This window comes from Sardina pilchardus, chromosome 7 (assembly GCF_963854185.1).
Source record: "Sardina pilchardus chromosome 7, fSarPil1.1, whole genome shotgun sequence".
Classification (NCBI taxonomy): Eukaryota; Metazoa; Chordata; class Actinopteri; order Clupeiformes; family Clupeidae; genus Sardina; species Sardina pilchardus.
This window is the reverse complement of record NC_085000.1, coordinates 18,394,762-18,466,850: the sequence shown is the minus strand read 5'-3', so window position 1 is coordinate 18,466,850 and position 72,089 is coordinate 18,394,762. Positions and strand designations below refer to the sequence as shown.

Below are 72,089 nucleotides of genomic sequence, written 5' to 3'. Positions count from 1 at the left end.
TTTTGCTGTCCACTTCGTTCTCACATGTCAGTTGGAATCCTACGCATATAGTAAGAGTGACCAAACCTGAAGGAGCTTATGTCTTCACGAGTGAGGCATATTTCTATAAATATGCGATGACAGAAAACTCTGGTTGTTTTGAAGCTGCACCACACATGCTGCAGAAGCAACCCCCACCTCCACAAACACACAAGTGAGGCGGACAACATATAAGCACAGAGCTCCAGGATAGATAGATAGATAGATATCACATATTTCTTTTGTTCTCTTGAATGCTCTGTATAAGCAGTGAAAGCAGCAATGAACTCTGTTAGATGTATTGTTCAAAAGAGGGGTATGCTTGTTTGTTTTCCTTATCTTTTTTGCCTAAGATGACATTGTCTGCTTGTTTCTTCTCACAGCAGTCTGAGGACAAGTATCCGTTTTGGATCCAGTCAGTGTGGGAGGTATTGGTTACACAATGATGACACACCGGATAAATAGAGTGCGTTTGTTTTGTGTGTGTGCTTTTCTTTACAGGGGGAACACTAGAAAGCCAGAGAAGGTGGAGTATTGCCACCCGCCCACTAGATTGCCCTTCTCCAGCTTCAAGTAGACCTTGTCCTCTTTGTCCAGGTATAGCAGGACTCCGTTAGTAGCCGCTTCACGAGTCACATCTTTGTCACCGGCGAAGGCTGAGATCACAGGCTTTCCGTTTAACATTAAGTTCACCTGAAAGGTCAACAAATGCATGAAGAATATTAGAGAATGTAATCTATAAAAGCATTAGTAATATGATAGGAATACATAATTGTGATCTATTATGTCAGTGACCCAGCAAATCCATGGATACAAATTAGTGACAGTAAATGACACTCACTATGTGCTAGGAATGGTTAAGGAAGCCATACGTCAATTATATCACCCATTTCAGGAAACTGATGGTATTAGTACATACACATGTGCCATACATGAGGTATATTTACATGGGGGAATATATCAATTGGAGTAGGTACACTGGGCACTTTGTTTAGGTGTGACATGCTGCATCCAAGAAGCTCACCAGACACAGGCATTAAATGGAGAAAAGTGGCAGACTGATGAGTTAGTGTATGCGGCTATATAGACAAGTATAAGCAGTCTCTTCTCATCAAAACCTGATTAAGACTTCTTTCACAAGTCTGCAAATGTACATTTTGTATATCAGGAGATTCAATGTGTGCCTTGGGACATTCCACCAAGTTTTACAAACATGGCATCAACCTTTTGAGCAATGCTGCAGGACATTGTTCCTGAGTACTGTTGTTTGGGTACATTCCCATTAATATTGGCCATCAATTTTTCTGGAAAACTTTAATTAAGCAATAAGCCCCAAGAGGCTGTAGGTTCCAGTGATTTTACAACAGCTAGGGGCATTGTTATAGGCACAACACAAAGCGGTTCATCCAATCAGAAAACATGGAAACGTTGCCCAACAACACCGCTAAAAAGTAGCCTTGTGTATCATAGACTTCATAGACACAACTTCTGGGGATTGACTCACTATGGCTAAACGTCAGGCTAGACAAGAGTCCTTTAGAATTCACAAATGACTACAGTACACTTACATATTTTTGAATCTGGGAAAGTCTTTCAGATAAGATTTTTATCTTTTCTGCCCCATGGGTTAAGTGTATGTGACGTAACGTCATCCTGGATGTGATGCTCTACTGCTTTGTGATTGTCTGTTAAAGGCAAACTTTGAAACATGTCTGAGTGCAGTTTGTGGTTGGATCCTCATTACTCAGTTCACAGAGCACTCTTCGGGGTGAGTACTAATTGTTACTTATAGTACTACTATATACTAGTACTAGTTATTACTTGTAGTACTATTCTTGTTCTTAGTGGGGCAAAGGGGAATTCTGTGGGGTACAGTAAATGCAATTCTAACAGAATAGACAGAGTGTAACGGCTCATTCTTTACGGCTCAAGAGCTACAACTCTACCGGGTTTCCCTGAAACTCTGAGGGTTCTATTTTGGGGACCAGAAACAGAAGAAGTGTATAGACATTACATGTGTGGCCAGTCCATATTCACTTTGTTTTTATGTTTTTTTCCATGGAAGTCTATGGCAACCCATAGAACCTTCATCAGAAACACTTAGAGGTCTTTAGGCTGACCCAGCCCAACTTGTAACATCAACATAATTGATTCGCCCGCCATATTGGATTTACTGTAACTATTTTTTAACATTTTTACTGTTAATACTCCACAAGGGGGACTATTGAATCCTGTGGTAAGGCATTTTGGCCTGAGAAGAAATACAAGTGTGCACGCACAGTTTGGGACTACGACAATAATCTCTAGTGCTGCCGTTCAATGGGTGCTTGAAAAGTATAATCGTTCAGTGTGCTTTTATGTGCTTTAATTATTACTTTTTCAACCTTTTATGCTTTAATTTACTATTGCCCCTCTATGCTTTTATTATCTATTCCTGTTTGCTTGTGTTTATGTGAAGCACATTGAATGACTTCTGTGCATGAAATGTGCTATATAAATTACTGTAAGTTGACTTGACTTGACTTGACTTGACTGTAAGATCATAACTCAACGCACAGCCACGGCTACAGTAGACTTCTGGGATCTTTCTGCACTGCAAAGCTGGCTTGTAGGAGACAAGGTTTTCCCAAATAAGGTTTTCCCAAATAAGGTTTTCCCAAATAATGGAATGGTTATGTACTGTACCTGTATGGTTTGACTCTGGTACACCTTAATAACATGGAAGTTGAAACTGTAGACCCCTTTCCGTGGGGACAGAAACACAGATTCTAAAGTGAAATAGTTTCCAATGTTGACAAGGATCTGTAAAAAAAGAGAGAAACATTTTAGCAACATTTTCACATCAAATGGCCAGGAAAAAAATTCATTTTTTACTGATGTTACTGTTACAAATGGGACACTAGCAGAAATCAAGTTGTATTTTGCATATTCAAAAGAAGAATTTGCGTTCTCTTGATGTTCCCCTTAACTTGAATGGAGTACGGCAGTAGACATGTCCGTACACTTCATTGTATCTGATGATCTGTGTGTGTGTGTGTGTGTGTGTGTGTGTGTGTGTGTGTGTGTGTGTGTGTGTGTGTGTGTCTTAGTTTAGTCCATGGTTAGGGATTTTGTGTGCTGATGAGTGGGGCTGGATGAAGGGAGCCTGGGTTCTAATTCTGCTCATTCAGCTGGAGCGAGAAAAAGGTCAACCAATAATTAGAAGTATAATTAAAGGCAAACATATGATTCAACATCATTATTCTGTCTTGATTACAACTCAACAAAGCTGTTCGAATTTCATCAAATTAACCCATCTGAATTGCTGCTCTGTGAATTCATTTAGAACAAAACTGTAGTCAGTATAGCTCAGCCACCCACAGGTAATATAATAACAGTACTCACTTCCATATTGTCAGTTAGCAAACCAGCAAAATGCTCACATCCAAGAGCCACAGCTTCATTGACCAACTTTACATCATTAGCTTGCTCAAATACAGACCCTAAGAAAGGTGTAGCAGGAACCAGGCAGAGGCTTCATTTAATTAACATGTATTCATTACATGTTAAATCTAAAGTCTAACTAAAATTTGGCTAAATGTACTAATCTACCGTAATTTCCAGACTATTAGCCGCGGTTCATACATTGATTTGACTAAATTTCTTCACCTATGAGGTTTATACAGGGGGGCAATTAATATGGTGTTAATATGGGTTTGTTTCTTTTAACTTGCATAAAACACTGTCCTGCGGCTTATATAGCCTACAGTGCGGCTTATGTGCAGAAATTACTGTAATACTACCAGCTGGTCAGCACAGTGCTTCCTGGTCCAAATGATTGGTTTAACTTCCAGCTAAATATAATAAAAACCAATCCGCAGCTGATGTATAAAACTTTTAAAGCTTTTCTGTGTGTGTAAATCACTGTATCACTTATATTTCTTTAAGTTGTTTTAAAACCTTGAAAACCATTATCCTCCTTATACCCTGGAACCTACAAAAAGGCATATAGCCCACAAAGGAAACATGTGTACCTCTTCTTTTAGTCAGACAAGAATAATGTCTGGTAGTTTGTGTGGGGAAATTTCATTCCATTGTTGCTAGCCCAATTTATCTAATCAACACTTACTGTACACAGTATTTCACAGAGATAATAAATAATAGCAATGATACATATTTGTAGAGCACTTTATCACATACTCTAAGAGCTGAATACTGTAGGATAAAAGCATTATTTGTACAGTAGGTACAATGTTTTGTGAGCAGTTTCCTCAATTCATCACACCTAATGGGCTAGTGTAGTTGCCATTCAAATAAATCCAATGAAAAACACATTACTGTCAGTAAGTGGAACAGTAAGACCACACAGGGTTCTAAAGCTAGATGCATACCCCCAACCCATCATACAACAGCAAACACCCAGATATCAGACAACTTTTCTTCATGACAATTGCACAGTCCCGTCTACAGTCTGGTTCCTATAAATATTTATGAATGAAACTTGCCGACAAGATATTCTGCTTCATGGCCTGCTAGTGTACATGTAGATGACATACTGTACTGAGAGATGCTGTGAGCTTCATAAACAGAGTATCATTCGCAAGACACTCAAAATGTCAACATGAAGGCAATTCTGTATAGTTCCTTTTTGCACAGAACATTTCTACCTGACTCCAGCCAACTGATATACTCAGAATTCATCTTAAATGGCTTCTTAAATGACCTGTTTATAAGATTTGTTTAGCTTCTTAGCTGTTTGTGCCTTTATTTGACTGATTTTTAAATCTTGATTTACTTAATATTTTTTTGTTTATCTATCCCTCTTTTATTGTTGTATGTCCTATATACTGTAGGACAATTGCATGTCTGTTTGTTTGTTTGTTACTTTAGTCTATGTAAAGCCCTTTGGTACAGCTCAGTTGTTTTAAAAGTGCTATATAAATAATATGATAGGACTTGTTTTCAAACATCAGGTGGCATACTGTTTCACAACAGAGGAAATCACGTCCTGGCTTATTCAGCCCATCTGGCCATGTCTGGTTGTCAAGATAGATGCATTTTCTCATTCATACCATAGTGGCATGAGGCATATCACTGGGCCTCAACTAGGCTTATCTAGACCTGTGGGAATTTGTCAAAGGAATCGACAAAGAATGAAAGCAAACGTCTATTATTATTATTATTATTGTTATTATTTTTATCATTATTATTATTATTAGTAGTAGTAGTAGTAGTAGTAGTAGTAGTAGTTGTAGTAGTAGTAGTAGTAGTAGTAGTATATGACCATTGTACCAGGAGGAGATAACTATACATAGTAAATATGTGTGGTCAACATACAGTAAACATTGTCTAATTGTTTAATACCAGCAACTGGTACCCTAGTGTAGAAAAGACAATTCTACGCACTTCATCTAGAGTAGCACTGAAATCCATTGATCCAGACAATAAATGATATGCTGCCCTAATGAACTCTGCCCATGCTTTATCACACACTATGTGCACAAGGGTGCCGATGGATTCACACAGTTTTTTTTTTGCTTTGGAGCCTTTGCAGCACCACATTCCACCGTATGTCATGTCTGCTTCATGTCAACAAATGAAATGCTAAAACAAATCAAATCAGAGGGCAGACTCCTGTTTGAAATACGTGTGAGCTGAAAACAACACGAACTGAATTATTTTGCATTTTCAGACATAATGTAGTCATGACAAAAACCAAACCCAGACACGTCTCAAGATGTCTCCAGAGGACCATTATCCACCAGACAGAGAGTTGAGAAGTGAAGATTGAAGAAGAGAAAGAGTAAATGGGAGAACGTGATCACTGAGATGAAGCACAGCAAGAGGAAGAGGAAGAGGAGAGCTCAGCAGAGAGGGAGGAAGACGACAAGAATGAGCCCGGCGTGATAAACTACACAGGTTGTGCGGAGAAGATTACGCTCTGTGCAAAGCACTCCTTCAGGGACATCTCCGGCTTTCTCACACCAGTAATCAACACCACTGTTATTCAGATGGACAGCGGCTCATCAGCCAGAACTCGGCTGGCTCCTCAGCGACAGATGCAGGAGGCCAAAACAGCTGGTCATTTTGTAGCTTTGAGCAGCAGCTTGCAGTTTCCAGCCTTTAGCCAAACTTAAAGCACGGAATAACGGTCCTCAAGGGCAGAGGGGCCAGAGTAGGAGGCAAGCCGTCTGTGTTTGTCACTGCAGAATGACCAACTGGCAAACTTCAGTGACAAACTTTCTCTCTCTTTCTCTCTCTCTCTCTCTCTCTCTCTCTCTCTGTGTATATGTGTGTGTATGTGTGTGTGTGTGTGTGTGTGTGTGTGTGTGTGTGTGTGTGTGTGTGCCTGTGTGTGTGTGTGTGTGTGTGTGTGTGTGTGTGTGTGTGTGTGTGTGTGTGTGTGTGTGTGTGTGTGTGTGTGTGTCTGTGTCTGTGTCTGTGTCTGTGTCTGTGTCTGTGTGTATGTCAATGTGTGTCTGTGTCCGTGTGTCTGTGTGCATGTGTTTAAAGCACAATATGTAGGAATTCCATTTTCATCAATTTTCAGCATCTATATCCATTTGATGCTGAGGAGGTACCCGATTTGTTAAAAAAACAACAAAAACGGTCGTGCTGACAACATTGCATAGCGCAATACCAGGCATTCTGGGCTTGAATCGACTGTGTTAGAGACTTCGCTGTCCATATTTCAAGCCTGTGTAGTACTGAAATGAGTATGAAGCTATTCTTAGGTAAAATAACTATTTTTTTGTTGCTTTAAATGCACACTCAGGTATTCAGAGAGTGAACAGGCAGCTGCTGCATGCAGGCACGTCATAGTGAGGCACCCTCAATTTGCTCACTGTCTGATTCATCTCTAAAGACTAAAGGACGTAACACATTAACAGGCCCTTCACTGTGAGCCATGCACATCCCACACACTCTTGAATCCCCTAAAGGTGGGTGGTATGGAGAGGAATTAACTGCATTTGATAAGGCCCGGGATAGGATTAGTTGACTGGAATCAACATTGACAAGTGGAGAGGATGGCCCCCCCCATAGACAAACCTATGAAGCTTTTATCTCCGAGCTACACGAGGTTCCCTTATGCTTCAGTCCACATGAATTAAGACTGATTCTGCTTCAGTGGGACCAACTGGTCCACTGACTGGGTCAGGTAATGAGTATGATTGAGGCTAAAGAGAGTGTGCCAACAAGCATTATCATACACAATCAACGATTAGTCCCACACGGCAATAATATACAGAACACAAACGATTATCTGTTGATGGTTGAGCAGTTGTATTCCATTATGGAATACATTATGGAATACAAATCTATGGATCAACTCAACTATACTCTTTAGCGGCATGATGTCCAACCTTCGGTGGACTTTACTGCAGAAGTCTTTCATAGAAATATCACACCAGATGTCTTACATTCGTTTTCTGTTGTAATAATATTTTAAGCACTCTAATCAGTAGTCACTTACACAAACAATTACTAATAGGCCTATGCGAAGACGTAGGCCTATATAATTCAATAAAATAACACAAATATATAATCAGATAAGTTTATAATCACAAATATGCCTCGATCATTGGATGAAGTGTAAAAGAGTTTAGAAACTAAAAGAGCTATTCTGAACTGGCAAGATAAAATAAAAAAATCTTACTTGGTCAAAGTATATTATTCTCGTTTTGTTGCTCATTTCTGATGGTTCATGGTTGTTGCTTCTCACTGCAGAAAAAGCCACCTTGGAATTTGCGGCGCGCACTGAGATGCCAAGTGGAGAAGAAGAGCTTTTCCAATCTGTGGCGGGATTAGAGTCACAAACCACCAGGCATTTGCCCTCCAGGACTATGGGTTCCGTGTCATTCTGGGCGACTGCTAGCTTCGCGACTATGCCCACGCCGATGAAAAACACAATGGAGTCGAACATCGCCTTGTGCACCAACACAATAACCACCATGATTACAGATCCCGTAAAGGCAAGTTGAAAGTAAGAGGTTCTCTCGGATGCTTTCGGCGCCTCAGAGTAACATCAGTCAGTGAATCAAATCACAGACTTTTACAACTTACAGACTGCTATAAACAGCTGCAGGTGGAAATTTCAACAAATGCAATTGTCATGTTCCTCCTTTTCTCTTAGTTGATTTGCGCAGGAGACTGCTGGCGACTGAACTCTTGCCTGCATACAACAAGCGAAACCGCGGGAGTTTAGAGCGGATGTGAAACCAACGCACTCATTCCTTGTCTGCCTTCTCCGCTGTGGCTCCCCACTCAAGCTGGAGGAGTTGTTATCCCCCCTACTGATGCGTGCTTTGCATATCAGGTATTCTATAATCACCATTAACATAATATAATTAGGCTACAGTTTGTCCGCAAATAGTTAAGGTAGCACTACATTACAGAACGGCATACAATGCTCCGGTTTCCCCTCGCGCCGCCCGTTGCATTCATCTTAGGTATGTGTGCATCTCTATCTAGCACAAAGATAAACCTCTGCCAGGGGGCACCAACACGTGAGCAAGAAAATTATACATAGACGGAAACTTGGATAGGATTCCCTGAGAACTGACTCACGTGAACTGAAAAAAAAACAACCGTGCAATGAAATATGGACCGCGGATCGAATGGTATTTATAATATTGTGCCATGCTAAATGTCCAATTATCAAAGTTTGAAACATCACACGGGCATTACAGACATTAAGACAAAACAAACCTCGTTAATTCCCTGGTGAATTAAGAATAGGCTACACTTATTTGTGCGATACATAATCTAGGCTGCTGTATTTCGTTGTCTTTATTCTTGTACTCTGCACAATGACAATAAAGTTTAATCTAATCTAAAAATCTACAGCTAGCGTTCTAAACCGAGGGATATTTTTGTGATTTCTAGTTGGTTCTCTCCGGGTGTCCCTATGTGACTTTGTAAAGAACATTCTTTGAAGGCTTTGCTGTGTGTCAACAGCAGCTGCAGATGAAATTCAACAAAACCAGTGCAGTGACCTCTTACATTGTCAGAGCTTAGCATGGTTTTGCTGGGATTGGCACTCCATATCTCTTGATGCTGAATTCTTGCCCTGGAGCAACTGTGCTGTGCTTCATGTCTTTGAACTGAGTGCCTTGGCTCTTGCACTACTCAATGGTAGAGAGATGGTAAGGAATAGGAGTGTTTGCACTCTCAATAAATTGCACATTATTGATCTCATCATTAATAATCCGTGTAATTGCTGTCCTAATGTTACTCCATACACAACACTTTCTCATCAACTTGTTTTAGTTGATTTGACCATCTACCGTTACATGGCACATACTGAATTGTGTTAGTGGAATCGTCTACAAATACAGTAGGCTATGTAGCATTAGAAAACTTGAACAGTGGGACTTTTGACAAAAGAGTGGCAGCACTACATGTTTGTAGTACCATATTATATAATCGAGACAGAGATCTGCCCCCAAAATCACAATTTCAAATGATTTAACATTTTCTCAGAGCTATGGGCAATCATAAAAGTGTCTCGCACGCGTTAATCATTCTGCAAATCCTACACCACATGAATATGTGCCTAATTATATTTCTGTGAAATTAAGCTTATGATTCATTTACCCAGTTATTAAAGTGAAATATATGCTGTTATGGCATGTAACACTATGGGGATATCCATGATAGTTGCCAGTTCTAAATAGCGTCAATATGGCCATCTTATCTTTTATCTTAACTTCTCAATGAGACGTGGTCTGGCAACCAAACGTTCATTTTATCGTATTTGAAAAAAATGCCCAGATCCGTTTTTTGGGCACCACGGATGTCTATCAAATGTGTTTGTGCATAGCTCATCATCGTCTTGCTTTCTCCCCTGTTCTGTGATTGGTCCCCTATCTGAGGCAAAAATTAGGGCGGTAGTTTCCAGGCTGCCTTAGCAGCGTGAATCAAATCGCTTGCAAGGCAGCATGGGAACACCCAGGCTAATGGATGACCACTACTGGCTATGGAATCTCATGAGAAGTTTGAAACAGTATATCAGATTACATTTAGAATAGGAGGACTCACTTGAAAAGTCATGTTCACAAGGTTTTGATGTTATGATGGTGATATAGATTCATAAGTTCTTTTCTTATAATGAAGACAGCAAAATATAACCTATGTAATCCCAGAATTCCAGCGACAGGTAGCCACGACTCACTACAAATGAATCCACTTTTTCTGACCTAAATTTTGTGTTTGCCACAGCATGTACTCTCTTCTTTGTGTGTGTGTGTGTGTGTGTGTGTGTGTGTGAGAGAGAGAGAGAGAGAGAGAGAGAGAGAGAGAGAGAGAGAATCTATTTTTAAATTGTAAGAGTCCATGTGACTCAGGTAGCATGAGACCTCTATCCAGAGTTTAGAATTGTTACACGACCAAATGTTTGACAAATGACAAATCTTCCACCACCTCTTTTCAGGAGAAGGTACTGTGTATTGTTCCATTGTGTATTGCAGTCCTTTCATCAAAGTAGAAAACTGTGTTCATACTGTAGTTCTCTATGTATGAGACCACTTATGAATCACATTGCACCACTCCTGATCGTAAGAGCCTGATTCCAAATGTGGGACTGATTAAAGTACTGTGTTTGTATGATTGAGGGATAGAGGGGAGATTTGTGAGTCTGTGCGGGTATATTTCTTCCCTCGGCGATGGGTGAAGAGGCTTCTCCAGCTGTACCTCTTGGGTTGACTTTGCCGGGACGGAAACGAACACATTGATATTCAGACAGCAGCACACTCCTAATTCATTTCAAACAGACAATCCCCACAAAGACATTTTATCATCAAAGAAGCTAAAAAAAAAAACAGGCAAAATTCTTAGAACAATGCTCAGTAAAAGAAGACTTCTGTGAACACACCAAAGTTTCAGGGATGAAAAAGTTATCCAAATGTAATAACTGGATAATGAGCATTGAATTAGTAAACCCCTCATGTGACAACAATGAGCATAATTTGATAAGCAATGATACAAAATGAATTGATATTGAGGTACTCAAGTGAGAAAAATGCAACATAAATTCAAACAAAAACTAAGGACACACTTGTTTTGCGTGTTAAAGCATGTTTTAAACGTGTTAAAGTCTGATTCTTCACTGTCAGTTGTTGAACATATTGAATTCAGTTATAGACTTTGAAGCTCATGTTAATGTTTTATCTCTCAGATAATCTTTTTTAAAGACAGTCCTGATGATAAATGTACTACAGTAAATGATTAAGGTGTGTTTAGTGTTTCAAGTATTTTAAGCCAGTTGTACTCGCAACCTCTTTTTTTGTGGTATCTGATCGATATTGAGATATTTTAAGTTACAGAATTACTGAAGTGGAGTTGCATATTGCTCATTAGTACACTGGCTGCATTAGCTAGCTTAGTTGTTGGCATTCAGTCAAAATCATTCAAATGATAGAATCCAAAAAGCCATCCTTTATTCTCTTCAGGTTTACAAATGAGTTTGTTCCATCTTGACTGCAATCACACAGGAGTAATCTGGACTAATTAATATGTAGATGACTTAAGCAATGGATTCACACTTTAAAGTGCCTTTTGGAATGAGACGTGACAAAGAGATCTGTTCATTTGAATGAGTTGTGTTGGTTCAGCAAGCAGAGATCCAGGGTCAGAGGTTTGAGTTCTGTGTTATTTGTAAAATACTTGACACTGTTGACAAATTAAGCCCATATTTCCCTCCATTATGGCACTCCAATAAGATTATCAATTAAAAATCATTTAAGCAGCACCATATTTTGCCACGTTCAGTTTTACAAACTAAATGAAATATTTTTTCTGAGATCCACATCACTGTTAGGCTGGGTGAACGTGTAAAGTACAATGATATGACCAGTTATGTCATTAGATTATGTAAAGATATAAAAAGAATGTCAAGATAAGTCAAGAATAAGCTCAATATTATATTTATTTACACATTTCAACAATGTCAATAAATATGCATAAACAACATACTGTTAGCAGATGTGCAGATGTAAAGTGAACGCCTTGGCAAGTGTGCCGGGCATTTAGTATGACTGGGTAACTGTGCTTGCACCAGGTCAGATCCTCTATGATATGGACACCATTAATGATGGTTTCTAAACAAAGTTCGGGAGGAGCCCCTATAGGGATGGTTGACACCCATTAACTTTAACGCGATCTCCGCTCCAGGCATTCCAGGACCACGGCCAGCTCCCTAGCCAAACATGCTGTCAACGTTACACTCAAGCACAACAAATCATACCGATGGGCAAACTAGTGAACATGTGATTAATGTTGAGAGCTTGCTAAGCCTTCTGTTGATTCCCTCTGAAGTCCACAAACATCTATGTCTCACTGACATTTGGGAGGTTGTCCTGGAACCAGTGACAACACAAAATAGCCTATTATAAAACAAAAATGTTATTGAAAGAATATATATGGGGCCCATGTCCACTCAGTTACAAAAACGTCACAAATACAAATGGCTGTGCCACTTGTTAATCTAAGCCACTCTTTGTAATGCAATGTTCGATGTGGACATTTATGAATCTGTTTGCAGTGGCTTCACACATTACTAATAGTTCTCTTTAGGGCTGGTGGCAGATAATTAGCCAGGCAGGTGAGATGTTTGTGAGGAAGGAGTGCGGTGGTTAACCTTTGTCTGATGGGGTGACGAGAACCGCCAGAACTGAGAGTGGAATTTGTCCCCCAATCACACTGTGCTGCCCAGCCACTCATTGGCAGATATGCTCCCTTCCTTCTCATCTTGTCCTTTTACTATTGTGTCATACCCCTTCCTCTCCCGTCTGCTCCTCACACTGCCTCTCACTCATCTTATGTGTGTATAGTACAGATGATACATTTCCAGCAAAGCTTCTTTAACAGCTTGTGTAGGTACGTATTCATGCCTTGAAAAGTGTATATCTCCAGAAAATAGTGTGTCTTTATCGGCAGGGATTTTGGTTATTTATTCTGGAGCTAATGTTTTTGTTTGTTTGTTTGCAAGACAGCTCAAAAAAATATGGATGGATTTAGATGACATTTTAAGGGAAGGTCTGAAATGACCCAAGGAATGAGTACATTTTGGGAGTGATCCGTATCACCTTCTGGATTCAGGAGGCGGTTATGTTTTCGCTTGGCAGAGGTTTGCACTCTCTGAGTGCTTTTCTAGTTTGCAGAATGTATTTGTTCCACTTCCAAGTTAAAGGTAAACTATGCAACTTTTTTCAGCTAATCAATTCGTTCCATAGTGTTATATATGATTAAATGAGTCATTACCGGTCGAACGATGTTTTTTTCAGCCGCCCTAGTGGTCCGTAGCGGTAAAACCACGCTTGCAATTTCAGGAGCCCTCGGGCACGCACCCATGCTCTACTCCTGGAAGTGTCATGTGAAGTCTCATGAAAAGGCACGGCAGACTGACCGATTGAGGAGTTTTGTAAAATATACACGCTTAAGCTGTAGGGGAAGCTCTGCAGAGAAATATGCAAGCATAAAACGAGTGAAAACGAAAAGCAAAAATGAAACCGACGATAAAATCCTGGATAGTTTCCCTTTAAGGATTTAATGTACCAATTTAAGATTAATTTCACTCTGGGCCCTTTGAACTGTGAGGGCCCAGACCCATTCTCAATTTGGCGTCAGCCAAGAGAGTGTCCACCTAGCCTGGCAAGCCAAACTATACAGAAATGTATAGTCTGGGGTCGGACCATTCACAGAGCTGAAGCCTGTGGGTGGGATGACCAGTTGTCTTTCAAACTGCCTCTGCACGTAATAGGCCAGCATTTGTGACCAATCGTAGCCGGTCGGCAAAACGGCAAATACATCCTTTTTAAAACGAATGATTTGAGTGCTTCTTTCTGCTCAACCTTCAAAGAAAAGCCCAAGTCTAACTCTTCCAAAGCTGACAAGCTTCAAACAAGCGCTTCGGTAGCCTCATCCATCTTTTGGTTTTCTCTATGGTTGTGCGGCCAAATATTTTTGGCCGCTAGGATGCGTCTAGATTTCTAGGCTAGTGTTCATCCTCATAGAAGCTAAAAGGGAAGGGGCGTGGGAGATGTATTCAATTGGTTGGATGTATGCCCTTCCCTTGGACTTATTCAATCTATAGATCCTACACACCCCACCTTCAAATTAGGTGACAGTATCACGCAAAATGAAAAACAATACTTGTCATGTGTGAATACTTTTGCTTCTCAATAAGAACTATGACTGCATCAGCACAGTTATTTTTTCATATTACAAACGAAAATATACAGGTACATACAATTGTACTGCTCCGTGGGGTTACAGGCGCAGGTGGATAACAACACATTACAAAGAAGTGAGAGAACAATAACATGGGGTTTTGAGAGGACCTGATTTATAATAAATCATGTTTCCTGAACAAAAAAAAAAAGAAAAAAAAAAACTTCCTGTATAATCCTCCCCAGGCTTTGCACTGGGCTCATTGCAATATGAACGAGAACTGTAACTGTGCCTTTGGAAGGGATTCTCTAGAGGGATTCTTCTGGAAGGTCGATATGTTTGGACAATGGATACACAGGATATGGATGGAGAAAAAAAAAACACTCAACCTCTCAAGTAGGCACATACAAACAAACATCCTAAAGTAAGCAGACCATTTTATTTCAAGGCTACACCATAAGGACAAATAATATTGTGAGCTATAAGAAGCTTTTCAGTGTACATACAGTAAGATGCATTTCATTCAGTCTTGATGTTCATCAAGACCAAGTATTCACTGCTTTTAAGTGTTTTTTTCATCCTGTATCAAGTGGCTTTGCACTCATCTATACCACCTAAACCATGCCATGAGCCAAGAACAGCCATCCGCTCCAGAGGCCAAAAAAAAAAAATGGCTGCAGAAAAATAAATAAAAAAGCTTTCCGGGGGGAGTTGTGTGTGCAGCTGTTCCCCTCACTTTTAAGATGCAACAGAGATATTTTCTTTGAGTGCAGATGACACAGTTGTCATAGTAGCCAGACCCACACAAACAATAAAGTGTGTCCAGAAGCTTCTATAGTCATGTGAGGGTATTTGGACGGGTGTCAGATGGCACGGAAGTCGCCCCCAACTCAGTCTGTGCTATTGAACAGCTGTGGATTAGCAGGTCTGGCATCCACGGGAGGCCTCCGTGAAGCCTGTTAACTGGCTCTAAATGAGTGTTCACCAAAGGGAAACACAAATATTGAATCCTGAGCCAGGCACCAGAAGCGCCCGGGGGCGCGATGTGAACCTTAGTGATCACAGAGGGGGGAGCGCTGTGGCCCTGAGTCCAGTTCTGCATGGTGAACATCAGCGGCAGGCTGGGAACGCCGCAGTCACAAATCTCATTAAATTTGTTCCTGCCTGTATGATTTTCTTCATTTACAAATCCATAAACTGGAATCTATACACCACACAAAACGGAATAAAAATATTTTCACAGAATGTTGTTAAATAGTGTTAACTTATTACATCAACATTGTCTAGAACTTTAAGATCGTACTTGTAATGTTCATCCCATACATCATTTGTTATTGTCATTTTGTTCTCATACGATCTGAACACTGGTTAATCTGGGAAATAAATACTTTGATGATTCGAGAACAGTGGATAGGGCTAATAACATAGATGCTCTTCAGGCATCCATACAGCATTCAGTTGAGAGTGAATGTCTCACACTCTCTATCACCTTTCATCTTGATGAAAATGAACTAAGTACAGTAAAATATTGGCATATCATGATGAAATATAAACAATGATTAAAACCAAGAAGAGAAAGCGGAAAGTCAAAGGGAACACACAAGTTAAATGAAAAACATCTCTCTCACACACACACGCACACAAACACACCAGCACGCACACACACACACACATACAGTACGTACACGTACAGTACACACACACACATACAGTACGTACACACACACACACACACATACAGTACACACACACACACACACTCATGCAGTGTAGCCTATATAGTATGGCACACTGCACTGTCATCACTTTGAGAGCACTGCATGGGCTTTCTTGAATTCCGTGATGAACTGGCAGACCCATCCAAACAGCTCCTGGGAGTCCTGGTCAGCTGCCTCCCCAAACCTCACCTGAGCAGCAGAAACACACGCAGACACGGCAGTGCGCAATACAATATGTGAGGAGAGGAGCGAGAGCAACACAGGCAAACACAGCACATGAAGTTCATCACTGCAGAGTCAGACTGACACGACAAAGTGAAATAATGACTTGAACATAATATTCAATTACTGTAATTAGCTCATCATCCAAGTACCACAAATACACAAATACCGAACACCAGTGAATTCCAATTTGATTATAGGGGACATTTGAACCCTTTTGAAGCCATTTTATACCATTCGTTCATTTACAATTCATTCAATATCTTAATGAGGCAACACAGCACATGAGAGATGTGTTAATATGAGGTTATCGGGTCCTCTTTCGCAATACTTCTTTGAAGGCAACTGTACTGGCTTGGGCCCGGTAGGAAAGCATGGCTTCCCCATTATTATTAACCCATGGGTGTATGTGTGTGTGTGTGTGCTCCCTGAGGAGAGGCCAGGCTAGTGCTGATAATGTCTGCCTCAAAAAGTGGCTATTAGCCCTCTCCCTCTCTGGCCCATCTCTCTGCCCTGGGATGTGTTGGGGTGCCGGGGCTGTAAAATTGGATCTAACGCAATTGCTTGTGCAGCCTCAGCCCTTAATTCCAGTAGGGCTATCCCTGAAAACACTCACTCATTGATTTTCTCTCTCACACACACACACGCGCACACACACACACGCGCACGCACACACACACATGCACACACACACACACACACACACACACACACATACACACACACACGCACACAAAGATAGATCACAGTTCAAAATCCAGAAATGAATTATTTTCCAAGAAAAGAAAAAAAATCAGCATCTTGCCATTTTTGTTGTTGTGAACACGCCTTCACTGCAACAAAATGATGGGTTCTTGGCGAGTCTTACAGGAGATTTTGTTCTGCTTTGATTATATCTAAAACTGCAATATCAAGGCATGCAAAGACTGATAAGTCCATGGGTTGCCTTTCATCACTGTCTTGGTCAAGCCTGTGGTTTTTCACAGTATTTTGTCTGAGTGAGGATGCATCCATCTTTGCAATGCAGTTCCTACTGTAGGCTAAATTTGGAGACAATGTCAAAATATCTTTTTACATGTTTTATGTGTTCATAGAGCATTGATATAATTTCTACCCATAACAGGTCCGAAAGTGTCAAGAGGAAGAGGCATAGTATGTCATTTCAAAATAACACTGCACGTAGCTGCGGTGAAAAACTTTGTAACCTTGAGAAATTGGTTGCTCTGAAATATATCCTCCTTCAGTTCTCTCTCTCTCTCTCTCTCACACACACACACACACACACACGCACACACACACCCATAGAGATAAGTTGTGAGACAATTGCAGAGAGCCATCTGAACATTGCCATTTCAGGGCTCCATCCATCTCCACTCCCCACCACACAAACACACACACACACACACACACACACACACACACACACACACACACACACACACACACACACACACACACACACACACACACACACACACACACACACAGAGTTGGGCTTTACAGCAGATATTGAAATCATAACTCAGGGATTTACCAAGATGTCAGAGTAGATCTTCCTCATCTCCTCGCTTTTCTTTGTCAGCTGCTGCAGATCCGTGTTGTACTTCTCAATGGCTGCCTGTTTGAGACAACACACACAAACAAAGCACCTGTCAATGTAGTCGGCTAAAGGATCAGATCCGATGTGCCTGAGCTCAAAGATTCTGTCAAGTATCTGGGCACAGAATGGTTGAACTTTGACTGTTGAACTTTGAAGTTTTGGTCACCTGTAATGTGAATGAACAGAGTGGGAAATAAGGAAGGAAAACAGGTAAAGGACACCTGAGATCCAAGGAAGGCCAAGAAAATGTTTTCACTGCAAAAGCAAATGAACTGTGAACAGGTGAGATTTGAACGGATATGCATTCTGGGTTCATTATTATTTTTTCCATATTTTAACAAAACAAAAGCTTCTCCATGTAAATGCCAACAGTGTTCTGCCCAGCCTGCAGCTCCATTGAATCAACAGTCTTTCATCGCCCCGTGCTCCCCAGCCTCCTGAAGCCTTTGTAAATCTCCCCTGGCCGTGACTCACATGAGCATTCTCTCCGCACTCATATTCAGTCATATTAATTTTAGCAGTGCAGCAAATTAAAATAAAAACTGTGTTTGGGGGGGAGTGAGTCTGTGAGAACTGCTACTAGACAGCAGAGTTTCTATGATATCTGTTCTAAGGAGATGTGTCTCTGACATTATGATGGATTGCAATTAAAGTATGATTTTTGTATATTAAAAACAACATTTACATTCTTATTCATTTCAGGTCAATAATGTTTTCAAAATGCAAAACAAATGTCACTTCCTGTAAATGTGTGCTGATAAATAACTGATGTGGTCTGGGCAAAGCCTATGACGCGGACACCGGATCACCTTCAGGTCTTTGGAGAATTTGGAATGCTGGGAAATGGGGTTCTTCTTCCTGTAGGTCTTCCTGTACTGGAGAACCTTCTGGAGCTCGTTCTTCACAACTGGAGAGGAGGAAACACAGCAGCCATTAGATTACATCAGCAGAGGTGGAAAAGTCCAACTTCAGAGAGTATACTGTAAAAAGAATAGAATAGAAAAGAATATATACTTTTTTGATCCTGTGAGGGAAATTTGTTTCTCTGCATTTAACCCAATGTAACCGAATTAGTGAACACACACAGCACACAGTGAACACACAGTGAGGTGAATCACACACTAACCCAGAGCAGTAAGCTGCCATGCCCAACCAGCGGCGCTCGGGGAGCAGTGAGCAGTGTAAATCCTACCACACAATCTGTGCCAACCACTCAAGCAAACCAACTGATTCTAATTAGCTCAACTCTTCAGCCAGGTAGAGCAGCTAACTGATGAGATCACCTGTGCTAAGTGCACAGGTAGAACCAATACATGATTGGACTTTTACTTTCTGAAGCTGGACTTTTCCCACCTCTGATTATCAGTACCACACCACCAATTACTACGCAGTATGAGCACTATTCCAAAGTGACCGTTACTACAGCAAAAATGCATACTGTGCAGTGCTGACTCAAAAGTACTTCCTTTACTCTTTGGCATGTGCTCTTGGAACATACTAATGCACTTTTAGCTGAGTAAAACACAGGCAGACATATCAAATACTACCATAGGCATGAAACTGATGTCCATTTTGCTGGAGGTGTTTGGTAAACACACAAACAAATATACTGCAACACATCATCGTAAGGGTAATAGGAGCCTTCTACCAAGGTAGTAAAACCAGACTGGAAGTTGACACGGAGGAGTAAACGAAAGCAAGCAAGCACAATACTCACCGTCTATCTCTGCTGTCAGGCCTTTGATGGAAGCTGATGCAAGCACATACATACACATACACATACATACACACACACACACACACACACAGAGGGAGAGAGAGAGAATCAAAGAGGGATTCAATCCAATCAGCACCAAACTGAAACCCCCCAATTTTCTACTTTCGATGAAATTTTGATTAGCTTACCCCCTGGGACAGTGTCAAATTCTGCAAGCTCGGAGTGGAAGGTGGCCAAGCCTGGCTCGTGCAACATGATCTGCTCCACAAGGGCATGCGTCAAGGTGACGTGCCTGTCCACCCCACGCAACTGAGAGAGCTGTGGAGAAGCAGCCGTGTGTGTGTGTGTTCAAATTAGGGATTCAGGAGATGCAAAACGACCCTCTGAGTTACAACTGTAAGGATGTGCAAACTGGAACACATGCAGGCAGGTACATTTGTGTAACAGTGGTGCTGTTTCACTACAAGATAGCCAGGATAAGTGTTCCATCTGTAGAAAATACTGCACATTTTGTTGTTTTGCACCCCCGCACCCCATACACAAACAAATGAAAACACATTCGGAAAGCACGAGGCAGTCGTTCACACCCTAGTGCACCTTAAATCGCAGAGACCTTGGCAGTTGGAGTAGCGCCGGTGTATGTTTGCGTGCGTGCCCGTGTACGGGGGCACACATTTCTGCGCGCCCCCAGGAATGCCAATATCTCACCCAAGGCCACTAACTGAAGAGGAATTTGAGAATTCATCACACACTCCACTAAAGACCAGACTAAAAATGGTGCTGCGACGTGGCCTTGCACCACAACGCCCGCTCTTAAGCGAGGATGAGAGAGAGACGGTGTGCCGGAGCTTCTCCTTGACATCTCCCATTCGGCGGGGGCAGCTCTCATTAGGGCCAGGATAGATATGAACCATTAAGAAAAAACGCAAACAAGGCAGCCCAGCCAGTCTCTCGAAAGAATTGCAGTGCTCATCAACAGCGCTATACATGTAGTTTAAAGAGACACTTCACCGATTAACATTAAGCTTTGTATCTTTAGCAAACCAGCCATGATTTTGAATGGTCGTGCATCATTCCCTCAGTTTGCCTTGAGATGGGGGAAATACGGATTTCAATTAAACCCATTGTTACTGCTACTCATGTCCCTAATTATCTAGAAAGCTGGCTTTATCTCCATTCTTTCTGTCTAATTTCAATATCTCCAATCATTTCTATAATCATAATACAGGAAAATGAGCACCAAAGCAAACACCAACCTTGCACATCCACCTTGAGCCTGAGGCAACCAAGAAAGAAAGATAACTAAAAATGTATCAGGAAGATAAATTCCAGCGCTCAACAACAAAAAATATAGAACTGAACTGATGTTCAGGATTCAACAACAGAAGATGTGGAAGTGAACTTATTTTCAGGACTCAACAACAGAAGATGTGGAAGTGAACTTATTTTCAGGACTCAACAACAGAAGATGTGGAAGTGAACTTATTTTCAGGACTCAACAACAGAAGAGGTGGAACTGTCAACAACTGTACTGTAATGGGACTGTACTGTGTCTGAATATAACGTGAAGTTTCATCTGATATGCCAATATGTTACTTACACAAAACTCAACTGGAAGTTGTAATGAGATTGTTTTTTTAGATGTTCATTCAATGGTCAATCAACCAATCAATCAATCAATATATAAATAAATAAATCATTTACAATAATAGAGCAATACACTGGGCAAAGTATGAGTGAAAAGGAGAGAGAGTGAATATCACTTACTTTTGTAAGGGAATAGATACGAAATCCTTTTGCCTTGTCTTTGCCTGCATGCTCATTCAGGTAATTACCAATAGCCAGCACGTACTCCAGCACAAACACAAATGTCTGAGAGCCAATCAGCTGCTGGCACATACGGATCTTCTGATCGATCAGCTGTGGGGTACAAAGACAACAGGAGAGAGGAAGTGAGGAAGTGAGCAATCCTCTTTTGGCAACTTCACCTGTACAGAGCATCCAGCTACTGTGGGGGGTGACAAGGAAGGTGGAATACACATCATTATGTTCACTCCAGTGTCAATAGCATGTCCTACTGTACAGCATATCAGGGGAAGTGCTTTTTTAACAGGTCTGGGAAGAGACATGATTCAGTTAACATCAACCGACAATTTTTTTTTTTTTTTTCAAGTTTTCTTCTTCTCATCCTTCTCTGATCACAATCTAAGATAAGCTAAGCTAACAAACTCAATGGTCTGCTGAGAACAAAGAAGAGAGATGGAGACACAGGGAGGAAAACATAAAATCTGTCGCTAGTGAGATGTAGGAGCAAAAGTAAATGTGTCTGAATCTTCTGTGTATGATTTTTTTTAGCTGGTGCTACTTTTCCATCCAGTCCGTCAGCTGGTTGGTAAATCCTCTTTAATATCTTCGGCTTACAGAGTCTGTCATGTCAGACAATACATGGATTTATGAAGCACCAGGCCCAAACAGCAACCCGTAGTTCCTGCCTGCTCAGTCTCTGGCTGCTTGCTTGACATCACAAGTCTTCCGAAAACATTCACCTCTACAACGCTGCAACCCACTTTTCATTTAATAATGCGTGTGACAAAATTGGGACAAAGGCCAGATACCTCTATCCAAATAAGAGGATAGAGGATACAGCCATGACTGTAACATATTAGGCAGGCATTGAGCAAAACTCATTGGAGAGGGAGTACTAGACTAAAACAGCCTGAAAATTAAATTGGATCCAATTAGAGACTGAGCAGCTATTCGGAGCCAGGGACAGATGTGAAGTTGTGTGATTGCCACACATGTCTGCCCAGAGCCCACCTTTATCTATCCGGCTGCACGCCTCTCCAAATGTCACAGCATGCAGGCTGGTAAGCGGTAAGCACTGCCTTCAACTGTCAACGGGCACTAGCAACAGCTTTAGTTACCAGTGAGCTGTGTGGTCTTAATTTGTGTTTAGCAGCCAAGCACTAAGCAGAACTAGAGAAATTATGGTTTCCAAATCTATTCTTTTTTTTTTTTACAGCGATTGCTCTTTACTGTACTGTACCTAAGGCAAACAGCTGCCCTCTCGATATGCCACAACACACACTGTGCTACAGCATGCCACAGGCTACCCAAGCTACGGGGTATACGGGTGGGTTGCAGGTTGGCTGTGAGCCCCCTCGGCACTCTAAACTCAGACGAGAGTATGAGGGCTGAAATTGGATAGGAACACAGTTTGTGCTGAGGAAAGAGGATGGGGCTGTCCCAACTCCCAGGGCATATGAACTCAGAGATCTAGCAAAGGTGGCGTACAGTAGGTAGCCTTGTTTTAGTTGCAATTAAAACTAAAATGCTCCGGGACTTGTAATAATGATGCACTTATAAAAGTGTGAAGGGATGCGCTCGCTTCACAGCGTCTCTTTGACAGGCTCGTCAGAGGTGTCCGACTTCCCAGACACATTCACCTCCATACTCCCAATGGATTACAGCACAATGGGATTGTGCCATCTTCAACCACACTTCATCTATAACAGCTGGTGCCCATGCCTTCAATGCTGCTCTCAAAGTGGTCTCAAAAGGCAAGGCCTGGAAGAGGTGATGGAGTAGATCAAGAGCACCTCTAGACCATTTCTGCTGGTACTATGCTAAACCATGTTCCCTCCAGTTGTTGGCTCAGAATGCTTTCAGACAACAGAAGAAAACGGACTGGATCAGTCAACAAGCCTGTAGGTGGATGGAGGAGAAGAGCTCTGTGCAAGTATATAGAGAAGCATCCTTCTCAGAATCTTTTACAATCCCATTACATACAGTATGGGTGAAAAAGACTCTCTCCTTTGTCTGAATGCTTTCTTCCCATATGAACCTACTTAGGTTAACCAACCTCTGTGGTTTATGAACAAAAAATGAACGATCAGTAAAACCAATAAAAAATCTTGAGTTGCTTTTGAATTCAACATTTTAGGAACTTTTGTTGTTGTTTTTTTTAAACAATACATCCATACCATATCATAGGAACAACAAAATATTGCACCTCATCGATATCCATTTGAGCAGGCATGAAGAGCTGTAGTATTGGAGTACTCTTAACTAGGTCAATTCAGAACTCCAAATGTGAGTGATTGAACTCCAATGATTTCAAACTTCAGACAAGCGTCCACCAAACAGGAAATGCCCATTTGCCGATGGATCTAGGCCAGACGCTCTGCAAAGAGAGTCATGGTCTCCAGGCTAAGGAGGAACAGCCTTAAAATATAAATGGTTGAATAAAAATGTCAACACTCCGCTCGCTTTGGTTCAACACACCACTTATCAGTGTGGCCAACACCCCCTGCAGAAACTGTGAACGCTAGATTTTCTTCCGTGTGAGGAGAACTCAAACACACACATTTTAATTTTACTTTTTGAGGGCTTATGAGATCTGTGGTTATTACCTTACAGTGAAATTAATTACTACTCATTTGCCCTGCACACACGAGAGTTCGTCATATCAGGGGCCGTGCCACTTGAGGGGGGGGCAGCTCATTTACTCCCCTAAATTACTGCAAATATAGACTTGGTTGCGACAGTTTTACGAGCGCTAGTTTGTTCATATTTGGGGAACAGCGAACGAGGTTGCTGTGACAACATGGCCCAGGTGGCTGAAGTGCTGCAAGGGCGCAGCAAATGAACTTCAACAACAACATGATCGCAGTATTCAGACCAGCCCAAAAAGTTAACGGCCCACCGGCAATCCTCTGGAAGCTCCCGATTAGTCATTCCGGCTGGGCTGATAGTACTCAGTGACCTCGAACAACAGGGCCCGTTGCTGTAATCGGCTGGAGTAAGTCTAGCAAAAGGTGATACTGCTGTGCCGTCAGTATTTGACGCCTCTTAAAAGTGACACCTGGGAGACTGTGAGCATGTGTCTTTTCTTGTGAGCCAGTCCTTGACTGCTCCAACCAAAGCATTCCGTTCTTGTTTCCCTCACAGGGTGTAAGTAGGAAAAAAGGAAGGAAAAGAACGTCAGAAAAGAAGGAAGGAAGGAAAGAAGAGAGCCAGAATTGAGATTTGCCTCATGACTGCCCTCTACACTGTTCTGTATGCTTGTTTGCAGATGAACTGCACATGGGCAGGAGCCAAACCAAAAAAACGGGCATACCTGCACCGTTTAAACCCTTTACATTCTTTGTTTGTTGTCAACAGTGTTGCTCTTTTCCTCTGCTTTGACTCCAAATGACAGATTTAAAATGTTTTGCCATTATTGTATCACAAATAATATCACATCCTGACCTAAATTCAACCAAGTTGACACAAATCTGTCCTTTTGTGCCTATTCCCCAGTCCCTATCTAATATGTTTGTGTTACAGTACCTCCTGCCATGCTGAATTATAAATCCAACAGTCCAATAATTTCCCATCTTCTACCAGGATCTGGGATTACACGAATGTTGTTTTTGGCTATACCCATAATTACAACATAAAGGTCTGTATCTACCGCTGGGCTTCAGATTCAGAATCATCAGAACTCTCGACACACGCAGGAAAGAGCCAAGTAAGCGGAACACACAGGATAGAGGTGGCTGCTGCTTTCAGCGCATCACAGATACACACTTTCAAAATTCTAAATCAAAGGTGAAGTGAGACACTGAATTTAGATGACCAATTTCCTTTTGTTTGCACTTGTGTGCGGCAGGCAGAGATGGGAGCGTTCCACTTTACCTTTCCTAACTAATACACGTCTGGATGGAAATCCGTCCAGAGAGAGAGAGAGAGAATTAATTCAAATATCTGCTACCTCAACTCCATCTAATTTCTTTCCTCAGAAGCCAGCAGTGTGGGTAGGATTAGGTTTTTGCATTAGTAAATGGCTTTTATTCATTTCTGTTTTTTCCTTTTATTTTCCCTTCCTCTTTTCCCCTCCCAGGAGCAGCGTGGCTGTGACCTCAGAGGGCTTTTATGCTGATTTCCTCTTCAGACTTGTGAGAGCTCAGTCCAACTTCACCTGATTGTCTTAATAAGAGAAAAACTTTTCCATTCAAATTTACATGAGTGCTCTGCCAATCACAATCATCTAGGCACTATAATAAACACATACAATTCAGAGGGCCTTTGTGCTCTTAAATTACACTGCTAACGCCAAGCACCATGACTAATGAAAGGTGTGTGCGGTGGAAAGTTAGGTATGTGCGCGTGTGTGTGTGTGTGTGTGTGTGTGCGTATGTGTGTGTGTGTGTGTGTGTGTGTGTGTGTGTGAGAGCGCGCACGTGTGTGTGCATGCTTCATGCGTGTGCGTTGGTTACTCACCGGTTCCAGGTCCTCCATGGTAATGGGCAGCTCTCTGAGTGTGAGCAGCAGGTCTAGACGAGAGCTCAGGAACGGGATGTTGCACATCTAAGAGAGAACAGCCAACATAACTGTGACCGCATCACAACATCAATTACTAGGCACCCACAAACTATACCTGCACAATACTGCACAGTAGTTACATATCCTTGGGCCTTTGAAACTGGTTGTTGAAACAGTCTGAGCACGGGAGCGCTGTGGCGCAGCAGGCTACAGCGCTCATACCACATACGGATCCGAGTGCCCACGGGGACCCAGGTTCGAGTCTGGCCTGCGGTCATTTCCCAGTCCCACCCCATCTCTATCTCCCACTTACTTCCTGTTTCACCCTTCACTGTCCTATACAAATAAAGGCAAAAAAGCCCAAAAAAATATACTTAAAAAAAAAAAGAAACAGTCTGAACACTGCTGACATTCAAAAGAATTATGGGTTTACAGTACCTCCAAACACATGTACGTATACATAGAGAAGCAAACACACATACACAGGGGGGAGGGGGGTGGGGTGTTATGTGAATCAGGCTGCTATCACTCTGACACAAGGTGCTGTTGCAGCATATACTGCTCCATCTGGTCGCACTGAGAGATTGTGGCAATCCATGGCCACAATCTTGCTGCTTTGATTGGTAGGATTCCATGAAATGTCACCAAAGACTGTTGAAGTCGGCCTTTAGGTGCTGTGTCCACCAAATGCGTTTTTTACAGCCAGAGCCCCCCAAACCTCCTCCTCTCGGCGCTTCGATAAGTGTTTATTGTTGCTAAGTTACCAAAACCTGTGACGGTTTATAACGAGAAGTGCCATTGACGAGCCCGGCGCTGTTCTAAAAGTTGAACAGATTTCAACTTTGAGCGCTCTGAGCGCTGCGACAAAAAACGGTCGGCGCCGGCGTTTTTTTCTGCCGAGGGCGCTCAGCGCTGTGAGCGCCGAGCTACATAGACTTAACATTGAAAATTGTCGCCGTCGGCGCAAAAAACGCGTTTGGTGGACACAGCACCTTAATGTCACTCTTTCTGTTATGTATTGACAGTGTGTTTCTTTTATGTATGCTGACTATCAGAGGGATACCACAGGGATACTCTACCCACAACCCTGTTACTTAGAAATGAGATTAACTCTTTTAGTGTGCACATAGTGTGTTCTAGCTATAGTTGTATATTTGGATTGTAAAATTCATCTGTTTACCTTGAATCTAATTAATGAATTCTGGGTACAGAATCATGGTATTATTGTATTATGGTTATCATTGTATTATGGTTATTGCAATTATGAAAATATTATTATTGTCATTATTATATTTCAACTTTCATTTGACTTTACTTAAAAATGAAGCGTTGGAATTACAAGAATTAATTAATTTGGAAAAAAGTGTCTGCAAAAACATTAACATAAACACAAATATAACATTAATACTGCTGCTTCACTCCATATGAGAGACATCAAATAACGCACATCAACATACACCTTAAAAATAGTCCACCTGCCTGCCTATCACTGTCGATACACTGCACAGTACTATGACAGTAATGACACTAAAACATCTTGTTATAAAAGGCCTCTTCATGTAATGCAGGTTCATTCGCATTTCCCCAAGTAGTCTGTGAGTACATCAGCCATCACCACAGGCTTGCCTTTTCAGCAGCCTCAGAGAGCTCCTTTATAATAAGCTCTTCTGAGTGTCCATCCTCAAAAACCCAAATCCAACAAGAGCGCTTCATTTAGCTACAAAGCCTCCATCTCCTCTTGTGTCTTGTGTGTGTTTGCCAACTTCATTCTCTCACTTCTGCCCGTACTGCTGCTTTACTACTGCCATTCACATCGCAGGGTTCCACTATATTGCACATTCACAGAGAATCATTCAATCAAAGTGAACAATACTCTCACACTCAGAAGGAGCGTTCTGCAAGACAAAATTGTGGCTGGGCAAAGTAGAGTGGGATATGAGGGGCATAAATGATACTAACATTCAAACCATTCTCTTAAATGTGAGTTATTCATTTTTGAGTTATCTTGTAAACAAACAAACAAAAACAAACAAACAAACAAACAAACAAACAAACCCTGATAAAAACATAACCTCCTTGGCAGAGGTAATTATGTTATGTACCTCTGTGATATTGCTAATTTGTAACTCTGTTTCAACGTGACTTCACAACAAACTTGGCAAACTGATATACAAGTGTTATATGGCCAAATAATTCTAAATTGGAGTGGGGTCGGTAAAGGTTATTGCCACAACTGTATGTCGCCATAGGCTGGAGACTGTGAGGAAAATGTTGAGGCTATTTCCTTTAGCCTTTTTAACTCCAGTTTCTTACTCAATAACGTATAATAATGTTAAATATGACATCATGAAATTGCTGCTCCCTCACTTTGAGTGATTACTTGCTGTGAAGAGCCCAAAGATATCACATTTCTTGAAATGCTTCTTCTTCAATCAGAAATCAACACATTGTTCAGCCATATCTAACTGTACAATAAAAAAATGAAGCAAAGCAGTATAACAATAAATGTATGCAATGTGTAGAATCCATTTGGTAGTCGGATACTGACAGCAGATCGTAAGACCTTCAGTCAGCGTGGTAAAACAGATGGAAGATATACAAAGCCAGCCAGTGTGTGAAAGTGTGATATGTGTCAGAAATCATAACACATCGATATTGCACACTGTTATAACAAAAAGCATCTGTCAGCCTGCTTGTATATGCCTCTATTTGTGTGTGTGTGTGTGTGTGAGGCTGATAGAGTCTCTGTGCTCATCATAACGGATTTATACAGTCCCAAGCCTCAAGCCTACCTTTGCAAAGTATTCTTTGTCCAGCTAATATAGCTACATATCAGTGTACTACTTTCCCCTTAATGTTTTTTTTAAGAGGAATTATAATTACTGTAGAATATTTGGGCCAGGGCATTGTTACAGGACACAGTGCAATTATTCAGGCCACGCTCAATATTAAAACAGCTGACATCTTAATAAGACATTAGTGAATGCACCTATTGAAGTTTGATATGCCCCAACTTATCAACAAAATGTTTCTGCTATAGTAGACATGTAGCCTCCACTTCCCCCTTTCAAACACCATGACTACCAGCCGGTCTTTGACAGCGCTTGCGTTAAACGGCAGAAATAGGATCGCCTCTCTAGCTGTGTTGTGGTGGCAGCCGGGTTCGAGCTGCACCTGAGCTGCACTCATATATTGGAGGCTGTGTGGTTGCCACACAAAGCAGACACGAATGCAGGCAATGTATGAGACAAAGTCGTGAAACATTAGGCAAATGTTTCATTACTCTGAGAAAAAAAAACTGTTCTATCAGACTGTTTCACTCTACAAAGAAAAGGGAAAAAAGAAATCCCAAAGTCCCTTTGTATCACTGAGCTATAAAGAAGGGTTCTTTATAGATCAGTGCTGTGTACTGCCTACTGCGCTGCTTCTGAGTGTGTTTTCTAGCATTCTGTACATCTACCCCTGTGTGTGGCCATGTGTGTGCCACTACCCAGCCATAATCAGAGGCATCACACTTACCGCTAACATATACTGATCCACTATGTGCAGGTCTGAGGTGTCTCCTTTGTGGGCTTTATACATCTCCACATCGTCCACAGTCGGCACATATCTACAGTGAACCAGAGGAGATAGACCAAATCATTTAAACTGTAAAAGAAAAACAATATTTACATTCCATTAAAAATAAATAAATGTCACATTAGCCACACTGTACTGTAGGTCAACAGCAGTACACCTCCTTATGGATAATGAGTAGAAATACTAGCACTGTAACAGAGCCCCGGCGGCGTCATTGCATTACATTTTTGTGTATACACAGAGAATGTGAATTCAATTTACTAAACTGTGTGCTCGTTTTACTAAATCGTGAGCACCTTACTAAATAATACGCTCATTTTACTAAATCGTCAGCACTTTACTAAATAATACACTCATTTTACTGAATTGTAGCCCTCCGTAAGCTTCCGCTCAGTTTTCATTTCCCTTCACCATTACTGGGTCTGGGTCTGATCCCATTGAACTCGATTTCTCAGGATGCATTCCGGCCGGACTTATCAGCGAACGAGGGGTATGGGGGAAGCGGGTGTTGACGATGACGTCAAGCATATGCGCGTTAGTCTCTATAGCTGTCACGACCAAACGTTAGCTAAACTTCAACAGAGTTCACACCTCCTGCCTGAAATCGATTCTGAATGGAGTAGGTCCAGACCCTCTGTACGATATTAGTATGAGGGTTCGGTATGACCAGGCTAACTAAATTGTGCATTATTTTAAATTTTCACAAAATGAGCACAACTTTTAGCAAAACATGCGTAATTTAGTAAAAATGAGCACATTATGCAGTAAAATTAGCATAATAATGTACTAAATTCTGCACACAACATACAGTAAATGACACCACGATGTAGTAGAACAAGCACACCATTTCGTAAAACAAGCGGCATATTCTCTTGATATACAAAACAATTTTGCAATGACACCTCCCGGTGCTGTATACACTGTAGATTTTTGTAGTCTTTATTTTCCTCATCTTCGATCCAGATCCCACTCAAATTCCTTAGCATAGCCTACAGCCCAGGCATGTTCCTCTGTATATCCAGCAGCATTTAGCACTATGTGTCTCCCACTCTATCTGTGCGTTGTCTCTGTGCCCACTCACTCTTGTGTGTGTACTCCTCGCCCCTCTTTCATTTTTCCTAAGTGACTCTCCGCTGGTTTCTTGTGGCTCAGGTAAAAGAGGGATGATTAAAAGCCAAGTGGCTGCTCTGGCCTCTGTGTCGGCCCGGCTTTGAACTCCAGAAAAGGGACTTCTCTTAAAGTCTTGTGAGTGCATTTCAGCTCAAAGCCTGAGAGACTGACTATTTCATGAGGCCTGGGATGTGCAGTAGTGACTACAGCTGCCCTGCATTAATATTGCAACTCCACTGCAAGGTCTACTATTAGGATTGTATTCTTGTAGTCTATGCTGACAGCACATTAAAATATGCCTTTGCGTTTTTTATCCAGAATAAATAAATCTGGAGCTACTTTCGGTCTCCTCTTCCTGAAGGCAGGTCAGCGGAACGCAGCGACCCAAGACAAGCGCACGGCTGATGTCTGAATGGACGGGGAAAAGCATTTCAGGGCTTTCAGCACTGAAGCCCCCCAGGGCAACTCAATGGTGTCCATCTCTTCAAACACAAGACGATAAAAGTTTAATCTGTGTGCAGCGCCCCTAAAAGGCCCAGGTATAACTGCTCTTTATTGTTGACCGCAGAGAACCTTCTGGAAAGTGTTAATCCGTGGCCCGTTACAAATCAGACACTGATTAGGGCACGAGCCCATTTTCTACCACCGCTGATGTGTTCAAAGACAGTGTAAACACCGCTTAGCCCAAGCACAATAACACACACACACACACACACACACATCTGTGGTTTTAAATAGCAGATCTACCCCTGCCCGTTCTGTGTCTAAAGTTACCACAGCACATCAGGGACAGCCTATTGAAACACACTAGCTTTAACTGATATCTTACATGCTACTCCAGTCACCCCATTAACCTGCACTCACACCTCCTGTATTTCACAGAAGTCACAGCACCTCTTCTGACCTCTTTGCTGAGTCACTTTCTCCTTCTGAGGCCATTTCTTTTACAGCTAGCTACACACACACACACACACACACACACACACACACACACATACACACACACACACACACACACACACACACACACACACACACACACACACACACACTCTCAATGCCAGGAGAATGTGACTGACATGCTCAGTGGGAATGTACAAGATGGATTCCTGCAGTCATTAACGGGTAAGGTTTAGGTGAAGCTTCTCCTCACCTCCTGAGAGAGGCAATCTGCTCATCAGATAGGCCGCCATCCTTCTCATTAATGATAAACAGCTTCTCCTGCAGCTCCTTGGGCTGCACCGAGAAACTTTTGAGGAAAATGTCTGTTGAGAAAAAGAAAGACAGAAACTTGTACAAACAAAAGCAGACAACCTTATCAAACAGCACATAAAAAGCATTAGAGAGAGAGAGAGACAGAGACAGAGACAGAAAGAGAGAGAGAAAGAGAGAGTGTGAGAGAGAGAGAGAGAGAGAGAGAGAGAGAGAGAGAGAGAGAGAGAGAGAGACTCCATGTGGGCTTTAAACACAAAAGGGCTTGCTCTTAATTACCTTCCATCTCTCTGACTCCAGGGGTTCTCCCCTGAAATCATGTGTATTCTATCAAATGCTGTATATATTACTGAGGGGTTTCTTTGACCTTTGAAATAAGGCAGATGTGAAGGCAAAGACAAAAAAAAAAGTGTATTAATAAACTGAACTGCAACATTCAACTAAGGAGGCGGGTCTGTTGGCATGGTAGTCTTAGCATCTTCTTCAACCATGGTGATCGCACTCCGTCACACATCCCCCCCCATCACACGAGCCAAAGACAATCATGTGCTCTTCACATCCCATCTGTATCTTCCCCTGTAGTACTACTGTATGTGTGGAGAGCATAACTCATTGATATCTCATGTTTGACAGAGTTTCGAGGCTTTTAGCATTTGAACTCTTCAAACGTAAATGTACTTCCCCCCCACACCAGTCCCCCACACACAGCTTCAGCAATGACTGGAATCCCTTGGTCAGAGGTGTATCTATCTTGGGGGTCCAACACGAAGTTCCACCAGGTAAAAGAAAGTCTGATATTGGTTCTCTGTATTGGAGGATGGTGAGTAAAATCTTGGCAAAACACCTCATAAGAATAATTTATTACAGTATTCTGGCCAACTAAAATAATGCTATATTTCCTACACTGTCTTTCTTGCAGTGGCAGTTTATACATTAAATTAAGTGCTGTTTTTTCTTTTTTTAGTGACTTATTTATCATCCCTGAAGGCTGCAGGCAAGCACTAATATCGCACTGTTTAAAACTCCACAAATCTTCATATAAGACACGTACTGTAAGTGTGTTCTTCTGACATCCCAGAACTGTTCTAATGTCACTGTATTAAAAACATAATCAGTACTTGTGCAATGGTAGTCAATAGGTTTCAGACTCAGAGCTGTGAGTGAGTAAGGGCCTGTGTCTACCAATCGCGTTTTTCAATACAAAGTCTATGTAGCTCAGTGTTCACAGCGCTGAGCGCCCTCAGCAGAAAAAAAGCTCTCGGCACTGACCGTTTTTTGCCGCAGCGCTCAGAGCGCTCAAAGTTGAAATCTGTTCAACTTTTAGAACAGCGCTGGGCTCGTCAATGTCACTTCGTTAGAAACCGTCTCTGGTTTTGGTAACATAGCAACAATAAACACTTGACCGAAGCGCCGAGAAAAGGAGGTTGAGGGTGCTCTCAGTGTACAAAATGCGATTGGTGGACACAGCACCTTAATCTCACTCTGACCACACCTAGACCCGTGTGTGCACCCCTGGGTTTTAGCCACCTTGCTTGCACCACCATGTTTGGGGTTGCAAGTTGGAGTCCGGTGAGGGACCGTGCTGTCAAACACAAGACAGGCTACATATTGGTGCCGTGACCCATACTGGAAGTGAGGGTTTAGGGGTGTAAATGCACCACGAGCCAGCAGGACCTCAGCTGCTCAGAGTATTACTGATTTCTCCTCTCCTCTCTGCTGTAGAATCATTCCACTACATACTTTAGCACAGAGTAGTCTACAGCTAGACTAACTGACTACACTTTGCTGTTATGGCACAGAATAATTTCTTACACGATGGAACTATTTATCTACTGTATCTGATAACCAATGTGTGCACAGGACCCTTTCAGCATTGATGCATATGTATGGCACAGCTTTGCGCAGGACAACTGTATCTTTTGTGCTCATTTAACATTTACTGTAGTATTTCCATTAACTATGAACTTTGACATCACAGACCATGTCCATATGTAGAAATGGTTATGAATTTGGCAACTGCATGCATGATTGTGATGATGAGTGTGGCTGAAATGGCTGAATTAAAGGGAAAGTTCTGCGCAAATATAACCGAATGTCCTACTGAGCCAGTGGAGGTGAAATGAGAAGTCATGCGGCACTGAAAAGTGATTTCTCGGAGGGTCACAGTAGCAAGATTCATACAAAATGTAGATGAGCAACTACCAAACAAACAGACTTAAAACATTATCAAGTACATCAAATATAGTTCACACAGCAAGTTCACCAAAACAACAAGTCTTGATACAAAGCTGTTGAAAACCTTCACAAACTGTACATGACACATGTTTTGAAGCCTGTTATCACAAGTCGCATACATATCATATTGATATAAGACAAAATAAAACATTTCTCTTTGCGTCTTTCTCCAAAAAAAATTACCACTTCTCAAAGCTGTTACATCTGTTTCATTATCGCAATTAAGAATGTGAGAAAGTGTGCCAAATTTATCCTGATGTGCTTTCGACCTTTGACAAAAAACATACCATTTAAAACAAAACTCAGTCTCTGTCTCAGAGATTCTGTGGGTTTATCACTTCATTTAATATTCAAAGAAGAACTTTACAGGTACTCCTCCTATTGTGAGATTCTACAGTCTACTGTTTCATTTCATCCTCCCAAACCACTTAAACTGCACTTAACTGCACTTAAAAGAATTGCATGATATTGCTGAAGTTGCAATCTTGAGGTAGGTAGCACATGTAGAGCACTGACCAAGCATAGGTAGGTAGGCCTACTGCATGTCTTACACTACAATATCATGACAAAGAATGTGCATTGTGTCGAGTCACCTTGTGTTGCCTATGTTGGGCCAGAAAAGTTGCACTAAAACACATCATAAAGACTACTCCCCACAGCCACCTAGAACAAGCATCCTGCACCTGCACCATATGCAGATATACTGTATAAGGGCACAGATATCCCTTAGACGCATAAGTGGGGTCAAAAATGACCCCAGAGGTTGTTTTCTTGCAATATCTTCTTCATTTTAATTTTTTTTCATTTAACCTTCTATGTATTCCTCAAATAGGTTGCCTTTGACATGAGGCCATTTGGATTTGTGTCTAACTGTTATATTTTTAAAGTAATTTAATGTTTTGTATCAGTACCACCGATCCGCATAGGTGGGGTCAAAAATGACCCCAAGCATTTTCTATGGAATTTCAAAAGTTAACCCTAGGATCTTTTGATTTTTATCAACTGTGGCAGTCAGGTATACATTTACTGTTGATTATCACATCTCATGTCAGCAGTTTCACCATCCTGAAGGCTATTTTTACACAACAACATAAATCTAAGTATCATCATATAATGTGGCGGCCAAGCGTTCATAGCGACGTCGCTTTTTGATCCTTCGATGTCCGCTCTTCCTATAATTGTGAAGCAGAATTCACCAAGCGATATTTACAGAGGGATTTGTTGATATAGCGTTCTTGGCCTGATTTGTATGACTTTTTATGCCTAAAAATAGGGCAATAATCCATTTTTTTAAGCCAATTGGCAGTACCTTCTGATTTACTGGATAACAAAAGAAGATATTCATAATCACCTCTGTAAATGTTTTTTTATTTGATATATTAACACTACAAAAAAAATATTTTCAACCTGGCTTTTTCCAATGGTCAGATTCTTTGCATCAAAACATATATGCAAATTAGCGCATATTTAATTAGACACGACCTACTTAGCATATTTAAACATAAATACAGAAAACTTGCAATACGTTTTTTTCTCCTATTTATGTGAGTATTCAACTGGTAAAGTTTCATGAAGATATCTCTAAGTTAAAAAATTAACCCTATTCACCTATGTTGAGATAAGTTTAGGATGTTTACCTTTTTTGCCTATCTAAAAGCTGTTTTGTAATAAAATGTTAATAAAAAGTGATGCATCAATATGTCCAACATGAAATAAAAACATTTTAGACAAATATATAATAAAAATCATCATCTTTAACCAAAATGAGAGACATTATTTGAGATTACAGCAAAAAACGCATGCATTCTAATTGGGGTCATTTTTGACCCCACTCATGGAAGAGTGTAGGTATTGGTAGCCTATGCATCTAAGGGATATAAGATATCTAACATAACAGATCAAGTGAACGACGCAGTGCTTCCTTGCCATTTTCACAATAATCTTGCTCACCACAGACAGATTTGTAATAAGTTTACTTCCAATCAAAAATATGTTCAATGATAAGTTGCAAATGCCAGCTCTTCAGAGAATCTCCTCTCATAGCACTACTTACAACACTGCACTAGTCTTGCTGATCCTAAGGTCAATTGCACTCATTGATGCACTTATTACACTCATTAATGCACTTAATGTGTTTTTTTCTTTGTTGCTAGAATTGCTCTTAAAAAAATGAAATGTTTTTACCATGTTGTAAGTAGCTTTGGTTAAAAAGTGTCAGCCAAATGTAATGTAATGTTATTTAATGTAATGCAAATGGCACTGGAATTGTCGGTCCTGGATCTTGCGGTTGTGGAAGAAACAAAGAAAGAAACAGGTGGAGGAGGAGATCCAGTTATCCAGAAGCAAAACACTAACTACCAGGACAAAGACAGCCAATCAGAACAACTTCTCCTGACCCACGGCTCCGACACGTAAACGTGGCACTAGAGGTCGAGACGGTGCAGAACACACCGACAAGACATCCGAACAGCAGCTTAGAGTGCTCTTGCCCTTACACTGCAATCAATAATTAGTGTGGTTTCCCCGTCATAACCAGATACGTTCATAGCATTTAATTTGTAATTCGACCAACAACATATCCTGAAATAACCTGGAGCCAGGAAAAGAAACCCAGGATTGAGTAGACACTCTTGTACAGAAGATGTGATGTTTACAAATACGAGATAAAAGCCTGACACATCAAACTGTCTTCAAAATCAGACATTGGAATGGTAATCTTTATAGTCCCCTCGGGCTACCTTAGCTGGAACAAATCGAATTAAAATGTTTCTCCAGGGCCTTCACATCTTATGACATCACATTTTCTGCAGCATGTACAATTTCACAGCTGTATTACATCAATGAGATCTGACTTTAAAAAAGCATATGCAGTCACCACCTGATTCAACAGCCTGAAAGTCTGTCAATGCCTTGGAAAACGTCACGCATAGTAAACCACAGTTGTCTCTCGTGTACCAGCTGATCAACGTATTCTCCTTGCACAATAGCATGCTACTCACAACCCAAATAAGGCGGATGGAGAAAGCCTACAGACAGATTGCACTGTTATACTTCCCACGCTGAGAATCCTGTTGCTCTGTCAGCCCCATGCACAGACTGAGAAAAAGCGGCTCCCCTCTCATAAGGAGCAAACTAACACCTGTGTCAGAGCCAAATGCCAGATGCTAGATGAATCCCTGGACTGGACACTACCTTGTAGTACATCACCGTGGACAACAGTGGGCTGCTAAAATGCATTAACTATACAGAAACTACTGGATGTCATTAGTAAAAGCAATTTAGTTCCCCCAGTGTTACTCATCGGGTATCATGTTTTGTTGTAATACATGATGAGTGCTCCTGGCAAAATACTATTTCCCTCACGGCGCATTCTAAGACTCATACCAATGGCTTATTCTTGGCTTTGTACTGGCAATGTCTATTTGTCCTGCTTTCAGTTTCTACAATTGAAATATAGCCCTTTTAAGGTTCTGATATGATCTCCCTTGCTGTGCTGCTCGCCCAGCTTACATGGGCTATATGAGGAGAGTTCAGCAGGGCTATGATCGATGCACTGCACCCACACTGTAATCCTAAAGCCCACTTCTGGCCCCAGGAGAACGCGGGCCTTAGGTGTGTCCCGGGGCCGAGCACTGATGCTCAACTGAACAAGCAGCAGAGCGCAGCTCTGCACACATCCTGTGCCGGACACCAGCACATGCATATTTCATGACCGTTTCCTAATTACTCCGTCTGGAACAAATCAGATAGCAGATAGCAAAACAGAAAATGGAGTGATCCCATGTCACATCAGAGACACACAAAGGCTGGCAGCTAAATGCTACTCAGCGCAACAAAATAAGGAGCTTAACATCTAGAAAAGATGTGGAATTAGAAGCAATTTCAGTAGCATCAAACACCAGATCTTAAAAAGAGACAGATACTAAGATTTTGTGTCAGGCCAAGCAGCCCCAGTTTCTGACGCATAGTTTTGATTTAGTTTTGAACTGTTTCCCATATGTGGTAACTGAGGTATATATCTATGACCCTCCACAGGCACCTGACTAAACTCACATCAAATTGTGTCTTGTGAACGTCTTTACACGACATGTTTCAGGCACATTTCCTTCCATATTTTAGCCTACCCAACTACATCATCACAGCTTCAATACAACATCACAGCTTCGATTCCTCCACTCACACAGGAACCTTTGACTCTTGCACAACAGCCTCCCTCTGGTGACTAGGTATATGCTGACACCCTGTGGCCATCAGGCAAGCTACCTTGCAGAGGACCACACCCATTGACGCAGTACCATGGTTGGGAAAGGAGTGGTGAATTAGACCTTTTTCAGACCTCAATCTATTTCACCAGTAGAACACAAGTCTGTTGATACCGGTAGTCATCTTATTATTGCTTGACAATCACAACATGTGTCACAGAAGTCAGTGGCATTAACAGAGCCAAATCTGTGCACACGTAAATGATTCAGGTTGAATATAAAAGTAAGGAATCCTAAATAAACTATTGTATATAATATATAATACATACATAATACATGTGGCAATACATGTAGGCCACAGATATGGCTAAAGTAGGCAAACATATTACAACATTACAATATATATATAATTTATATATATATATAATGACAAATCTGATATAATTTGTTTCAATCATATATTGTATATCATCTACACCAACCTTCTGGAAACAAGAAGCTTGACTTGAGGACCTTCTGAAAACTGCATTAGACTGGCACACAAACCTCTATTTTCAGATATCAATATCGGATTTCAGTTTCTACAATTGAATTGATTTCAGAGAAAATTGTTTTCCAAAAACAGCATAGACTTATTAAAGAAATCTGTCAGGAGATGCTGAGATACTCACTGAAGTTGTGTGCAATCTTCTGGTTCAACATGATTTCTATGTGATGGCTCGAATCCGCACTGTCAGCAAAGTTTTCTGAGACTTTGACTTTGAACTGCTCAAACAACCGAAAGGTGTCAATTTTAGCCTTTCCATTGACTCCACGCGTCCAGAAGGATTTGTCAATCTGCATTAAAGGTAGAAAAAAAAATATGTCTGGGAAACAATGGAAAGCATCCTTTCTCAAGATCACTGAAAAGGTACATGTGTTGTCTTTCACTACACTATTGCATTTGAAAGGATTCAAGGGTTATGGTGTTATTTGTTATTCACATGAACGTTACAGGACAATGACAGTGTTTCCCCAAATTGGTCTAGTTTACATTAATCCCAAGGTCTGAATTAGACATTATGCATCCTTAATGGAAAACAACTATGGTATATAAGATTGTACCATGGGAACACTATAGAGGACAACTACAAAGTTAAAAATATAGAAGTATTATACACTTGAACTACTATAGACATTATGGGATACTTTATATTATTGGCACATGAATTATGCTATACATAGGCCTACTGTAGTGTCCTAAAACCTACTGTTCCAAAACCAGGTTAGTTATTACTGTAGCTTGACACATGTAAAGTACCTGGTCCTAGAGACCAATGACCAGCCAGACATGCTTATTAAAGAAGCATTATGTAGTGGCTACTGTCTGAATGTAGCACTTTACTAAAAAGCCAGCAAACTTTCCCAAACAAAGGCAAGTTGATGAAAGTATGTATTTCAAGTAAAAACAAATGTATTTTGTCATGCTTTATACACTGTTCTACATTATCACTGGCCAAACTGAAGAGTGAAACAAGTCTTCAATGACCTGAAGACAGATAGTTACTGTAGCTTTATCTGTCCTTCAAATACCCTGCAAAATGAATTTGACGATGACAAAAAATAGCTAGGCCTACCTATGAAGGCCTCCATGCGAAAAGGTAAAAGCCTATATGATTTGATTTACAGTAAGGACATTATTCCAAGTGCTTGCTATGTATTTTAAGTATCTTTTCTGGTACTGAGGGACTTGCCAGGATGAACTGGGAGCAGCTCGCCCCTATTTATCAGAGCTCTGAGAGATTCATCAGAAAAGTTATACTTGCATATATCATGTCATGTCATGTGCATGAGCACAAATTTACACTTTCACTTATGGAGCGCCAAAGCATTACACATGTCTCATGGCGCTTTACAGAGTGTTAAACATTCAGAGAGAGCCCATGAGTAACAGGGGCAAGAAAAACTCTAGAATTGAAGATAGATATAGGAGGAAACCTCGGACAGATCCACGACTCAAGGGCCCAACCCATCTAGGGTCAGTTACAGTAAAGTACAGTAAAGTCATTTTTAGTATCAGAAAGTTACAAATAACAACTCACCTTGTCCTGGGGCACCACATCCCAGTGGAAGGCTTTGGTGCGGTCCTTTGAAAGGCACTTCTTTCTGGGTAGCGGAGGTGGGGGTGGCACAGGGGGAGCTGCTGGTGCCACGCGGTGCACGTCTGAGTACAAGGGAGATGCGGAAGGCACGGAGGGCAAACACACTGGGCTGCGAGGCGTTGCCTGCGGTGGTGGCGTCGGTGGAAGCGGAAAATCTCTGGCACTGGTGAGGGCTGTAGACTCCTCTCCATCAGATGCTTCGTCCTCTGACAGTAGCAGAGTGGCAGAGAACGTCCCAGAGAGCGTCCCGTCTTCAGACTGCTGCAGAAGCCCTGAGACTGGCCTGGATGCCCGCAGCTCTTTAAGGTCCTCGTACGTTGGCTCAGACTGGGAGCAGCATTTCCAGTTCATACATAACTTTCCAATAGCCTGCACCCACAAGTCCCTCTCTCTTTGGATGTCAGCCGTTTCCATTACATCTGTCATAGGTACCCTGAACCTGGCAGGAAGACAGTCTTAGAGTAAATGTCAACTAGGACTCCATCTCCAGGCTGAACAATTAACAATAGCCAACAAATAATATTTGATGACCAGGCAATACATGTAGGCCACAGATATGGCTAAAGTAGGCAAACATATTACAACATTTATAAGTTTATTTTCCATACAATTACATCATGGGTGTACAGATGTGTGAATAGTTGTGTTTTCATGTACTTACTGATATGCACAACAATGAGTGTGAAGTATAAAAACGTCAAAGGAGTGTGATGTCTCTACTCGAGCCTTTCCATCAGAGAAATGGATGATGGTGGGCAGAGAGGAGCTGGACGCCACATCACCCTCATCTGTTGACTTGACAACCGTCATCTGTTGACAACCGCTGGGCACGAGGGTCAGCTGACTAGCGTGAAGGTGAGCCTCATACCTTTGGAAAAGACAAAATTCTGTTATTCAAAGACTGGGAATATTCACATCACAACCATATTCATATACATACTGTAGTAGCCTACAGTATATACTGTATGTTGTAGTAAATTAATACCTTACAAGAGCGCACCAACATTTAGTCAACAAATAGTTTTGAAGTAGCTTTACTTCAAACTGCTTTTCATTCTTCCGAACATTTACAATGTCAAAATACAGCAACAACATGTTAGGCTTACATGCTATGATGATATGGGTCCTCTCAGTCGCCAATATGCAGACAATTTCAACGTTGTGCTATTTAATTGAGAATCTTGAATGTGTACGAGATGGAGGGGTAGAGAGAGAGAGAGAGAGGTTCCAGCTGCCTTGTCGTTGTTGATAATTGATATCTCCTTTTGGATATAAGAAACGTTTTTTTAAAGTAAATTGTGAAGGCAAGGCAACCAAGACAGAGGAGATTTTGGAGTCATCTGGTTCCCACGACTGACCATTTAGAAACGACGAGCGTGGTGGTATCTACCATAGAGAGGTCATGTCCTCTGTATTTCTTTCTACAAGTTCCGTTTAATTTATGAAGTAAAACTAGCTGACGAGACAATTATCATTGCATAAACGCACCGTCAGGTGTCAAGTAGCCTAGTTGCAGTCACATAGTCACATCTACCACAGAAGACTCCGATGTTTTTTTCTTTCTAAGTTTCGTGTCATATATTAAGTGAAAAATGCTGTCGAGACCATTATCCTTGCCTCAACACACTGTCGGGTGACACATTGTTGCATATAGTTCTAGGCTGCCACTGACATGTCAAAACGAATGAGAAAGCTCATGGTTAAAGATGCAATAGGGCCAATACTGGTGCTTATATGCACTGGAAAGCTGAAATTCAGTGGAGATGCACCTGCACAGGCTATAGGTGGCTACCAGGCTCATTTGTAATTGCAAACAGAAAATGTCTAGAGAGCATCATGTCAGACATGCTTCTATTTCTGAAGCAATGAAGGTTATTTATACCAACTTAATATCATGCATTGTTAGCCTACCTCTGCCAAGGAGGTTATGTTTTCATCGGGGTTGGTTTGCTTTGTCTGTTCAGGAAAGGTCTAAATGACCCAAGGAATAAACAATTACATGTTGGGTACGTGTGATCCGTATCACTGTCTGGATCCAGGAGACGGTTATGTTTTCACTTGGCGGAGGTCTGCACTCTCAGAGCAATTTTCTAGTTAATACTGTTCTATAAATGTGGAGCAAACAATAGTTTTTTGGCCATATAGTCTATTTGAATTGAGCTGTCAAAAAGGTTGTTATGTAGACTCAATGACAGAAACAGCATCAAACTGGGGAGGGGGGGCACCACAAAGCAGTTCTGCTTAGGGCACCCAAATGGCCAGCAGCGGCACTGGGTGTCTCTGATTGTCGACAAGTGTTGCCCATAGACAGTAAGGTGTTTGCCCCCAGCAATATGACAGTTGTGTTCATGCAGCCTATGCCACTTAAAGGAATAGTTCGGAATTTTGGACATAGGACCTTATTTCCAACTTAGTCGGGGTGATATAGGTCGGTGAAGACCATTTTCAGTGAATTTCTGCCCTTCCTTGAGTTGCAGCGTTCATCTCGTGCTAACCTAGGTGCCGAGATAACGCAAGTCAACGGTAACATCCAGCCTGCCACTGAAAACACTCCACAGAACACCCGAAACAAATAAATGAAAACGTCAGACTATCAATGCACATGCCTGTGTTGATAGAACAATGTTAGAAATAAAACTAACCTTGCATCGCATTGCAATAGCCTACTTTGTTCCCTGTGTGGCAGTGGCGGATTGATATTGAGAAACTAGTCCCTCAAAATGTAATAAATCATTGAGTTGCAAGGTTAGTTTTACTTCTAAAATTATTCTATCAACACGGACACGTATATCGATAGTCGGACGTTTTAATTGACTTGTCTCGGGTGTGCGGTGGAGTGAGTAAGACTGTTGTTGATGTCAGACTGATGTTACCGTAGAAATGCTTTAGCTAAGAAACAGCGTTAGCAAAGGGGGACGCTGCAACTGAAGGAAGGGATTATCCGCGATAAAAACGGTCTCCACCGACCTATATCACCTCGGTAAAGTTGGAAATTAGGTCCTATGTCCAAAATTCCGAACTATTCCTTTAATAGAACTCGACAGACAATGCAGTATTTAGCTTTCTAATATCTACGGGTGAAAAGACGTAAAACAGTGATGGATAAATAGGCCTAGGGCCTAGTCTACTTTAAAAGGAAAAATGCAGACTCTGAACTGAACTGTAAACAAATGGAGAGACTGATTTTTTTTTCTGTATTGGGCTACGGTGTGTAGTTTTGTTATGTTTTTGGTTGGTGGTGTGCCACTGGATGTTTGTCATGTGAAAATTTGACTGTGGCTTAAAAAAGGTTGAAATACACTGCTATACAGTCATGGCATTGGGCATGGAATGCTATGTGTGATTTGGCCACTAGGGCGCACTAGAATATCAACAACTATGTGTATACTGTACATGCAACAAAAGAATCTATTTTTAAAGTCCTTTCACTGAAGGATCTATGACAACAACTAGAGGAACTGAATCTCAGTCATTAGGCTTCCATGCATACATATTTTGATGAAGGTCACACACACACACACACACACACACACACACACACACACACACACACACACACACACACACACACACACACACACACACACACAAACCTCCTCCATTTAAACGAGGCCATGCCACCCTTCTGTAGGAGGAGCTGGCCCTGGCGGAGGCTCTTTGGTGCTGGGATCATGTGGTACACATCTTCTGGACGGTCCGCTGACTGGCTGTAGATGTTGCTGTGGATTATTTGACTCACTAACTGCAGAATCTACAAGGAATAGGCAAAAACACACAAGTACATCATAACAGCTTGACACAGTGTTGGTGGTTTCTTTTGAAAATACATCCGGGGTGTCCTCTACAAAAATGCACTTACATTATTATATAATTACAAAACGTTATAGTCTATCGGACACATCCTTTTCCACTTATTTGACATTATTTGTCAAAAAACAAACAGTCCAAAAAAATAGACCAGAACAGAAACCACATCAGTCCCATGTTGGAATATGCCATAGCAAAGCTCATCTCATAGCCACAGATGTAATCTGGAACGCCACAGTTCATAACTGTTTCCCTCAACGTGTGGAGAGGTGCAGCTCAGACACAAGTATATTATGTATACTGTGTGTATGTTGTATGATGTTAGCATTGTATTTATTGACATCAAAACCGCAGAGGAACAAATAAGTTACAGTAGGGCAGTCTCTGGTGTCCCAGGAGTGAGTGTGGCATCTTCCTCAATACTCTGTACGACGGACTGTTGTGGTAGGTTGAAATGTCACGAGGTAACTACGAGGATTGGTCAAATTTGCGGAAAAGTGCTGGTGTTTGGAAAAAATTGCAAAGTCACCCAGAATTTAAGGGTATTGGTCGAATTTGCGTTAATTGTTTTGATCAATCCATGAGTTGAATCTGACACTTTTAGAGATTTTTAGTCGATGCAAATTAAACTGAAATCTATCTGATTCTATTTATTACCTTCTTACCACAGAGGGTGATTAGCAGTTGATTAGAATTACAATTGCGATTACAAATGCAATTAAAATAGCATAACTACCGGTATGCACCTTTGAAAACACGCACAATGATACGATTTTATTCAAAAACATTTCTTTACAGCCCTTTGAATCCAGATTTTGAATTGCGTGTACTAGCCACATTCATGGACGTGATGACTTACCTTTTGCTTTTCCTGCATAGAAGTGGCTTCTAGTTCGTAGTCATGGCGAGCCTTGAACGAGATGGAAAACTTGGTGCCTATTCCCTCATGGCAGTTTTTCACACTGGCAAATGGCAGCTGTCGTTTTATGATACCTTTCTCTATGCTGCACACCATCTTTGTATTAAAATCAACCTGAAAAACAAAAGAACAAATAATGTTTACAGTACCGTATTTCCTAACTGTTAGCCGCGGCTTATCTACTGATTTTGCAATAATTCTTCTGGTATGAGGTTAATACACGGGGGCAATTAATATGGTATCAATATGGTTTTGTTTCTTTTAACTTGCATATAACACTGTCCTGTGGCTTATACGCAATGTGGCTAATACACAGGAAATGACTGTACTTTATTTTGTTTGGCTGAAGCATCAATATCAAACTAAAGAAACTATCAATATCTTCCAACGCAGGGCCCAACATAGACCTGTCTCCATAAATGAAAAAAAAAACAAAGTGGTTTGGACTTTTCCAGACTACTCCAACCATTTCACAATTTGCTTCACAACCACAGAGAGAAGGGGTATCATTTTGCTGGCTCTTCTTGAGCTCAAATATCAACAGGCTTTTGCCAGAATTGTGGACTGTACCTTTAATATTATAATGTTAGTCCAACCGAAAGGTAAAATGACACGCATGACTAGTCCAGTCATTCTGGAAAATCAAGCTTATACTTCCTTCTTCCTTCAAGTAGCTGAACAACCCGAGAGTGACCGAAGGGTCCTCAGGTGGTTTTACCAGTTGAAAACAAAATCCCTAACGGGGATTTCCTCCAATAATTGTGAACTACTATATAAAACATGTGATGATAATGTTGGAAGGCAGCTGTAAGGAAACCTATGTGGATATGACTTAGATACTGTGAGAATTGTAAGGGTACAAAATATTGCCCAATTATTTATTAAACAAAACCCAAGAAAAAGAGCGAGATTATTTTGTCAACATTGCACACCCATATAGCCTGGTAGTAAACCAGACCCTGGAATCTTCCAGATTAAGGGTCTGGCCACGAATAATGAAAATGGCCCAACTCGAGGGGCTGCACCAAGTCCAAGCATGCATTTGAAAATCTCACTGCACGCAACTGGATATCACAACCAATGTTAACTCTGACTGATTTAGTTCGCCCCTGGCCCGCCTATATCAGATACACCGATTTGATTGGTTACCGCAGATAGTTGCGGTAAACGTAACGTGCGTCATTGCTCGTGGCCAGAGTATCTTGCGGACACAATTCAAATTGTGCTCTCGCGAGAACTCTGGATTTTCAGGGTACACCCCATATATGATACAACTAACTAGAATGTGAGGGGAAAGAGGGGAAAGTGAAGGGAAAGTGAGCAATAGAGATAGAAGTGAATAAAGGAAATTGTCAGTGACATACAATCATTAGGCCTAATACTGTTTCTTGTTTGCTATATAGAGCTCGTCATAGATTACTCACTTGAAGTACACGCTTCTGCCAGCGATACCGGTTGAATTTGTGGACACTGAAGTTATACTGTGTGGCTTGTTTTTCCTGAAGAAGATACCAAATCAAAAGAAAAACATGTAAACAAATATCTGATAGAATACACAAATAGAAGAATTAGCATGAAATTACATAAGGGGGACAGTGAGTGCAATGCAGAGTCATGAGTCTAAATGAAGTGAGCACAATGCAACCAAACAAAAACAATACAGATGAACATGGTTTAGGGTCATCTAATTGCAATCTATCATGACCTTAACTGCTGGAAAAAAACTTTATTTGTGGATCAATCCTGGTCCAAAAATCTGAAATACAAAAGGATTGTTTTCTTCTCTTTCATGAGTGGTGAGATTACAGGATGCAGGCTCCACGACTCGTTGATGACACAAGCTTTGACTTAAATTGGAATCTAATTAGCTTTATTCACATTCAAACTATTTGTGTAGTTTGCTGAACTGTACGACTCGTTGTGGAGGTCTTTAAAAATAAAATGATAATTAAATTCAGAAATTCATTAATGTACATTTTGCTGGTAATTATGTATTAGTTGTGTGTAGAAAGTGAAGTGCAAGCATGTGCAAGATGTGTAGTTCATTCATCTATGTTGCACTGCAGAGCTATGATATTGTCTCTGATTGTTATATCTTCATTGTCATTATTTTGGCTTCCATTCTTAAAGGCTCAGTCCAAAATAAATCCAATGCACTTTTTGTCAAATTCACGTAGATTAAGCAGGTCCAACACTGACCTGCCTCTATGAAAGGGAAACAAAGAAAGTGGTTTGGACTATTCCAACAGGGCCACAGAGAGAAGGGGGGGTGTAATTTCGCAGACTCTTGACCTCAAATATCAAAAAGCTTCTGCCAGAATTGTGGACTGTACCATTAATGCAGCCCATTAATCCAACTAGTCCAGTCATTCTGGAAAATCAAGCTTATACTTCCTTCTTCCTTCAAGTAGGCCTATGTGAACAACTCGAGAGTGACCGAAGGTGCTACGGTGGTTTTCACAGGGACTTCCTCCAGTAGTTGTAAGCTGCTATAAAAATGTGATGATAATATTGGCAGGCAGCTGCAATTCCTTTCCTTATCACATTTTTACACCTATATGTGGATTTTCAAAAATGTACTTTTTAAGATGTACTGTAGGCTACTTGTATAAAGTAGTTGTAGTAGTACTCAAGTGACACTTGAAAGAAACGCATGAGAGAGGTGCATGAGCATGAGCTGTCTGATGTGGGTAATAATGAGGTCGCTTGTCAGTTGCATGTCAGGCAGCTCAAGGACTGTGAAAACAACAAAATGGACAATTGAAGTGTTTAATTAACCAAATCAGTGACTGTACACAGAATGTTTACTGTGTTTTATCTCGTTCACTGAGTAACGGTAATTAGACTGACACATTTCATAACTTCTGTGTTACCATGGTTCAAGATAATTTGATGATAAAGAGTGAAGCCAAGCTCAGAGAGTCCTGGTGTTACAGGAGCCTAGTAGCCTAAGGAATACATTTCCACCATCTTTCCCAAAACGTATCTTATCTTATCCATCCATTATTGGGGTGATCACATACACAGGCAGAGAGAATACAGGGATAAAGAAACAACATTCCCAGAACCAGTATTGGCCCGGTTTCCCAGATTCATTAAGAAGCTCTTAAGTGCTAAGAACTTCTTAGGAGCGCTCTAAGAACGTTCTAAGAATGCTCCTAAGAAGTAGGAAGAAGTTTGCTCTGTTTCAACCCTCTCTGGTGAAATTTCACCAACTTGGGGCAGCCGTGGCCTACTGGGTTTCGAGCTCGTAACCGGAGGGTTGCCGGCCGGTTCGATCCCCGACCAGTCCGCGGCTGAAGTGCCCTTGAGCAAGGCTCCTAACCCCTCACTGCTCACAGAGCGCTGCTGTTGGGCAGGCAGCTCACTGCTCTGGGTTTGTGTGTGCTTGACCTCACTGTGTATTCACTGTGTGTTGTGTGTATTCCCTTATTCACAAATTGGGATAAAATGCAGAGACCGAATTTCCCTCATGGGATCAAAAAAGTATACTTATACTGTACTATATTATAACTTAAGATTTCGATACCATTCTGGACACTGCCCCTTTAGCAAAATCCTGGATACAATCCTCCCAAAATCTTGGTTGTTGGTAAGATGGTATCAGAATCATAAATTGGTAAAATTGCACCATGTGAAAGGTTTTCCCAGATTGCGTCACATATCTGGATAACACGGAACGGGAACATGATAGCAGATCAGGCTAGAACTCTTTGACTACTTCCACATTTTCTATGCTTCATATATTCTGTCATAATGGTCTTGCCAACCCTTTAGCAATGTAGTAGGATATTACAGTTTTTTATGATTGTTTACACACTAAAATATTTTTTTTCACACAATTAGCAAAATTTTACTCCAAGGAGCAAAACACCTCCACAGATTTGCACAACATTACACACAATGTCTGCTTCACCCTTTTTGCAAAACATTACACACAGTGATTTGTAAAACTCTACACACATTTCCACACCTTAGACACAGATAAGGATTGTGAGGTTACTTCCTTGTCATTACAAAGCCCCAGATTGCCAATGACTACACTAATGAACGAATTGGATAATCACATCCACCAGGTGTGTAAGCACACATGTGCAAAATTGAAAACGCAGCACTCAGGTGTGCTATACAGTCTTGTTGCTTTTGCAGTAGTTGCTCTTCAGAGTCAAAGTGTATGTACTTTATGCAGTAGTTTTTGTTTGTCTACAGATTTTATTTGTTCAATTGATTTTATTGTTGGTTGATTACTGTAACTGATTATGGTTAGAAATACTGTAAGTATTGAAAGAAATACTTGAAATATTCAGTCTAAGCAGTCTTCAGTGTTGTACAGTGCAAGTGCAAGTTTATCCTATTTATGTACACTTTCCCCATATGTCGAACTAATCATGAAGAATGTTGTGGGTTTGTCACTATTTTTTGGACATCTAAATGATCCCTTACATAACAATGTCTGGGCAAAGATCTAGCTGCTAGATTCTAGCACATGCTATTTCCTAATTTTTCTTTTTACAAATGCGTTTTGCATTTATCACTGCAGTGTGAAACTGGCTGCAATAGTGTCTGATCATTGAGGACTGTGTTTGTTAAATGACAACTAATAGCATTTTTACAAATATGTGTATATGTTTTGACTGAAATGTGTATGTTCTTCCTTCGCTTCAAAGCAAATGTCTGAGATCACACTCTCACAGTGATTTCAATGATTCTGAATCATGCTGCAATGCAAATTAGATCACTGTTATACTAAGGAACAGCCACAAACAGAGAGACAACACGTGTTGAGTGTTTTCGGTGGGATACCTTCTGATGAAACAACTCCAGGTTGCTTTTTCTGGCCTGGTTGATTGCGTCATCGATGCTCAGTTCTCCATTCTTCACCTTGTTCATGATGCTGAGCTGCATATCATTACTAAGCTACAATTTAAAGAAGCATTGAACATTTTAGAAAATTGGGTGGACATGAAATGCTAAGATTTCCATTTCATCTCTACCTGTTTTTTTCAAGTTTGAAAGAAATATTAATCTCAATCTCAACCCTATCCATGTCAATTCCAGTCATTCTTCAAAACAGGAAACTATACCTGGTTTCCCAGAAAGATGAATCATTCGTTTTTCTTGTGTCAACAGTAGGCTACATCTAGTTCCTATTTTATCAACAGTAAATCTGACTGGTTATCAATTGTCTAAAAAGGGAAGTTGTCCAGCAATGACAATATTCTATTCGGCTTATTCGCATATGGAAATTGATCAAAATTTGTCTGAAGAAAATGTGCATTTGCAATGCATTCCCATCCACTGTGTTCTGCAGTTCTGCTATCATAGGCCAATGCTACACATTGCAGCATATGCTAATTTGTCGAACTAAACGTCTCATAACTCTTTCTTTCTCTAATCATCTTAGGTTTATGTCAGCATTGTAGCCTAACGACCTGTGTGTTATTGGTGTGTGCATTGCTTGTGTGCCGATTACATTGCTGGAGAGTAAGGTAATAGGCACACACAGAGAACACAAAAACAATGCACACCATAACACACAGGTCGTTGCAATATATTTCACATGTAACCCCTATAGTCTATGTGGCGTCTATAATATCCTACTTAGGCTACAGTTGGCCTAACTTGCGCTTAAACAAAAACCATTATGTCTACAACCAAACTAAAACGGGACAAGATAGAACTTGCTTTGAAGCCTACCTGCGGAACGCCTTGAGCGACTAATTTCTCCATGTTTTTGTTTGCTCTCGTAACCAAAGTCAGTGTCTTTGGCGATTTCCAAGATTAAAACATGTGACTCATAGTTTGCTATTCAGGCAACATCCATGAAGAGTTTACATGTCCTTTTCATGCAATGGAATGCAGAGCTGAGTGCGACGCACAGGTAGCCTAGATCCACCTATGCGAGCGACCACGAAGCACCACCCACATTCTCCCGTTTTTCAGAAATTGACAACGCGAAATTATGTTTAAGGCTAAGGTAGGTCTCTAGATTTTAGCTATTCACGAGTTATAACATTTTATTTGTTTAATCTTATTATGAGAGGTGTTTCATTTAACCGATGCGTATGCGTGCCTATCGAAGTCTATAACAAAACGAACTGATGATGACAATAACTAGAAAGGTAGTTCCAAGGAATTACCAGTGCATGAAAATGCAAAAATGAAATTTAGCCTACTGGCCTACAACTATGAAGCCTAGGCCTACTGCACTTCATCACAATCTTACATTTTCAGAAAGCAATTCATTTCAATGTCACGTAGTTGGTAGACCTGTTCAAAGTAGGCTACATTAAGCATAGAGTCATAGTCATAGTATTTCTTGTTACTAATTATAACCAATGAATTAATGACTAGAATAGAATAGAATATATACTTTTTTGATTCCGTGAGGGAAATTCAGTTCACTGCATTTAACCCAATTTAACCGAATTAGTGAACACACAGCACACAGTGAACACACAGTGAGGTGAACCACACAACCCAGAGCAGTGAGCTGCCTGCCCAACCAGCGGCGCTCGGGGAGCAATGAGGAATTAGGTGCCTGCCTTGCTCAAGGGCACTTCAGCCGTGGACTGGTCGGGGATCAAACCGGCAACCCTCAGGTTGCAAGCCCGAAGCTCTAACCAGTAGGCCACGGCTGCCCCACGGCTGCCCCAAATGGACGTTATGGTATCCTTTATTATTAGTGTCTTCTGATTTTTACTCATTGATTGTCTTCTGCTTTCTACCCATCTGGGGCCAGTGTATACTGTACGTGCACACACACATTCAGTCAGGGAAGTGACCCTACCCATCTGGGGCCAGTGTATACGTGCACACACACATTCAGTCAGGGAAGTGACCCTACCCATCTGGGGCCAGTGTGTATTTGCACACACACATTCAGTCAGGGAAGTGACCCTACCCATCTGGGGCCAGTGTATACAGTACTTGCACACACACACATTCAGTCAGGGAAGTGTCCAGGAAGGCAACAGGAAGCTGCAGTGCAGCGCCTGGCATTTACAGTGCCTTATTGCCTTACCATTTTATAATTCTATAAAATAATCAAAATAAAAATGTGTACTTTTGACCCCTGTTGCTAGGCAACACCCTTTACCAGCTGGATGCCGGTAGTCAGAGAGTTTGCACCAAAGATTGGTTTGCACCAAAGAATCTAGAAACACCAGAGTGTTTGCATTGAGACATGTTGATATGCATGTCCAACATTACTCCATGTCATGGACAGTATATTCCTCTTTACACTGCATGAGAATGTCAGAGTTCAAGGTGACGGACCCAAGCGCAAGACTCTTTTCCAAAAACAAACACGTTTATTGATTTACAAACTGACTTAAACTTACTTACAAAGTTACTCTCAGACCAGACGAACAAAGTGCAAACAAAGAGACGATCCGACAAAGGACAGAGGAACAAGGGGGTTCAAAAACACAAACTAATTAACTCAATGACAGAACTGTATCAGACTAACTAAGGTGTGGGCAGAAACAGGGGGAAACTAACAAGACCGGAAGTGCAGACCAAATAAGGGAATGAGTGGAGACGCATGACAGACAGGTTAACACAGAGCACACAGGGAACAGCAAAGGCAAACAGACACAACACAGTACACAAAATGGCCACCAGGGTAGCCAAAGTCAGACAGTCCTGCAGGATCCTGACAGAGAATACAGTAATTTTAAAGGCTGGTCATTGTTAGGTATGCCTAATCTGTTCAAAGTACATCAAGCATAGAGACATTATCTGAAAGGAGTAAAGTATTTATAGTTACTCATTAATAATCAATGTATGGATGTTAAGTTATCTTAAGTTTCTGTTTTTTACCCATTGATTATCTTGATTATTTATCTGGGTGCCAGTGTAGCCTAAACATACTGTATTTGCACACACTCCATCAGTCAGAGGAGTGACCCTAGCTGTCAAGGTAGACATACTGCAGTGAGTTTGTGTGAAATGAATTAAAGGGCAGTCTCAAATACAAGCTGATGCAGTTGAGGGATTTTGTAAAAATAAAAGCCCGGGATATTACTTGAAGTTTACAGTAAGTTACTTGACTAATTGGGATGTACCCAAAAGTTACCTAACTTTTATTCAGCTTGTATTAAAAAGAAGTTCCCCATATACTTCAGGAGAACCCAGCCAACCTCTCTAAATACAAGGAAATCCCCACAGAAGGGTATACTTGCACTGTATATTAGGAAAGGCAGGATTGCAGTCCAGTGACCATGTGCATGCTTATTCTCACTCCCCTCAAAAATACAACCAAGTTAACCAGGCGTTTTTGTTCATTAAGCTTTCCTTTTGACACACATACAACTGAAAATAGGACTCACAATAGGCTACAACATAAATATCGTCACATCCCTTTTCAAAAAAAGGAAGCTGAGAAAAAAGGCTACTGATAAAAATAAATCCTCAGGGGAGATGATACAGTATGTCCACAATTATAACCACAATGACAGTTTGACTTGTGTAATTCAGTGTAAAGTGTTCATTATTATTCTATAGTGTGTGTGTGTGTGTGTGTGTGTCCATCCATGCTGGTGCGCGCATGTGTTTATGTGTGTGAGACATGTTTCACCTTCATGGTCTCTGAAATTAGCCTACATCATAATCAACTATTTTGGCTTAGTATCAACATGTTAGCCTCAGACACATCACAAATATTGGGCACAATGACTTAAACAACATATTCATCTCATTTGAAGTACAATTACAGCTACAACTTACAGTAGGCCTAGTCTCTCTGTGTGAATGGCATTTCATGGGCTATACCAAGCTACTGTCTTCAGCTGTGGTGGCCTATACTATGCCCTAATGAAAAATACCTATAGGAGTCTTATAGTATTTTGGGGAAAAAAAACATTACAAAAATGTTATAGGAATAGCCTACTTTAGAAGTAGCCTATAAAGCTACTATAAAGACTGCGTCTATAGGAACAATATAGAGGAGGGCAAGGTTGTTATCTAGAGGTTTTACAGAATAGCATACCGGTAGTTTATTATACATAATAATGATATAAAATAACTAGTACATATAAAAGCAATCTTACTAATATTAGGCTACCACAGTTCTTCGCAAGGGTCTTTTTAGTCACATGGTTGATTTGAACAGGGAACTTGGAATTCCCCACCGATAGGCGGGGCGCTCCTCAACTACTACTCGTTCTTCTGACGGAGAATACAAACAGTGAGTTGACAGCTGCATCTCTATTCCAAACCAGACTCTCCTAAGCTTGTGGAAATGGAGAAATATTGCATCGTATTATTGGTAAGTAGTGAGTTATGCTGATGCTGACACTAACTATAAGACGAACTATTTCATACCACTGCTACGTGTAGGCTATTTGTAGCCTAAAGAAAATGGCAATTTATTTAAATGCTTATGCTATGTTGCGATTGATAAAACGTGCAATTCCTAGATGTTACTTGGCTAAATATGTGGGCATTCGATATCATACTGATGAATTATGAATTATTGTGTTCTAATGTGAGCAACAAAATGCTATTTGGTTATTTTACTTTCACTTTCACTTTTTTTATAATCAACGTTAAATGATAAGTGCCACCCATGTTAATAGACTAAAACATCTCTATGATCAGATTTGTGTTACCATGCGAATAGCTCTCAGCACGTAAAAGTGAAACTAAGTTTCAGTATCATAATTAGTCATACTCACGAGCGTTGGGGTCGGTATTTGTGGGACTTTCCGTGTCCGGGTGTGATCAGTGGCGCACGTCCTATTCTCACTGTTTTCCTCCCCAGATTGGTCTTCACGTCCTGCAGGTCCAATGCTGCGATCGCCAAAAGCAGTACCAGAATGAAAAGGGAGAATGTTGCAACATGTGTGGGCCTGGTAAGATTAGTCTACGTTTGAAAATACATGAGCACCCCCCCACACACACACACACTTTCTCCTGTGCCCCATTCCCTTCTTCTGATTGCCCTAATGATAGAGTGTGCGTACATGCATTTCGGTAGCCTACATCAAAATAATCGTAAAACAAATATTTGCATTTATCAAAAGCTCATCAAACTTTCGTTTTTAGGAACAAGGATGCCTTCCAGTTCCCCTGTCAACTGCAAAGAACCTGCATGTGTCAATTGTAAAGACAGCGAATACCAGGGAGGTTACACAAAGGCTGTGAAATGTTCTCTGCAACCATTCTGTGATCCAAGTAAGTGCGACAAATAAAATGCATGGCCTAGTACTCCTAGCCTGATTACCATCGACTTAAAAGCCTGAAGGCGTTGCGTCACTGGGAGGGCGTGCCAGGCTATAGTACTCCATGTTACTGATGCTTTTTCAGTGTTCTCTGACTTGATGCAAACTCCAGACTAGAGGAGGATCTGTTACAGCAGTGTGGTGTAATATACTGTACTGTACCAATTGCGCTGCATCCTTAGATTAATAGATAATGTCATTACATTGTCTTATCATAAATGTGAAGGCAGATGAGAATGGCACGTGTTAGGCTACTTGGGAAAAGTCTTTGAACCTTGAAAAGCTCTTGCATGAATTTCTATGATGGGATCTGTTGTTTAAGATATCAAGACTAGTCAAGTCAAGTTTATTTGTATAGTTATTTGTATAGTCAACATGCTTTACATAAACAAAAAACAAACAGTAATAGCAGATAAAAGCATAGATGGGAAAAGAGTAATAATAATGGTAATGAAATAAAATAAATTAAAAAAAAATCAAAAGAATGCATAAAGCGTAAAATGATTTAACAATAAAGAATGATTAACAAGAAAACATAAAATACTTCAGGTGGAATAATTAAAAGACAGATACAGGTCTGTTCTTAACAGATAGACTTTGCCGAAGTCTAATTTAGCAAACCAGTGATAGTGATCCTACTCAAACACCCAGAGCTGTTGCCACTCTTTGGATATTCGTTGACGTAGGCCCATCTGTGTGTGCACACAATAGCCTAATATGATGCAGATGTATTAATACATTGGTTGTAATTTCATAATCTGCATCTTAAAACATGGCATGGTATGTTTAAACTGACAGTACATGCTGTGGACCTACATGCACAATGCTTTAGTGTGAGGGCCAAACAGGGAAGTGAGAGTTTCAGGGGACGCCATTGACGTAATGTGTACGGAGGGAAAATTTGTACAGTAAAGTACCACTAAAGTCCCTCATGGAACGTCTGGACATACCACAGTCACGTCTCACAGCAAAAGGTGACCGAGCCTTCAGGGTCCACACACACGCCTTTGAAACAGTCTAGTACATTTCCTCAAATCAGCAGCATCTGTGACAGTTTTGAAACTCATCTCTTCCGACTTGAACCATTGAGCCTGTGGGAACTGTAGATGAAGATCCTAGTTGTATTATCTCTGTTTATTTGTCTGGAGGTATCAGCTGTACCTGGTGTTAGAATTTTACATGCCTACTTGCTTACTGACTTACTTTTAATTGCAAGTAGCCTATACTCAAGGTTACATGTTCGGGGAAACAATGGAAACCATAGGACAAGCATTCGTTTCGCTCAGTTATGTCATGTTAAAAGCAACGTTTTGCCGTGTTCATTTCATCTACTTCTTTCTATGTACTGGATTCTGATTTTATTCAAATAGTAAAAGGCCTGGTTTTTATTGAGTGGGTGTAAAGTTATGACCCTGTTATATCTCTCTTTAACTTTTCTTCTTTGCCATCTCTTTAATCCCACTTTCCTACGTTGCACTGGGCTCTGTAAACTATATGGACATCTACCCATCAGTATTCTGCTTTTATAGTGTCAACAGGGTGTCATTTATAGGATGTAGTCTAATTTCCAACAAACATAAATAATATGCAATAAAATGACCTTACATTTTGTACTTTTTAAACCATTTAAACCTTACCTGCTATGTGCTTATACACAGATCTCAGTAAGGAATCAACGCACCCCATAACAAAGGTACAGATCAGCCCTTGTAGGTGTACGAACGGTCATCACTGTGACAACCAACAGTGTGCCACGTGTGTCCCGAATAGCCACTGTCTACCCGGCTACAAGGTTTCAGAAAATGGTATTGTGGATTATCTTGTGCTTTCAAGGTCTATATTAGAACTTGTAATGTCTGGAATTTAAGTTCATGCCTTGTATTATATCCCACACTCAAAATGAAAATCACAAAAGGAAATGTCCATCCCCAATAAGTTCCCTCATAGAAACTTTAAACTTGACAAATTTACAACCAATCTGTATTACATACTGAATTTAGTTCATCTGTATGTCCGCTTGCTTCTCATGTGGTAGTATTTGTCTATGATCACATGTTTAAGCCCTCCCAGCTTTAGGCCCTCAAAGCCCCTTCAGTCTGATCTAAATTATGTGAAATGGGATGTGGCACTTACATTATGCTTTTTTTCCTGGATCTTGTTCTAGCCACTCAGGAGACTGACACCAAATGTGATGAATGCCCTCCTGGAACTTTCTTAAGTGTATCTTCATTAGAGAGCAGCTGTCAGCTGTGGACAAAGTGAGTTCTCGTATTTGTTGCACTATAAGCATATTTGTCTGATGGGGAGATCTTCTTAAACAGCCTGTACATTGTGAATGTACATTTGAATTCATAAATCCTGTCCTGATCATTACCAGGCCCATCCTTAAATGGAGTTTGTTATTGAATAGCAACTTGTTTTGTGATCAAAGCTTCCTTTTATTCCCCATAAGATGCACAAACGGCAAGCCGTTTCAAGAAGGCACTACAACAACTGACAACATTTGTAAAGGTTAGTGAAATATTTTGGCTAATCATCATCATCAAATCTTGTCTGACTCATTCAGGTACATTTGTTTTTATGTCTACAGGATATCAGTGTAACTTGTAAATATTTATGAACTTAGGAATATTCATATTGCTTTTGAGTGATACTAGTATCAGCTAAACAAATGTTGATATTGTAAATGTACACTATTAAAGATATAATTAAATAATGGTAATTTGCATCATTGTAATATGATGTTTTGTGGCCATTTGCCGCTATTATCTAGTCTGGGTGTTCCCATCCTGCCTTGCGCGGTGATTTCATTCACGCAGCTAAGGCAATCTGGAAACTAACACCCAAATTTTCGCCTGATGTTGGCGACCAATCACAGAACAGGGGAGAAAGCAAGACCATGATGAGCTATGCACAGACGCATTTGATAGACATCCGTGGCGCACAATGAACGTATCTGGGCATTTTTTCAAATACGAGAAAATGAACGTCTGGTTGCCAGACCACGTCTCATTTGAGAAGTGGTAGGCGCTAGCTAGGCTAGCTATTATCATTATCCCACCAGTAATCCATGCTGTGGTGAACCTTGAGCTCTCCCCTAGTCTCTGTATGCATGGCATTATCTTATGACTAAGAGAAAAACACCTGTGCTTTGAATAAGTTCTACAGACTTCATTTGGTCTGATGGAGTCTCAACCAGCAGTTTATAACCGTTTAGGTTTATTCTTGCACAGGCAGTATGAAAACCTCTGATAGAACATGGATCAACAAAAAGGATGGATTTTTAAGCGGCCATCCCTTACATCTGGTCTTAGATTATTTGTTGCAACTTTTAATCTTAGACCACATGTAAGGGATGGCCGCTTAAAAATATATGCATTTGTATATATGCAAACCTGCCAGTGTCAGACACAATTTTGTGACTTTTTTCTCATTTCAGATGGGCAAAGAGTATCGCACATTGGCCTTGCTGTTGGTGCAATTATTTTCCTGGTGGTTGTGGTCGCTGTGGGTGTTGTGGGTTATCTCTTTGCAAAAGGTAATGGACAGATATTTTTCTCGTTTAATATAGCAAGTGATTTCTGACTTAATTGACTTAACAGCTGTTTTGACTTAAGGCTATACAGTATGTTTAGACAAACCATTTTGTGAATAATGCATCATCATATTAAATTTAAAATAATCTCTGGTAGCCTATAAGTGACACACACTTCACATGTTTTGAATAGCCACTGCACTGCATTGTTGGTGTGTTGTTGCAAATTCTACAGAATTATTTTATGCAGGCAAACCGCATACATGGGAGTCTTTATCATGGAGGTCAGACATGATAATCATCCACACATCTTGCACTTCCTTAACTTCTTACCCATGTACACTGATTCAGTTCTGCCAAAGCCCTGCTTCTATCCTCTCTGGTAGCCTACAGTGCTGTGCGAATGAGATATTATATATATATATATATATATATATATATGTGTATATAATAATAGTATGAGATATATTTAATAATATCTTTTGCATTTCTTTTTCAAACAACATCAAACTTGCCACTGCACTTAACTTGTGCCCATAGCAAGACACCCCAAGTTTTAGATCAATCAGACAAACACACACACACACACACACACACACACACACACACACACACACACACACACACAGAGATGTTTCTGTCATTTATAGATAGATGTGAGTGCTATAACTGCACCTTCAGACTGTCCTAATCAGCTAGGTCCTAATCTAATCTAATCTAATCTAATCTACATTTATGTCAATCACAAAAATCGGGCCACTTCAGAAGACTGAACCCAAAAAAGGGGGGCCGGAGCACACGATTGGTTAAACCGAGCTTTACTGGTGCAGGTGACTAACATTTCCACACAATAGCGTCTTCATCAGAGTTTCTGATGACTCTGATCAAGATGCTATCGCAACAAAACGTTAGGCACCAGTAAAGCTTTGTTTAACCGGTCATGTGCTCCTGTCTTTTTTATGGGTTCAGTCATATGTAGTGGCACGAGAGTTGTGATTGCTTCCGAAGTCCTGCTTCTGAACACCAATGGGCTAGAGTGGAAGAGACACTCACTTCATTGAATTTAACATCTGTGCCACTTTTGTTGCAGGTAAATGTGGAGGCCAATACACAAAGGTAATTATTTTCTGATCTCATTTTATTATAAGAAATATTTCAATGGTGGGATTGATACATTAGGAATGTAGCGGTCATGCAGTTTAACAAGCCTTAAACAGAATTAGTAATGACGACAATGCATGTGTTAATTATTAAACCAATAATAATAGCAATATGGACGCCCCACAACAAAATGTAATGGCAAGACAGCCCCACTTTCACTACAGAATTCCATATTCACACTGAATGATTCAAAAAGGGAAGTAAGTCATAAGTCATGCTAAAACCTGATGTATGGCTCTGCATAGGAACTACACAGAGCCTATACCATAGCCTATGCAAGTGGCCTATGCTGTTATGAGAATTTAGTTGTTCGTCTGGGTAGCTTTGCAGTTCACCATTAAAAGGCTAGCTGGAAAAACAAGAGCGGATCAACTTCTATAGATGCCCCTGTTTAAGTGCAAATGTAACTCCTTTGGCAATTACCTGCTCCACTCTGTGGAGTCTTGTGGAGATTTTGTGGTGTCTGCCAACCAGCATCCATAAGTGCAGAAGATGCTAAGAAATAGACACCATACAATCTGATAACCCTGCCATTGTAACCCAAAAAATGTCAGCAGTGATCTTCAGAGCTTCTACAATCAGCTTAGCTTCCATTGATTAGCTATACCTACCCACAAAATATATATCACATTTGTAACCGTCTGACAATTTCTAGACTAGAGAGACTCTGGTATTGCTATATACAGCTGGATCCAGCACATTATGCATGTGGAAAAGTGAAGCTTTTCCCTTCTATGTTCTGTCTTTTCATATACTGTAGCTATGAAGTACCAATATGGTGATGGAAATTAAATTCCATTTTTGAAATGTTAATTAATTTAGTCAAAAATGGATTAGATTATATGAAATATTAGATTCCAGATGTAGGTATTAATTTCTTGTTTTCGTTTTGGCAGAATTGTTTGGGGACATGGACATGGAAATTGGAAAAAGAGGTTTGCATTTACATTTCATTGTTTGGATTATTTATTTTTTGGGGGCTGAATTTGCCTCCCATACTAACTACTGTCACATTCGTTGTTGTTAAAACAAGTGCAATCAAGATGAATGAATATTAGTGAACGTTGCGTAAAGTTAGGGTCAATCTGGTCAAATGCATCAGTAAACATTACATTGATATTAAAATGAACAGTTTATAGTAAAGCGATGTGCCTTAAATTAAAAAATACCAATTATTAATAGACTAAATAGAATTAACAGTAAAATAACAACAACTATAAACATACAAACTACAAGTCTATGAGGAAAATGAATGAATTAGTATCACTCTAGACTAGAGTAAGTCATTCCATCAATGTCAATTACAGAGAATAAGAGTCTTGACTGTGACCTCTTAGTGTTGGTGAAAGGCTGACATAGCAGACACTTGTCAACGGACTGCAGTGAGCGAGAGGGGACATGAAGCTGGATCATGGAATTAAGTAATATGACAGTGAGGAGTTTGAGTTTAATTGTGGCTGCTTGAGGGAGCCAATCAACAGCAACTAACAAAGGAGTTACATACAGTATGTCTTTTGCTGATTTAAAACCAGATGTGCTGCTGCACTCTGAATAAATAATGTAATGGTGCCTACGCACGCTGCGTTGAATGCAGTGATAGAGGCGCACTTTGTTCACTTTACATGGGCTTACGTCATCCATTGGCGAAGTGAATTGTGGTTCCGTAGCATTAGCTCCCGTCGACCTCGGCAAAAAGTTGAAAATTGTTTAACTTGGTCCAAGGTGGGGCCCGCACCCTTCTCTCCACTCACTCTTCCACAGCAGTCAAAGCAACCTACATCAAAAAGAGCAGACTTTTAGATATACGATGTAATTGATGTTGTCTTAATATGTTTGTGTGTGTATGTGTATGTGTTTGCAAGTGTTTTTTTGCTCTTGTCGACCACTATAATTGACAACATCAGATATCTTAGAATAGACATTGTGACAGTGGATGAATGACACCCTCTAGAAATGTACACCCGATTTATCAAGTAACTTTAATTGAGATCTAAAGATGTTCTGAGATTAGATCAGATGTACCTGTGAGAAGCACACTGTGTTAAATTGCTCATCTAGTAATTCTATTCAAATAGAGCCTTGTCATGTAAGTGAATTTCTGTGAGAATTGTGGGTCAAAATATTATAATAATTAACCAAGCATCTCCAATTAACCAAGCATTGTATTTTAGAAAGGACAAGAACATCAATTTGAACATCAACTTCTGAATAATAAAGACATTGAGGCTGCTGCGGTGAATGAACAGACTCCGCGACAAGCTGAGGAAAATGAGGTCAAGGATGAAGAGACCGGACCTATTCAGGAAGAGGAGTCGAGCAGTGCCAATCATATCGATACCGAAGTACGTTCTGAAAATGGGCATATCATACAGCAGGAACAGGGCAAATCCTCGATCCTCTCACAGACTGAATCGTGTCCATCCACAGCATCGGTCGCAACAGAATGTGAACATTGCTAGTTTGTGGCCAGCTCAGTTGTCATTATCCCTCCAGGTACATGTTGTGTAAATAGCAAATGAACTTGAAAGAACGAGGTGAAGTCAGGCGCATTGATCGCACATTTCTGTTCTGACACAACTGAAAATGAAAGCACCACTGAGCAAGACAAAACCTTCTTTTGAGAGCGCACTTGTCTAACTTGTGATCTGCCTGGTGGTGATACCTAAGCAACATATCTGACACACTGGCCATTTACACAGTGGCTCGACGTACTTTGGGCCCGATTTATTATTTTTACCGACACAAATGTGCTGCACCTGACATTACAAGTAGCCTATGTTAGGAACAGGTTGAACTATGTCAGCAACAGGTTGAAGGGCTCACAAGGGCTCACAAGGAGAGAGCAGCTGTGGTCTAAGTAACATGTCATTCTGATGATTATGAGGACAATTCATCAATTTTGATATGATAATATAATGGTACAGATAAAATAATGTGAGACTGTCACTTAATGCTGTGGACACTTGATCAGTCAAATAGCACGGCATGAGTTGCTTTAGCATTGTTTTTTTTATTGCTAGCATTGCTTCTTTACATGGTCACATTTCCAGCTAAAACGTCCACATTAACATGACATTTCTTTGTCAGCATAACTTTTAGCTAGGCGTGTCATAGGATTGGCTGTCTTATAATAACACTCTACTGTAGGCTACCTATAGTGCAGGACCTGCTCTTTGACAAGTGCTTGTATTTATACTTAAATATGGAGATTGTGTGCTCCAACCACCTCTGGTCAACAATGACGATTGATGAGATGAGGAGAGGTGATGAGAGAGGCTACAGTCTTGTTCACTCCATGGTACTTAACTAAGGGTACTGCCAGGATTGCATACAGTAATTGGCCGACTGTAGTTGGCCGTTTGAGCCAAAATGTCTAGGTCGGTTTTTTTTTTTTGACCCAGTCCAGACTTACTGATAAGGCAGTGCAAAGACTGCTGGGGTTTTTTTGCAACCCTTGTCAGTCAGTACTCTGATAAGTGTCAGCCATTTTGTTTTTGCCCAGATGTGTGTGTACACTTCTTGTTTACACTTGCACACACTTGTTTTGGCAAAGCAACCTTTGGTGGAATCCTGCTGATGTATATAGCTGCTTGCACTCACAAGCAGATTCCTTCTGCAGAGATGCGTTAACTCGTCATACCAGCATGCCAGTCCAAGTACTCCATGCTCTTGTAGGGAATAGGATATGGCATCTTATTAGTTTAATAGATCTGTTGTACCCAAAACACACCCATAATTAATAAAGTAATGTAAGAGCAACCTCTTTGAACCATGTGTCTGGCATCTGCCTAAAGTGGACTGGACACACCCTAAATGTTCTTAAATCATATACATGAGTTTTGGATACTCAAAGTCCACCCACTCGGCCATAAGGTCATAAGGCATGAAAAGAATATCAGGCGAGTCTATGAACAATATAGATATCTCCCCTCAAATCACTAAAATAGGGCTGAAAATTATAGAAATATGGTTACTTACATTACAGTAAGGGGCGGGATATTTGTAGACAACTGCCATGGAGAACTCTTGGAGTCCTGTATCTCCCCCTTAAAAAGTCTCTGGTCAAAAATAAAGCCCCAGATTTGTGCTCTATGGATAAAAGTGCATTTGTTAGTGTTTCCCCAGACGACTTTGTCAGGATTGTGTATGCCTTCCTGGAAGGTGTGCAAACTCGGCCTGATTATTGTAATAATATTATGTTAAGCATTACACCACCACCTACTACATTTCGGCAGCAGTCAGCTATTATTGATATATAAAATGCTTTTACGGTTATTACCGTAAATAGCTCTCATAAGTTAATGTCACACACTATGATGTTTTTGTCCATTATGATAAATGTAAGCATGTAAATGATTCAATTACTAAGTGTTTGCTAATACCATGTACTGGGGATTGCCTTTCTGCTGCTATGCACACAAGGGAGCTGTCTTTGTCATCAGTGAATCTCAAAATGTTTGAACATTCTGAAAGCACTGAATTGATTGTTTTGGGGATAAGGATTGTATCAGAAAAATAAACTAAATGAGTGTATCTGTGTTCTGTTGTGTTGTAGAATGTATTTTGTGATTTAATTATTATGGTGTTTGTTGAACAATAATTGTTAAGAATGACTAAACACCTTATTTAGACAGTTGTATTTCAATGTCAATGAGAACAAATGTATGTAAGCATCACACAATTCTAGTACATCTGAAAACAGTTAAATAATCTTGTCCATCTAAGGTGTTAAAAGTGAAATGATCTCTAATCTTGAGGGAGTACAGTTAGTCAATATTCAAAATGGCAGCGTGATATAGGCGAATCAATCAATTAGATATCTTATATTAGTACCACGTGTGTTGGTGGTGATGTTTCAAAGATATGTCAGCCTGTCTAAAAACATCTTTGTGCCAACGCTCATGATCATGACAGTGGCCAAGATAAAACTTTCTTTTTTGGAGCAAGTGATTGCAAGAGTGAATGAGAAAAAGATTTTGCCACCAGCCAGACAAGTTCCTTAATTCTAGAACATGAGGGGCTGGAGCTGGGGGGTCCCCTACAGCTGGCTTGAGATAATCAGGTGGTTTCCTAATCTGGCTTCTCGGTTTCCCCCGTCATGTGCAGCCAGAGCCAAAAACGCCCCTTTTCTGTGTCTCTGGGGAGATCTTTTTTGGACTTTTTGGATGCTGACATGAAGTCAATCTCTCTGGAAGCACTTGGCTGAGAGGTTCTCAAAGCCACAGTGTTAGGTTCAAATTAACTACTGTCTTCTGTAGGAACTATATTATGCGTAGTAACATGGCACTATGTTTTCCTATCAAGCTGCGGATTGATACAGTTATCTGAGATGTATTGAGTGAACCTGTCCAAGTGAAGTTTCAGTAAAGAGTTTGTGAACCTGCTATCCGTATGGTTATTACTTAGTTGTTACGAGTAGAAAACACAACACACAGCAGCTGACTTCCTCTAGATTATTACACTGTCACTTTTCTCTTAGCGTTCTGCTGTTAGTTCAGTATACTGCAACTTGTCTGAAAGATGTCAGACAGATAGCACTGATAAAAAAAACTCAACAAACTCAAAGCAATAAAGTGCCAGCCGTGCAAACCGATGACAAAGACACGCGTAGGCCTATACCCTTAGAGAAAGAAAGAAAATAGAAGAGAAATGAAAACAAAAAAGAAAAGAAACCAGGTGGTATGTTGATCAACTAAATAATATGTTATGTTACCCATTACATTTTTAGTGTATTTGGGTATATCCATATTCAGTAACCTGACAATCACAATAAAAAATGTGATTATCACCAAGCCGCAAGAGTGTCTTCTTAGAGGTGGAACACAGGGATCTGTTCTGTCAGTGGGCAAAATTACTTGGATTAAATTATCTTGGTTTTATTATCCTATCTCTGGCACTATCACTTTCTGATGACATCTGACATCTTAATATATCTCTCATGCATACCTGCTGCTGACAAACAAGTAGAATATAGACTACACCCTGAAATGATTCGCTATTGCATTCAGTCTGTTTTCCATGCATTGTTCTGGTTAATTTGGCCTTGTGGTCCAATGCCTCCCTCTGCTGGTTACCTACACACCTTATGGTTTGTTTGGTAAGTTACTTGCACACAGCTCTTGATTTTGCACTTTTAAATGAATTATCATATTCTTTGAATATTTGTATTGTATAGTGTAGGTCTACTGTATATAATGAAATCTCCAAATACTTCACTTACAATTTTATGTTGATGAGCATTTTATATATTTAAAAAAATCCACACCGTTTTTCAAGGTGTTGAATGTCTCAGCATCTTTGTCTCTAAAAGACTTAGCTTCTCTTGTAGATTGTTTTTATTGCCAGTCATGCTGCCAGTCAATAAGTTGTGAAATTCTCCTCCCTGTCTTTTCTTTAGCATTTTTAATTTCTTTAGCGTTTTTCAATTAATTTTGATGATATCAATCTCTGGTCAACACCTCATAATGACCATTCTTTTTTAATTTATTATAATGGAAAAAACTAAATATTTAAATTGTAGTGTGTGTTGCTTAGACGTGCCATTAGAGGGAGCTAGAGGATTAAAGGATAGACAGGGAAGACCCAACAGAAGACCCAACAGTCATGGGCAATACTATATACTGTGATGGCACATCTCATTTATACCAATACCAAGCCTCAAAGTTTGTTACCAATTCCTGTCAACTAGGTAATGTCCAGTTATTTCAGCAGCTAGAAATAATAGTCCAGAAGTAGGCTACATTTGTATCTGACTTTTGGCAAGACAAGATTTTACAGATTTTTGCATTTATCAGTGCTTCAATTGAAAATGAGACCATGGCCAATGTTTCACCGTATAGGCCTAAGTTAATTTTCCTGTGATATCAAGCTGTAACCAATTTCTTTCTTTATGGTATTTAAATTATATTCTTACTCATAAGGATATTCAGGACCAGAATCCAAATCATGTAGAAGAATACTTCAGATTCTCAAAGAAACCGGAAATGTCTCATATTTTAATTATGGAAGCCTTATTGCTTTCATTCCCGTTCTGGTTGAATATTTTCCCTTCGGCATGCTATATGTTTCAGGATTCTGAACCCTTTTTCTGGGATTTAAAGAACAAAATGTGTTATTCTCAGTGTTGTATAAAGTACTGAAAAATCAAACTCAAGTAGTAGTATGGGTACCCCTACCAAAAAATTACTTTGCTCCCCGAGCGCCGCTGGTTGGGCAGGCAGATCACTGCTCTGGGATACACCTCACTGTGTGTTCACTGTGTGCTTTGTGTTCACTAATTTGGTTAAATTGGGTTAAATGCAGAGAACTGAATTTCCCTCACGGGATCAAAAAAGTATATATTCTATTCTATTCTATTCTATTCTATTCTATTCAAATACAGTAGCTTATTATTCTTCAGTTGTTTATATGAGTAGTTTATGTTTAATAGCAGAAGCCTAATGTGAATAAGACTAAATTAAACTCTGTGACACAGGCAGCCATGATATTTCCTGAAATATTTCCTGAAATCACAAAGAATAACACAAATCAGGTTGATAATGGATGATTTTTTAAGGACTATTACATTCCAGACATCATAGCTTCATCTTATTTCTCAAGCAAGGAAATCTGAGAGGCCTTCTACAGTAGTTCAGTTGTGGTCATCAAGTTGAAAAAAGTTTTGCCATTTTGATATTCATTTAACTTTGACCTTTGTTGTGGACTGTATTTTCTTAGTTTACACAACCAAAATATTTTTAAAAAATGATAATGAATGACGTTATGAAGTCAATTCTGTATTGAATAAAATTGAGTGAATTGAGTATATTATCCCTAATAAAGACACAGCCTGTAATTGAACACAATAATAATTCCTTAACAATAAAAGAATTAAGCCAGGATTAGTGCTCCAACACTCAGAGCTATTAAGTAGGCTACATACAGTAAAGTAGCCTACACTATAAAAAGGGAAAAGTCAGGGCTGTCCAATTACATTACGTTACAATTATAAAACAGTTTTGAAACAGTTTATTCTAGTTTTGAATGAAACACAACCGTTTGTGTTCGAATAGCCATTCCAGTGGTGTAATCTAATTCAATCACATAAGGTGTATATACTGGGGGGGGAGGAAAACCACAGTTTGCCACAGTTACTAAACCACAACACATTAAATTAAACTAAACTCATGTCTCACTTTGAAACCCAATGCTATTATATTGAACTGCTATATGTGGCCATTGCAATGAATTTACCCAGCAGAATCACGTAAGATCAATGTGAAGCACTTAGGTAGCCTACTGAACCAGTAAGGCAAATGAGCACATGGGATGGGATGTCTTGGCATCACCATTTCAATGTCTTCCCATGAGACATTGCAAGAATAGTGAGATACTCACGCAGCTAACAATGTTGCCAAAAGTTTCCTTAAAGAAGATATAGGCCTACTTAGTATTTTGGAGCAGAGTTTCATCTTATATGAGATGAGCTATGCTTTGTTCCCACCATGAGTGTGTTAGATATTGAACAAATGAACAAATTATCAGTCGAATGCTTTCTCACCTAATCCACATAATAAAGTTGATATTACATGAATAATTCATGGTCTAAGCCTAATCAATTTAATTACAATTACTAAAATAAATTTACACAGTGTAGGCCCTATGACATTTTTCATCCATATCAATAACCGGCATGTTGCTATGGCCTAAATAGTGGAGGACTGATGGAGAATACACAGATCATTTTCAGAGTTTTATTTAAACAAAATAATTTGACAAATTATGTGAAATGATTTTATAATTTACTATGCACAACAAAATACAAATATAGGCTATAATATACAGTGTGTGGCTTACAGTCTTTGGTTTTCAAAGAATCCATGACTTAGAACTTCACAAAATAGTTAATTTTGCAAGAACTTCTTCAAAGTGCAGTATACAGGAATGGGTACCAGCAGTTGATCAAACGTTCACTTGACAGCCACTGTCCTGTTTCAAAAAGTCATAGTTTGCCGGAATGTACAGGCCGTTTCTTGAAGCCCAGTTCAACCACCACTTCCCCACATCGACTTCACTTCTGGCGTTGGTATGGGACGCCTCTGTCTTGATAACTGTTTGTGAAGTGGCAATTTCCGCTAATGACCAGATTTTGGGTTTCTGAATACTGTCGGCAACTTTACTGTCCTTGATGACTTCGACAGGACCTTGTTCACCTTCAACAAAGCCGTCAACTGAATTGTCATTGTCTTTAGGTTGTTCAACAGTTTGGGGTAATCGCTCGTTGTTTACAGGCCGGGACGGACATCCTGCCACTGATTCCCGATATTTCTCCTCTTCGTCTACTGCTTCCAGATCAATTTCATCTTCATCCTCGGAGACTGAAGAGGCATCTTTCTGCATCAAACTCTCCTCCTCACTTTCACCCTCCTCCTCTTCGTCTGATTTACCTTTGGAGGCCCAGCTTACACGATTTTCTTTCTTCAAGCGCCTCCGGGCGTTGGCGAACCACGTAGACACTTGAGTTAAACTCATTTTGGAGACTATGGCAAGCATGATCTTCTCACCTTTCGTAGGGTATGGGTTCTTCAGATGCTCGTTTAGCCATGCCTTAAGAGCGCTTGTGCTCTCCCGGCTGGCCACTTTGTTAGTCCTGCATGGGTCATCTTGAACCATTGTGTGATATGGCGAATAAAATGAACCACGATTTAGAACTGTATGATGGTATGGTGAGGCAGCCTTCAGGTCAAATGAGTTCACCTGTAAGTACACGGAACAGAACAACATTATTAACGACTTGCCTGATTTTTATATCATAGTGCAACACGTCTCCACCACACTGAAGTAAAACTACACATATTAGTTGTTAGATAAAGGCTACAATGTCCAAAAAGCAAAAACATACTAGCCTAAACAGTTCTATGTTGAAAGAGCACTATAACTCTAAACATAGTCTCTGAGTGCTTACCATGCGTCGCGCTTGAGGATATGGAATAAAGTTATATCCTGGTAGTCCAGAATACGACAAGGGCAGTCCATGTAAGGCGTTCATGTGAGAGGGCAATTGTTGTGGACTAGGTGGAGACCCTATCTGATATCCTTGCATTGTGATGCTTCTTTCCAAGAAGAAGTTACCAAGTCCCATTTGAGAGGCAGGCATCATTAGTCCCGGCAGGCAAGTAGGTACACCATCAATTTGCTGGATGGTTTTATAGGCAACACGCCCGTCATGGGCGGTGCCAACTATGGTGATTGACGGTTGCATAGAATGAGCTTGCTTTCACGCAATCCAAATCCCTTCAAAGGGGAACCTCTGCTGTTCCTTTTAACGCTTTCTCAAAGTCGCATGATACTTATCTCAGCGCAGTTTCCATTGTGTTTCTAGGGATGTTCGAGATTCATTTAAAATTCACATTTTACTGTAGATAAGGCCGATAACTCGTCCTGCATTTAAATGTCAATCAAAACTCAAGCTCAGAGGGACATCACAACATCAACTGAATTAACTTAGGCTAATATGTTAGACTAAATATTTAGGGTTCAATCAAACATATTATTGAATTAAATTGCATAGGCCTGTATGTGCATACTTATTCTTCTTCAAAATAGTTAGTATCTCCTTCTGAAAGATTGCCTAATTTGCCGTTTGTAGGGGGGAAACATTGTATTTGTCGCAGAATTGACCACATAGACTAGGCTACCTAACCACTGCTTTGGCTGATTAGATAGCGTAGTTTAGTCCGTAGCCTATGCTTGAAATTAAGTCTAGTCCATGTTTATTAGTATTATTATTATTATACATGTTTGTTGCTTCTGTACTCCATGTCAATTGAAACGAAATGTTATTATGAAATTCGATATTTCCATGGGCAAATTTTAAAGCGCAAATTTGATGCTCAATTCAACTAGGCCTACACATTCGAATAAGACACTGAGGAAGGTAGAAAAGGTATTTGCTCAGCTTTCTAACGTCTAACTGTTTGTTGTTTCATCTTAGAATTTGCTATAGGCCTATAGGATAATATGCTGTGATCACACACCTCACCATGAAAGCAGTACCACACGGACTGACATTGTAAATGTTGAAGCACAGTGACTGCAGAGTGATTAAAGTGATTACCATCAATAGACAAAAGATGTTAAGTCCCTTAGAAGATGCAGTTTACACTCAAAGCCCCCGCACATAAGCGCTGATATGAGTGCGCCAAAACTGTCTGTCACTTACACGGCACTGTGCGGCACTGGCTAATATGGGACCGAACCGTAATCTACACGGCGGGGTCGAAAGGGTTCGGTGATGATGAGTAGGGTTGTGTTGAAAACAATGGAAATAATGCCACGGAAAAGGCAGAGCGCGCTCTCGTTTTTAAGTGTCCAATTTGGAACGTTATATTGTTGCCTGTTGGAAAACAGTTAAAATATAGCAGTCTTTAACATTGGATGGCTAAAAAGTGAAATACTAGGCATGCTGATTCATTCCTCACATATAACACGATCAATCATCATGGTTGTGTGAAAACTAGCAACATGAAACCTGTAGCTCGAGCTTTTGTGATTTTAATGTCATTCAACAATACCAAACTGCCTGACCGCAGTCTACGCCCCTGCCAGCGGAATTCGTTTGGTTACGGGCCAGGCGCTGCATTGAGCAAATTAAGGACATTTAGGCAAAACAGGTGTTTCCTAATGTATATGATAATGGCGACACAAGTGATGCAAATTTGGTGAGACCTCGTATTGTTCAAGATAGATTGATTGGATTAGAATTCTTCCGAATTCTGCCCATTCCAATACGGTACATAGGCCTAAAAATGTGCATGTTCGGAGGATATATAGTGTCTCTCCTTAAGTGAGGAAGAACCCGCCAAATTATCAGCTCCTGTGACATAGTAAATAGCACTGATAGTGGATTGAATGCAGATAGCCTACCATTTCGTCCATCAAAAGAGTAGTTCGTCTATAGGCTAATCTCTGCATATTGAATAAGTGGCCTATAGTTTCTGTGCCATGAGCAACATAATGTAGGCCTAACTCTTAGTTTGGGCTATTCTTAAACACACCTTGAAACCTCCTATAGGTTAAGTGCGATAAAACAGGATAGCCAGGCGAGCACTAATGAATCCGTGATGACAATTGACGGAGGTGTCACTTCATTAGGCAGTTATCGTCTACCTAAACAGCAACAAAAGGACCGAGCTTGTCACAGGGATGGCTGTGGTAGGTCTAATTGGGTGTGTTAGACATGGGGTGGAGATGAA

The 72,089-nt window shown here is 40.5% G+C and overlaps 4 protein-coding genes across 4 annotated transcripts; 1 reads left to right on the top strand and 3 right to left on the bottom strand.

Annotated features, from left to right (window-relative positions):
• Nucleotides 1–294: 294 nt before the first annotated feature.
• cbln4 (cerebellin 4 precursor) lies at nt 295–8,016 on the bottom strand. The gene is made up of 3 exons (XM_062542210.1): nt 7,655–8,016; nt 2,704–2,820; nt 295–711 (listed from the first exon to the last, which is right to left on the bottom strand). Exons 1-3 carry the CDS (start codon nt 7,949–7,951, stop codon nt 514–516), a joined length of 612 nt encoding a protein of 203 aa, XP_062398194.1. The 5' UTR covers nt 7,952–8,016; the 3' UTR covers nt 295–513.
• Nucleotides 8,017–14,586: 6,570 nt separating this feature from the next.
• Nucleotides 14,587–50,806, bottom strand: LOC134087510 (formin-H). The gene is made up of 18 exons (XM_062541048.1): nt 50,632–50,806; nt 49,738–49,851; nt 46,359–46,433; nt 44,875–45,048; nt 43,802–43,959; nt 40,870–41,076; nt 40,149–40,647; nt 38,739–38,904; nt 31,572–31,683; nt 29,249–29,339; nt 25,688–25,774; nt 21,191–21,343; nt 19,612–19,741; nt 19,424–19,456; nt 18,516–18,613; nt 17,641–17,724; nt 15,973–16,073; nt 14,587–15,370 (listed from the first exon to the last, which is right to left on the bottom strand). Exons 1-18 carry the CDS (start codon nt 50,662–50,664, stop codon nt 15,349–15,351), a joined length of 2,337 nt encoding a protein of 778 aa, XP_062397032.1. The 5' UTR covers nt 50,665–50,806; the 3' UTR covers nt 14,587–15,348.
• Nucleotides 50,807–54,099: 3,293 nt separating this feature from the next.
• Nucleotides 54,100–65,213, top strand: cd40 (CD40 molecule, TNF receptor superfamily member 5). The gene is made up of 10 exons (XM_062541049.1): nt 54,100–54,205; nt 54,701–54,791; nt 54,985–55,113; nt 56,819–56,965; nt 57,325–57,418; nt 57,613–57,671; nt 58,600–58,698; nt 59,786–59,811; nt 60,753–60,791; nt 62,028–65,213. The coding sequence occupies exons 1-10, from the start codon at nt 54,179–54,181 to the stop codon at nt 62,313–62,315; spliced, it is 999 nt and encodes a 332-aa protein (XP_062397033.1). The 5' UTR covers nt 54,100–54,178; the 3' UTR covers nt 62,316–65,213.
• Nucleotides 65,214–68,674: 3,461 nt separating this feature from the next.
• Nucleotides 68,675–69,991, bottom strand: irx7 (iroquois homeobox 7). The gene is made up of 2 exons (XM_062541050.1): nt 69,800–69,991; nt 68,675–69,591 (listed from the first exon to the last, which is right to left on the bottom strand). Exons 1-2 carry the CDS (start codon nt 69,989–69,991, stop codon nt 68,797–68,799), a joined length of 987 nt encoding a protein of 328 aa, XP_062397034.1. The 3' UTR covers nt 68,675–68,796.
• Nucleotides 69,992–72,089: the final 2,098 nt, after the last annotated feature.

Coding starts and splice junctions, on each gene's coding strand:
- cbln4 (XM_062542210.1), bottom strand. CDS start 7,951: ATGGTGGTTATTGTGTTGGTGCACAAGGCGATGTTCGACTCCATTGTG. Junction 2,821..7,654: donor GAATAATATACTTTGACCAA/GTAAGATTTTTT, acceptor CTTTTTTTACAG/ATCCTTGTCAACATTGGAAA. Junction 712..2,703: donor ACCAGAGTCAAACCATACAG/GTACAGTACATA, acceptor TTGACCTTTCAG/GTGAACTTAATGTTAAACGG.
- LOC134087510 (XM_062541048.1), bottom strand. CDS start 50,664: ATGGAGAAATTAGTCGCTCAAGGCGTTCCGCAG. Junction 21,344..25,687: donor CCATGGAGGACCTGGAACCG/GTGAGTAACCAA, acceptor TGTACCCCACAG/CTGATCGATCAGAAGATCCG. Junction 15,371..15,972: donor GCCCATGCAGTGCTCTCAAA/GTGATGACAGTG, acceptor TGTGGTGTATAG/ATTCCAGTTTATGGATTTGT.
- cd40 (XM_062541049.1), top strand. CDS start 54,179: ATGGAGAAATATTGCATCGTATTATTG. Junction 54,206..54,700: donor AATATTGCATCGTATTATTG/GTAAGTAGTGAG, acceptor TTTCCTCCCCAG/ATTGGTCTTCACGTCCTGCA. Junction 57,672..58,599: donor AACTGACAACATTTGTAAAG/GTTAGTGAAATA, acceptor TTCTCATTTCAG/ATGGGCAAAGAGTATCGCAC.
- irx7 (XM_062541050.1), bottom strand. CDS start 69,991: ATGCCTGCCTCTCAAATGGGACTTGGTAACTTCTTCTTGGAAAGAAGC. Junction 69,592..69,799: donor ATCCTCAAGCGCGACGCATG/GTAAGCACTCAG, acceptor GTGTACTTACAG/GTGAACTCATTTGACCTGAA.